At 37.2% G+C, this 72,089-nt stretch overlaps 1 pseudogene; it reads left to right on the plus strand.

Moving 5' to 3' along the window:
* Positions 1-41,488: 41,488 nt before the first annotated feature.
* On the plus strand, positions 41,489-43,867 carry LOC114053486 (annotated as a pseudogene).
* The last annotated feature ends 28,222 nt before the right edge of the window (positions 43,868-72,089 follow it).

The following is a 72,089-nucleotide window of genomic DNA, read 5'->3' on the forward strand; positions in this document are numbered from 1 at the left end:
GACTTGTACTCTCTACCTCAGAATTAAGGTGAGAACACTCCCAAAGGCTTGTGAAGATTGAATGTGGCAATGTGAAAGGAGAATTGTAATACTGAAAGCTCTTGTGATCTGCAGAACATTCCATAAATTCAGAGATTATCTTGGGAAATTTGAGATTTCAGGACCATGGACAGACTTATGGGCACCTTGGTTAGGAGGTGATCACTGAGGCCTTGAAAGAAATGATGGATAAGATGATTCTTCTTTCTCCTGACTTAATTCTTTTAGCCACAGCTGGTTTATAAGTTTTCTTATACATATTGTTCTGCAGCTAGCTTCTATATGAATCTATCTCTGGCACTCTCTTTCTTCGGCACTTAGCAAAGTGCCTGTCACACAGTAGGCACTTAATAAATATTTATTAATCAACTGATTAATGTTGAAAGTACAAAATTGATTTTACTGACAAAAGGGGGTATATTTTGGGGATTCTCTGGATTTTAATAGACCCCAAGTGACTAGACAGTTTCTAATCAAGGAGAAGTAGATGTTCCTTTTGCTCTAGATGAGCCATTCTGACCCTGAAAGACCTGGGCCTTCTAGTAGGGAAACCTGCTCATAATGATGAAATGAAATGGGGATGGGTGTAGGAGCTTTGGTGATACTACCTCCCCCGTCCTTTAAGATGATGACACCAGGTTTCCATGGTGGTTCTGATATCCAGCAGCATTTCCAAGGTCAAAGTGATAGAACTTATTTCTACTGATTCCAGCTATCAGCAGAAATAGAGGTAAGCTGACTAGGAGAGTATGGGTCTCCTCACATCAGGGTTTCTGTTCTTCCTCAGGGCCAGATGATCCAGCACTGGGGCTGAAAATATCCTCTTTGGCAACCTCTTATTCTCACTCCTGGTGAAAAAATGGTTCTAGCCTTCTTCAGTAGCTGCTCTGATGGTGCAATGAGCTTTTAATTTGCAAACCTTAAAATGCTATATAAATGATTCTGCTTCTTCTTCTTCTTAACATTCCCTTAAACATAATTGAAATAAGCCCTTCAGGCAAATTCAAAGTGAGCCTGGACAAGACCAACCTCCCTTGAGGTGCCCCTACTCTCTGCAAATGTACCTCCTTCCCACAGCACATATAGTGGGATACTTCAATCTTTGCTGACTGATGCTAGCTACATGTGGAGTATCCCTCCATTTCCTTATAAAAGGAAGGGAGAAATGTGTGCCTGACATTTTGAGAAAGGACATTCTATAGGCATCTCAAACTTTACATGTTCAGAAGAGAAGTCATTATCTTTCCCCTCAACCACATGCCTCTTCTGAACTTCTCTATTATTGTCAGGGACAACATAACCCTTCAAGCCAGCCGGGGCTGAAACCTCACAGTCATCTTCTAATAGGGTTCCTTACAGCTTATCTTTCTTGGAACCAAGACTGCACCTCATTATCTAGTCACCATTCACTTTCCCTCTCTTTCCAATTCCAAATACATTGTTTGTTATATGTAACTTACATTTTCTTGTTTTTTTTTAAGTCTTTTCACTTAATTTTAATACTTGTTTCATGAAGCTACTGCTTTCTCTGTCTCCTTCAACTTGAACATGTCTTTAGGCAAATCACTTCCCTTCTCAGGGGTCCAGGTTACTCATATTTGAAGATAGGAAAATGGTATTTGCACTAATGACTTTATAGAATTATTTTAAGACCAGTGCTTTAGAAATGTGAAAGGGTTATGACAAAGGGAATTATTACAGTTATGAATGTGGTAGAATCAGACCTATGATTTCTACTAAGGAAGTTTGACTCCTCCTCTGAAACCTGGAGTTTTACAGAGGTGTTTGAGGTACTGGGGATATGAGCAGGAATAGCTATGACTTTCATTACAAAGATTAGAAAAAGAAGGTCCGTTTTGGGTTTTCTATGTCTCTGAGATTTGTGAGTTTCCTTCATGTACGCAGTACAGGAATGGAAGAGGAGTTTGTGCACTATTTTTTGCTCACAGACAAAAACTGAGGTACTTAAAGTTTAAGTGACTTGCCTATAGTCACAAAAGAGGTAAACATCAGAGATGATTTTGCCCTCAACGCACCTCTGAGACTGAGATGCAACAGATGAATATCTGGCCATTGGATCCAGATGGCTCTGGAGGAGAAAGTGAGGCTGGTGACCTTGCACAACCCTCCCTCACTCAAATCAAAGTCAATTACATGTCATATCATCATCTCCCTGATGTCATGGTCCTCTTTGAAAACAAAGGACAAACACAACAAGCAACAGAGCATGGATTGATTCTTTGCCTCTTGTGCTAATTTTGGCCTAATATTTATCACTAAGAAAACAGGTTCTCCACCGGAAGCACCACACCATCCATATGTACAACCATTGGTTTTAGCAAATGGAGAAATTTTGAATGCTATGAGTGAGTTCACTTACCTTGGTAGTATACTTCCCAGGGATGTACACACTGATGATCAGGTTGACGCACGCATTGCCAGAGCTACTTCAGTGTTTGGGAGGCTCTGAAGGAAAGTGTAGGAAAGAAGAGGTATTATGCTGCCTAGCAAACTGAAGGTCTTACAGAGCTGTTGTACAGACCTCATTATTTTATGGTAGTGAAACCTCGACAGTGTACCGGCACCATGCCAAGAAACTGAATCACTTCTATTTAAACTATCTTAGGAAGATTCTGAAGAGCACCTGGTAAGATAAGGACAGTGAGGTCCTTTCTCAGGCTGAACTGCCAAGCATTCAAACTGCTGCAGAGAGCACAACTCTGATGGGTTGACCATGTTGTTTAAATGCCAAATATATGTTTGCCTGAAAGACTATTTTACAGAGAACTCACACAAGGCAGGTGTTCACCTGGAGGTCAAAAGAAGTCATACAAGGACACTCTGAAGGTATGTCTGAAGAACTTTGGAATAGATTGTGAGATATGGGAGACATTGATACAGGACCTTCCAGCATGTCATGTCTGTATCAAAGAAAGTGATGTGCTCTATGAGCTAAGAAGAAATGCAATAGCTCAAAAGAAACAGGAGATGTGCAAATTGAGACCTCTACTCCAGATGATCATATAAACTATTTGTGTCTGATCTGTGGTAGAGCCTTCCAAGCTTGTATTGTTCTGATCAGTCACAGTTGTGCACACTGTAGCTCCACCACGATTAAGTAATGTTGTTTTGATCCTCTTTAAGAATGAATGACAACAATGAACAGGAGTGTTTGACTAGCAGATTAGAGGCATCTCTGAATGATTGCCATGTGCAAAGTACTGCCATCTCCTGTAGAAGGGCAGTCTATGTTTGCTGATATGCCTGTAAACTTGTTCATTTACAGTGCCCTCCTGGTGCCTGGTGGGGAGGTGCCAGAAGAGAAAGAAAGTTCTCTGGGCCTCAGATGGGCACACCTTCTGGCAGGATCTAGCATGCCCAAAAGACTTCCAGGGAAGTCCCAGTGATGAACTGGGTGTCTGAAGTCTGAGCACTAGTTAGCCAGTCTCCAAGAAGATCATTACCATGGTCTTCACAGTCATGATCCCCCTTCATTTAATGTCTGAAGGGGAATGGCTTTTATGGTCAGAACAACTCTTGAACACCTCTGGCTAATCTGTGGGAAGTTTTGATCTGAAGAGGTAAAGGTGAATACACTTCCCCAGATAAAATACAGATTCTGGGCCTATTCTGGTGCAGCTCAGGATTACAAAATGCCCTCCTAGGATCACTTACTTTTTTCATCATAATAAGAATTTTCATCTGCTGATACAAGATCTTTCAAAGCTTTTAAAGAAGAGACTGCTTGGGGGTTCCAGAAAGAGCACTAAATGAAGAACCAGGAGGTCTGGGGTCTAGTGTACCCTCTACCCCCCACTAGCTGTGTGACCTTTGACTGGCCCCTTTTCCTGTCTAGGTCTTCCTGTCTTCATCTCTCAGGTGAAGAGGTTGATGGAGGTGTTTGATCTCCAAGGACCTTTACAGCTCTGACATTCCAGGAATCTGATTAACCCACACTAATAAATATTTAATGGCTAGCTTTCCAAAAATGTGTGCATGACATACTTTTAAGTTTAATCTAAACTATTAACATTTTTGTCATCACTTTCTTAATCTAGACAGTCAACAAAACAATAAATCAAGCCCTGATTTATAGCATTTGTCAATTTCAATGTTGTAAGGGCTCACACTTAAAATTTCACAATTGGCTTTCTCCAGATGGTATGAGCTGGTTCCAGCTGCATCAATTTCCATAAACTTCCCAAGGTTTTCAAAAAAAAAAAAAAGGAAGCCCTATTGAAACATTTAAGTAATTTCTTCCTTTGTATAAATGTTTACATTTTATTTTGTTTTATTCTGAACTTCATATCCAGAAAAAAGAAAGAATATTTCCATATAAAAAAGGACAAGAAATTAAAACATTCATACAGATTAGCCTTATATAAAAATTCAGTGTACCATTTCATAGTAAGTGTCTTGTTTGGTTTGGTTTGTGATAAAAAAAAAAAAACGATTTCTGCAAAATCACTTAGGGAAAGAAAGTAATATTATTATACTCAAAGACTTCCAAGGTTTCTTCCAGCCCTGACATCCTAGAATTGTAAGACCTGGCACCCCTTCCCTTCTCCATGCATTGCAGTTGGGGGAGGTTTCCTTCAGATTGCTAGTGAAGGATTCCAAGTACCCAGGATGGGGAGGATCTGTCTGACAGGGAGGTTAGAGGATTTTGTTTGGGATCCTGAGAGGCTGAGGAGGACGGTGACCTAGATTGAGAGCAGTAATGAGATTAGCAAAGGGGAATTGGGCTCTTGGGACCTGAGCCAGCATAAGCATCTAATGGTGTAATGGGAAGGGCACTGGTCTGGAAGTCACAGCACCTGGCTCCTACCTCATGGACTGGGATAAGTGAATGATATTGGGCAAATAAGGCTCCTTCCTAGGCCTCCCTTTTCTCCTCTGTAAAATTGAGGGAGAGGGGAATGTTGTCCAAGATGATCTCTGAGACCCCTTCCAGGTGTGGAGCCTATGGTCTCCACTCCCAACCTGAACTTTTCAAATCAATTCAGCAAGCATTCACTGAGTCCACACTGGGGGCTGACAGGACTCTTGGTGCTTCCTGCTGGGAATAATATAAACTCTTGGAATGGGGGAAGGTAGGGGAGTTAATGGGGACTGGCAGAGATGCAAAAAATGGTGAAAAAATCTACATTAAATAAAAATAAACAAGAAAAGACAAAAAGTTCAGAAGAGAGCATGGAAACAAATTGGATGATTTGGTCATAACTTCTTTGGTAAATACTTTAATCCTATATGTAACAGAAATTTTGAGTATCACATATGATCCTCTTTTTTTTTTTCTTTGCATGCTTGAGTTTGTGGATGATTGCTAAGCTCATAATCCAAACATAAAACATTAAATTGTGGTTAAATTCCTTGCCTTTAATGACCTTGGTCTACTGAGGGTTGGGGGCGGGGGAAGTGAGGAAAGGATTGATCCAAGGAAAAAAATCCAATGATTATGCAAATAGAATTGTTCTAAGCTTCAAAGCCTATAGAAAAAGCAATTGTTGGGGCAGCTAGGTGATGCAGTGGATAGAGCACCTGCCCTGAAGTCAGGAGGACCTGAGTTCAAATCCAGCCTCAGACCAAACACTTGACACTTACTAGCTATGTGACCCTGGACAAGTCACTTAACCCCAATTGCCTAAAAAAAAAAGCAATTGTTATTAGTCTGTGGGAGTAGCAAATGGGAGATCAGAGTATTAAGAGTAATTTGAGGAGGGAGAAGACATTTACAAGGCTTCAGAGAAGCCTTCCTGGAGGATGCCTCAACTGCTCTGGGGCTCGAAGAAAGAAAAGGACTTTAGTCAATGCTGATGGGGAGTAAAGGATGCCAAGCATGGGGGCCTGTGTGAGTAAAGGCATGGTGGTGGGAGAGGGTAAGTAGAGAGTAAGTAGTTCATCGGCTCAATTCAATCCAGGGCTAACAGACAGGGGGCAAGATTTGGTAAGTTAGCAGGAGAGGTAATCAGAGGGTTAGCAGGAAGAAATGGCCAAGGGCATGGTCTGTGAATCAGAGGACTTGAGCTTTCAAATCCTGGCACTCCATAGCCTAGGGAAGTGAAATCTCCTGAAACCTCAGTTTCCTCATGTGTAAAATGAAGGGATTGGACTGGATGACCTCCAAGGTCTCCTTGCTGTTGTGATATTTTATATTCTAATGTCCCTTCCATCTCTAATTCATATTTTATGAATATTCCCGACCCCCTTAGCACACACTGCGCCCCCCTCACACACAACAAACAAACAAAAATAAACAAACAAAACAATTGAATGGGTGGGCCTAACCAAGTGCTTGTCAGAGATGGAAAGGCCCTTGCAATATTGGATGTCAGGGTTGGTAGGGTCATAGGTCATAGAATGGCAGAGCTGAGAGGATCCTCAGGACATAGAAGGTCAGTCCTGGGAGGGACCTTCAACCATAGACTGGCAGCACTTGAAGGGCCCACAGTGTGTGAATGGACAGAGCTCTAAGGATTCTCAGACACTCAGTGTTGCAGCTGGGAAGAAACTTGGCCAAGCTTGCAGAGCTTGTGATGGGGATGGCAGCTTCTCTTTGTGGAGTGCATGAGCCTCCTGGGAGTGGAACTCAGACCAAGGATAAAGGTATGCATTCCCTACTATCTATGATTCTTTATTCCCAATTAATGCCACCCTCTTCCCCTTGGCATTTAGCCTGTGATAGAGGAGTGTGTTTGATGCAAATACAGTCCATCTAATCCTGGAATGAGGCCCTCCCAGCAATTATTAGTAATAAATGAATAAATAAAGTAAAAATTAGCTTCCTGCCATAGTAAAACTGCTGCTAGTTGGTTTGGCTTCCTGTGTGGTAGTCACAGTGATAAACTCTGAGAATAGAAAAAGAAGCCAAAAGAAAAACAGTCCCTGCCCTCCAGGAGCTTACATTCTAATGGAAAAACTCAGCACCCCAGAAGAAGCTGTAGAGTAGGCACAGGGAGGGAGGTGGGTCAGGGAGAAGGTGTGTGAGGGTGTGGTGGAAAAGAAAGTCCTGAGAGACAGGAACAGAGCCCTGAGAAGAATGAAGGAGTGAAAATGGCTGGCTTGGGCCCTTCCTTAAAATGGAAGCTCAGGCAGGAACTGATCAATCAGAGGAAGGGATTGCAGAATGGAGACATGTTCCAGGTGAGAAGGTTGCTGGGTGATGCTGGAGAAAGAAGTCCAGAGAGTCAGGAGCAGCACCTGGAGCATTTAGTCTCCTCCCTCTGTACAAAGAGGAAGGGAGACCATACAGACTCTTAAAGAAATGTTAGAAATTGGTACAATTCATAGATCCATTGTTTTAGGAGTGGATGTAGTGGAAGAAATTCATCCCTCAGTGGGCAACCTTCAACCTGCTCCTCACAAGACTTGGCAGAGGATCTTAGAGCTCAAACTGGGAAGGACTTTAGAGCCATGGAGGCCAGCCACCTCCTTTTACAAGTGAGGTAAATGAAGCCTAGAAAGGGTAAGTGATTTACCCAAGGTCACACAGGTACCTAGCATCAAAGGCATCATTCTTTTTACTGTGTAATTCTGGGTCTCAGGGAGCCTTTTCCCCCATACCTATGGTTTCCCCAAGGAATATAAAGATTTGGCATCTGTCTAAGACCTAGACTCTACATATTCACAAAAAAAGGTTAAAGGACTACTAGTTACCAATCAATGTAACAACGCAGCAAATATAGGGCAAGAGTCATTTCACCTGACAGAAAATGCGAAGTTCAAAGGATGAGCTTAGTGAACATAAATGATGAACATGACCATAGTGCTGGGCACTTAATAAATTTCTGTCTGATTAATTGGGCCTATAAATAGTTAAGACAGTTCTTTTTCCATTTCCATGGGTCTCTACTTGCCTAAGGGTTGAGATTCTCCTTCACCAGAGGGAAAGCACTTGGGGTAGAGTCCATCCCATTGCCTCTGGTGGGCCCCACCTTCCCAGGGACTTCCATCTCTAGACTGATGGTACTCATCCTTCCCTCTCAATCCACAATGAACCTTTGCATGATCTACCCCACAGGGTTTTAGGGAGAGTAGAGGTTTATAAACCTCAAAGTCTAGAGAGATGAAAGCTATTACTAGTTTTTTATCATTCTCCTTATGCCTCTGTTTTCGCATGATCATTGTTTGAAGTGTCTGGCTCACTGATGGAAAGCCAGCCCCCAATTTAAACTCTGCCACTAGAGAGCTTGGGCTGCCTTTTGTTGAGTGAGGCTGTACTGTCTTCTGGTGGCCAGAAGACTGATCATTCTTCGGATAAAGGGTGCCAACCAGCAGGGAATGTTTCCCAATCCATTCCAATCAATAAGCATTTGTTAAGCTCCTGGTATGTTCTAGGCACTGGGGCTACAAATACAAAGAATGAAATAACCCCTACTCAGAAGAGCCAAGAAATATGGGAATAAATCAAGTTTTTTTTTAATGATAAGCAGTATCTATCTAAAACCATCAGCAAGCATTATATGTAATGGGGATAAGCTTAGAAGCATTCCCAATAAAGTCTGGGTTGAAATAAGGATGTGCATTATCACCACTATTATTCAATATTGTACTAGAAATGTTAACTTTAGCTATTGCTAAAGTTAACATTGCTAAAGTTAACATTGCTAAAGAGAAGAAAAAGAAGTTGAATGAATTAGAATTATGCAATGAGGAAACAAAACTATCACTCTTTGCATATGATATGTTATAGTTAGAGACTCCCAGAGAATCAACTAAAAAATTACTTCAAAAATTAACAACTTTAGCAAAGTTGCAGAATATAAAATAAATCCACATAAATCAACATTCATTTTTATAAGATTTTGAGTTCGAATTTTTTGCCTCCTTCCCTTGCCTCCTGCTTCTCCAAGATGGGAAGAAATCTGATATATGTTGTACATGTGCAATCATGTTAAACATTTCCACATTATCATGTTGTGAAAAAAAGAAACATGAACAAAAGAGAAAGACAATGAAAAAATGAAAATAGTGTGCTTTGATCTGCATTCAGATTTCATAGTTCTTTCTCTGGATGTGGATAGCATTTTCTATGATGAGTCTTTTATAATTGTCTTGGATCATTGTATTGCTGAGAAGAGCTGTGTTAATCATAGTAGATCATCACACAATGTTGTTGTTACTATGTACAGTGTTCTGGTTCTGCTTACTTCACTCAGCATCAGTTCATGTAAGTCTTTACAAGTTTTTCTGAAATCTGCCTATTCATCATTTCTTATAGCACAATAGTATTATGTTACATTAATATACCACAATTTTTTCAGCCATTCCCCAATTCATAGGCATCCCCTCAATTTCCAATTTTTGGCCACCACAAAAGAGCTGCTATAAATACCTTTGTAGATGTAGTTCCTTTTCCCTTTTTATTATCTCTTTGGTATATAGACGTAGTTAATGGTGTTGCTGGATCAAAGGGCACGCACAGTTTGATAGCTTTTTTGGACATAGTTCCAAATTGTTCTCCAAAATGGTTGCATCATGAACTCCACATTTCTTGAAAAATGAAATACTTTGCCATTGGAAGGATCCTGACATAGGAAATAGTGGAGCTTGTCTATAGTGCTGACTTTTCATGTAGGCAGAAAAGACATATCTGCCTATGAAGTGTGATTTAAGAGACACAGAAAGTGCCCTCTTCCCTATCCCCATTGACCTATAAATTCTACTTATCACATTGTGATGCCGTAAAAAGGAATTTTGTTTTGGATTTGGAGTGAGTAAGCATTCCCCGTCCCTTTACTTCCTTGGCTCTCCTTTCCTTCTGAGTCTGAGCTGAATCAGCATCTACTACAGGGTGGGAGGAGGATTTCCCAGGCAGTCTCTACAAACTTGAGGGCCCCTAACCTGGGGCCAACCCTAGGGAGAAAATAGCATATTTCTAGTTCTCCCCTCCGCTTTCTGATACCATTGAGCAGAAATCAGTATCTGTTGCTTGTTACAGAGCAATAGGAACCTGGAATTGGGGCAATGTGTTAACAAAGAATGTGTTGGCAAAGTCTCTGAAGCAGGAAGGGAATTCCAAGGGAATACTGGGCACAAATGGAACCATCAGTAGGTGACTCCCTGCTGGAAAAGGAGAGATTGGTAAAGGAGGGGTGCTGAGTGAGTGATTTAAGGATGCCTATGCTCTTCTAGGGTTAATTCTGCCAAATTTTGCCTTGTTGGGATTTTCCCTTTTCTGTGTGGATTTGAGTATAATTTCTCTACATCTGGTGCATAATTACTCTTTGCTAGAGGACTGGGGAGTTAATAGGGTCTGGGGAAAATATTTAATCTGAAATTTTGTTGGTTGTATGCATACCCAGAAGGCTTTCTCTTCCTTCTGACAACAATAAACCCATACCACTAAGTCTCAATGACAGCTGTGTTATGAAGTCGAATGGAGACAGTTTAGGGAGAAAAGGGAAAAGAAGATGGCCAAGAGTTAGAACACATACTTAGAGAAATGTGATGGAGAATGAAGGAAGGAAGTAAGGAAAAGGTGGTTTCCCATGAAAAAGTGAAAACACAGACATGATAGGACAATAGGAATTTGTCATGGTCCCAGGAGGTGCCATTTCTTCTTTTATATTTTCTTTTTTCTAGGAACTTAACCATCATCAACAAACATGAACACCATCATGGCAACACCACCATTGGCCTTCCTCAGCTCCTTTACTTCAATGGCCATCAGCACTGTGCTGAGGAACCTCTACAGGTGAGAAACTCCTTATACCAATGCAGTTCTATTTTGCCTGGGATGCTGAGAGTTTAAGTGACTTGTCCAGGGTCACACAGCCAGTTAGTGTCAGAAGTGGTACTTGAAACCAGGTCTTCCTAGCTCTAAGACCAGCTTTCTATCCATTGTGCTATATTGCCTTTCTAGTATTTATTTGGCAACAGTTCCCCAGAAAGACTGTCTCCTATGTCATAGAGGGGTTGGAGAAAGCAGGGGCTACCTACATAGCCTCAGTCAAGCTTTATTATTTCCAGACCTTTCACTGTTGAGCCCATGTTCCCAGGTATCTTCACCACCTGTAGGGTTTTCTGTCATCCTTCAGATGGTGAATCTAAGAAGGATTTGCTGTCCTAATTTTTTCATAGGAAGTAAAAAATAAAAGGGGAGGGTATGAAGTGTCTGAGGCTTTGTGCCTGAGATTGTAGTTAGGATAGGGAAGGCAGAGGAGTAAGGGAGAAGCAGTTGTCAATTGTGAGCCTGCAGTCACCTCTAGCTCATGGCTCACTTGTCTCTCAATTGCAGTGTAACACCAGGACACTTGTTGGAGCTCATTTGCCTAACTCACAGTGGCACTGGCAGTTTGAGTCCCCAGGATGGCTGCTACCATGGTCAGGAGTCGCTATCCTCCTAACACTATCTCTCAGGCTCCCATCACTGTACTTCTCCTTAACAATCAGTCAGTAGACACAATTCTACAGCAAAAATATTTCTTTGAATGACACAAAAAGAAGTAGTTTGAAAGCATTTCTGCTAACACCCTAGGGACAATCTTCCATAAATACACATTTGGGAAGAGGAAATGTGAGCCCAAATTTGAAGTATATTTTTAAAACAAATTTAAAGTCAGACAGGCATATATGTAGAGAACACATGTGATGAAGGCAACTCACAGATCCAGAATTGCAGAGTCTCAGTGTCCTCAGTCTTCTTTCTCTAGAGGGTCCTGATGACCAGTCACCTTGGGGTGTGGTGTCTATGAAGGATAGATGTTGTTAGTCTGATCATTAGGTGGCCTGGCTACTAATGGGGCTCAGTGGTCTCTGGAATTTAGTCATTTTATTGTGGGTTTTTTTTTAAGTCCAAGTTATTTTTCATCCAAATGTTGTACTATATAATTTGTTCTCCTGGTCCTGTTCATTTTTCTCTGCATCAGTTCATTTCAGTCTCTGAATCAGTCATTCCTTTCTTACAGCACCATCACATTCCATTACATGCCTATTCCAAAATTTATTTAAGCATTCCCCAAATGATGGGTACCTACTTTGTTTCCAGGATCTTGATATAACAAAAGGTCCAGCTGGGTCTTTTTCTTCTGTCTTTGTTCTCTTTGGAGTATTCACCTAGCAAGTAGTTGTATTGCTGGGCCAAAGAGTATGCATAATTCAGTGACTTTGGGGGGTAGTTTCAAATTGCTTTCCAGAAAGGTTGGATTAATTCTTGTTTCCATCACAGGTTTCTGTCCTTCCCATATCCACTTAAACAATTGCTTTTTTTCTTTTTTTGTCCTCTTTGCCAATCTTCTGTTTATGAGGCCAAAACTCAGAGAAGTTTTAATTTGAATTTATCTCATTATTAGTGATTTGGAGCATGTTTTCATATGGTTATTGATATGTTGCATTTTTTTTTCTTTTGAGAACTCCCTATTCCTTTCCCTGGGCTATTTATATTTTGAGGAAGTGCTCTTGTTCTTATATATTTGTGTCATACTTGCCTATATATATTGGGTACTAGACTTTTATCAGAGAAATTTACTGCAGAGATTCCCTCCCACTCCCAGTTTACTATTTTACTTTTAATTCTGACCTTTTTGATTTCACTTGTAGGAAAGTTTTTCAATTTTATATAATCAAAGCTATGCCCTCTAAGCCTAATACCTGTTTGGTAAGTGTATATAGGTAGATAGATGGATATATAGATAGACATACATTCATACATACATATATATATATACATACACACACATACATGTGTATGTATACACATATATAATGTATATACATACATATACATACACACACACATTCCCATAACCATACCAGGAAAGGTGTCTTCTTTATTCTTTTAATTTCTTAATGATTTGACCTTTCAATCTGGGGCAGAACCATTTGAACCTTATTGTTTTATATGGTGTGAGCTATTAGGCCAAGCTTAATTTCTCTTATGTTTTTTCCAATTTTTCAAGCACCATGATATGTTGTTACATATCTAGCCCTTATCCCAGTACTTGGTGTAATTGGGTTTCACAAATCCACTGCTATTATATTCAGTGACTTTTGGATCTTGTATACTTAATCTGTTATACTGATCAGCTTTTCTATTTTTTTTAACTAGTTCCAAATTCTTTGGATAATTTGAAATATGATATGACTACCCCACTTCCTTTCCAATTTTTTTTCATGTTTTCCCTAGAGCTTTTTGATCATGTGTACCTTTAGATGAATTTGAGTAGATCTTAGATAGTTTGATTGATATGGTGCTAAATCTGCAACTTTTTTTGGGGGGATGAGGCAATCGGGGTTGACTTGCCCAGGGTCACACAGCTAAGAAGTGTCAAGTGTCTGATGCTGGATTTGAACTCAGGTCCTCCTGACTCCAGGGCCAGTGCTCTATCTACTGAGCCACATAGCTGCCCCTAAATCTGCAACTTATTTAATGTAATGATATCATCTTTATTAGATGAGCTTGGTGCATGAGAAGCCATATGGCTTAGTGAATAAAAACCTAGCTTCACAACTCTGAAGACCTAGCCAGGCTCAAGTCCTTCCTCTGACAAACACTGGCTATGTGACCCTGAGCAAGTCACTGAAATTCTCAGTGCCCTAGGCAATTCACTAAGAGTCTAAGTTGCAGAGAAGGTGCCAGACCTAGAAGGAGCTTCCTCTTTGGGGATTTCCCTATAACAATGAAAGCACAGACCCAGTCTCTAGCCCATCCAAAGCAAGTCACAACCTTGAATAATTAATTTGTCTAAAATTATTTGTGACCCTTTATTTTTGTACAGCACGTTTTGTAGTTGTATTCATATAATTCCTGAGTTTGTCTTTTTAGGCAGACTCCCACATCTTTTATATATTCTGTGGTTGTTTTGAATGAAATTGCTTGTTCCATTTCTGCTGGGATTTTTAAACAATATACAGAAAGGTTGACTATTTTTATGGGTTTGTTTTATATCCTGCTACTTTGCTGAAGATTTTACTTATTTCTTTTACTATTTTAGTTGACTCTAGGGTTCCTTAAAATTTCACATCAACTGCAAAAAGTGATAATTTTGTTTGTTGTTTACCTATGATCATTCCCTTTTTTTCCCCTCTTGTCTAATTGCTACATCTAGCATTTCTATTACTATATTTAATAGTAGTGTTATCAATAAATATCTTTCCTTTATCCTTAGTCTTATTGGAAAGGCCTCTTATGCTTCCCCATGATAAAACTTTTGGGAAAATATGCCATCCTTTAAAAAAAAATAGGAAGTATAGGAATAAAGGCTGAATCCCTTTCATTAATAGGGTCAACAATATTTATCCAAAATCAAGATAGACACAGTATCTATTGATATAATTATGTATTTTTCTTGTTTTTGTCATTAATGTGGTATATTATATTTGTAATTTCTCTTAATATTGAACCAAATACAAACCATAAATACAATATGGGCACAGTAAAATCTTTGTAATATGTAGCTTCTTTGCCAATATATCATTCAGTATTTTTTTATTGCTATTCATCAGAGAGAGTGATCTATCATATCCTTTCTTTTACTTTTCTTGGATTTTGTTATTTAAAATCATATTTTTCTCTCAAGAGTTTCCTTATTTTCAGAAACAATTTATGTAAAACTGAAGCTAGTTTTTCTTTAAATATTTGTTAGAATTCCCTTGTAAATCCATTTGCTCCTTGAGTTCCTTCTCTCTCTCTCCCAATCTTTGCAAGTTCATTTATGGTTTGTTCAATTTCTTTTTCTTCTGTTAATCTAGGTACTTTATGTTTTTGTAAATATTCATCCATTTGTCAGTTTTGTTGGCATAAAATTGGGCAAAAGAGTTTCTAATACTTTCCTTTCTTTCATCTGCCTCAGGTCTCTCCCTACTCCAATCCATTCTCCATTCAGTAACCAAAGTGATTATTCTAAAGCACAGGTCTGACTATACCACCCCTGTCTCCCCCCCTCCCCCAGAGAGAGAGAGAGAAAGAGAGAGAGAAAAAGAGAGAGAGAGAGTCCAGTGGGTCCCCCAGTGCCTCTAGGATCAAACACAAAATCCTCTGTTTGGCATTCAATGCCTTTCCTTAAACTCACCGCCATCTACCTTCCCAGTCTTCTTACACCTTACTCCTTTCCATATATTTTCCAGTTCAGTGACAGTGACCTCCTGGCTGTTCCACCAACAGGACACTTCATCTCTGTTAATTATTTCCTATTTATCCTGTATGTAGCTTTTTTGTTCGTGTGTTTGTCTCCCCCCTTCCCTTAGATTGTGAGATCCTTGGGGGCAAAAACTGTCTTTAGCTTTTTTTCCTGTCCCCAGAGCTAGCACAGTACGTGGCACATAGCAGAAACTTGTTAAACGTCAACTGACTGACTGACCATCATTTTTTTTTCCGTTTTAAGAAAAAATCGTGGTAATTTAGTTGTCCTTTAAAAAAAGCAATTACCTGTTTGTCTATTTGATTCGATTTTTGCCCAAATTTTATTCATTTCTTTTTTATTTTCAGAATTTTTCTTTGTGTACAGATGTTTTTTTTTTCCTATTTATCCCTTTTCCAGGTGTTTTTCTTTTGGTCTTTCCGTTTTCTCTTTTATTCATGAGTGTATTTGGAAAGATAAATTGTACATAAGGATTGCTTTGCCAGAATCCTGAAAATTTCGGTATGTTGGGTCACTTTATCAATTTATTCGATGAGATGATCTCTTCCTTTTCTGATATCCTTTGTTCTTTCTGATTTCCAGCTCTGGCCCAGTGTCTGAAACGTAGTAGGAACTCACCAAATATTGATTGACTGCTTGACTGATTGGTTCTAAGGGAGCGGCACAGCCCCCCCCTTGTCACCACCTGCGTTTCTTAGCTGAATCAATTCCCGCCTCCCAATGTGACGTCACAGGACTCCTCCTTTCTGCGGTTTTCACCTGGGCTGGGTTGTTGCGCATTCTATGAAAAGGAGCTGCAGACAGCTCTAGCTCTATCTGCGCCACTGCCCCGGACCCTGCCTGATCGCCTGTGGGAGGCCCCTGTGTGTGGGAAGTAAGTAAGACCCCGCGGGGCGCCCCTTTACTCCCTCCCTTCTCTCCCCAGACCCCCTAAGGGGTGTGCGCGCCCCCCACCTCCCCGCACCTCAGTCCAGGGCCTTTTGGACTTCACTCACGGGTGGATCCGTAGCTGTATGTGCCTAGGCCTCTGTGTGTCTGTCATGAGGGATGGAGGGTCCCCGGGGACGCATCCGGCGATTTCCCGATTTCCCCACCCCCACCCCGGCTCCTCCACTGTGCCCGATCCCCCCCCGCCCCCCCCCCGTGGAGCATGGCCCAGAAGGTGGGACTGGTGGGTGGTGGTGGGAAAGAAGAGGCAGTCTACTAAATACATCTTATTTTTGTAACCTTTCATTCATTCATTCATTCTTATTCTGGACCCAACAAATGCCTGATCGAATAAACATTTCCATGTGCATAATATAACAGAAAAAAGAGATTTTCCATGCACTGTTGATCTCTGCCATCTATAGCTTAATTTAATGTGTGTGTGTGTGTGTGTATAATTCAAGCTGTAATTTTTAAAGCTGCCAGTGCTTCTTTCTGACTTCCCTTCGGTTCTTGTCCGTTTAGGTTTTTTTGTTTTGTTTTGTTTTGTTTTTTGTTTTTTTTTTTTAAGATGCCATAGTAACTGTCTTTTGTTGTTGTTGTTATTGTTGTTTTTCCTTCCCCCCCATCTCTGTCTCCTCTACCTCCCACACCTCACTTCATTAAAAAAGAAAGAAAAAGATAAGCCTTTGTAACAAATCTGCATAGTCAAACAAAACAAATCTCCACTTTATCTGTGTGTGAAAATGTGTCTTATTCTGCATCTAGATTCCCTCACCTGTCAAGCTGTGGGTCCAGTGCGTCATCTTCAGTCTTCTAGGATCTTAATTGGTGATTGCATTGATCAGAGTTCTGAAGCCTTTCACAAGGGCAAAACCCTCCTCTTTTAGGCTCACTGAACTTCATGCAGAGCTAATATAGCTTTATGAGGCCAGCAGGTATGGACAACTCCCCATCTTAAATATTTAAAAATGCACAAAAAATGGTTCCTATATAGGACATCTAACCAATTTAATTGGACTTGGAAGAGTAATTCTTTTATTTTAGAGGTTTTTTAAAATTATTTTTAGAAGCATTTATTATCACTTCCTCCCAGTGGCACCCCCTTCCCCACAACAACAACGACAATGACAAAACCCTCACAATAAATATGTATATTCTAGCAAAACCAATTCCCGTCTTGACCAAGTCCAAATAGGCAGGTGTCATTCTGCATTTTCAGTCCATCACCTCTCTGGCAGGGGGTGGCTAGCATGATTCACTAACAGCCCTCTGGACTGCATTAATTTGGGTTCTAAATTTTTTTAAGTTTTTTTTTCTCTCTATAATGTTGTTGTCATTGTGTAAGTTGTTCTAGTCCTGCTCACTTCAGTCTGTATCAGATCTTAAGAGTTCTTCCAGGTGTCCTCTGAAACTGTACATTTCTTATGGCACAATAAAATATTATCCTGTCATAGACCACAATTTCTTTTATTTACCATAGGTAGATACCCCTTTAGTTTCTGGTTTTTGGTTACTTCAAAAAGGCCTTCTATAAATATTTTTATATGTATGGGTCCTTTTCCTTTTTCTTTGATCCCCATGTGATATAAGCCCAGTGGAGGTACAAATGGGCCACAATTTAGTAACTTTTGGGCACAATTATAAATTGTTTTCTAGTATGTCTGGATAATGCTTTCATCTCCCTGTTTTCCTGCAGCTTCTGCAACATTTGTCATGTTGCCCATTAATAGTCAATAAACATTTATTATGCACCTACTATGTGCCAGCCACTGTGCTAATTACTGGGGATACAAATACCAAAAAGAGAGGCAGCTAAGTGGTGCAGTGGATAGAGCACCAGCCCTGAAGTCAGGAGGACCTGAATTAAAATCCATCCTCAGACCAAACACTTGATACTTACTAGCTGTGTGACCCTGGGCAAGTCACTTTAATTGCCTTAACCAAAAAAAAAACAAAACAAAACAAAACAACAATTCCTGTCTCAAGAAATGTATAATTTAATGGAGGAAGAAAAAAAGCTGGAGTGTGGGAAGATTCATTTTTAATCCTTGCCACCCAGTCTGATGGGTGGGGGGTGGAACATCAAAGTTGCTTTAATTTGCATTTCTCTAATTATTAGTAATTTGGAGTATTTTATCATATGGTTGTTGAGTGCTGGGATTTCTTCCTTTGAAGCCTACCTCTTCATAGCCTTTTGACCTTTTATATAGTGATGAATGGCTTAATTCTGATAGATTTTAATCAACTCCATATGTGTGTATGTATATATGTGTAGGTATATACACACATATATTTATATTTAAAACCTTTAATAGAGAACTTTGCTGCAAATTTTCCCACATTAACCTTTTTCCCTTCCAATTTTAATGGTATTATATTTGTTTGTGTAAAAGCTTTTTTCAATTTTATACAATTAAAATTGTTCATTTTATTTTCTATGATCGCCTTATACAGATGATTTGTTTACTCAGGACCTCTTCTGTTATCTGTAGATGTGAAAGGTAATTTTCCCCCTTGCTTTTCTAGTTTCTCCATATCCTATAATGTGTGCTCTTGGCCACAGTGGAGGACACCTCAGACACTCTATTTAAAATGCTACACAATGTGAATGATGTTGTCACATGGACAAAACTGTATTTTAGTGGACAAAATGCATTTAATTATTTATAGCCAAAAAAAAAAAAAAAGAAGATACTCCCCATTCAGTTTCAGGATTAAAAACTTCAAGATTTCTGTAATGAGAGAGGACATTTATTTCAACCTCAGAATCCCTAGAAGGCACCACACTATAAATTCATCCCATGATCCTACACTCATTATAGCTTTGGATTTGTACCTAGTGGACGGGGTGAATCTAGCACCTGGTAGAAATTAGATGAAGTAAATACCTCTACTGTAACCTGTGTTTCTTTTTGTTTTAAGTATGATGTAATTCCCAAGAATACCCTCAGCCTCTTTCATAGAACAGTTGAAAAGAATGGTAAAACATAGTTTTTTGGTGTTTTTGTTTGGCTAGACAGTGGGGTTAAGTGACTTGCCCAGGTTCACACAAGTGTCTGAGGCCGGCTTTGAACTCAGGTTCTCCTGACTCCAGGGCCAGTGCTCTATCCACTGCGCCACCTATCTGTCCCTAAAAGATAGTTTTACTTCCCTCAAAGAGCCAGCCTGCCGGAGGGATTATTGGTAATATACAGAAATGCTGAATATTTGTCTGGGTTTATTATATATTATGCTACACTACTGAAGTTGTTCATTTTTTTGTTAGTTTTTAGGTGATTTCTTAAATAAACCATCATATATCATCCATATAAAGTAATAGTTTGTTTTTTCCTTTGCCAATGTTTATTTCTTCAAAATGTTTTTGTCTTATTTCTGTGCCTTGAATTTGTAGTAAAGTATCAAATAGCAATGGTGACATCCTTGTTTCACCCCTATTGTATTAGAAAGGCTTCTAGATAATCACAATTAAAGATATTGCTTGCTCTTAGTTTTAGATATACTTCTTATCATTTTAAGAAACTCTCCAATTATTCCTATGCCTTTTTTTAACAGGAATTGATATTTTATCAAAACCTTTTCCTGCATCTATTAAAATAATCATATGGTTTTGTGAGTTTCATTATTAATATGGTCAATTATGTTTATAATTTTCCTTATATTGAACTAGACCTACATTCCTGGCATAAATGTAGCCTGATGATAGCATATATTACTGTAGCCTCCTTGCTAATATTTTATTGAAAGTTTCCTTATCAATAATTATTATTTAAAATGGTCTAAGTGGGGGCAGCGAGGTGGCGCAGTGGATAGAGCACCTCCCCTGAAATCAGGAGGACCTGAGTTCAAATCCGGCCTCAGACCAAACACTTGACATGTACTAGCTGTGTGACCTTGGGCAAGTCACTTAACCCCAATTGCCTCACCAAAAAAAAATAAAATAAAATGGTCTAAGGGGCAGCTAGGTCGTACAGTGGATAGAGCACTGGCCCTGGATTCAGGAGGACCTGAGTTCAAATCTGGCCTCAGACCAAACACTTGACATGTACTAGCTGTGTGATCCTGGGCAAGTCATTTAACCCCATTGCCTAACCAAAAAAAAAAAAATTCACATGAAATGGTCTATAGTTTTCTTTCTCCTTTTGACTCCCTGTATCTAGTTACCAAGTTTTTGTCATAGAAGGGATCTCATAAAATCCAATCTTTACCTCCTTTTTTCAAACAGTTTATGTAGTATTAGAAATAATTGTTGTTTAAATGTTTGAAAGAATTCAATTTTTTTGCTGAATTAAATAATTTAAATTAATCTTTTTTTTTTTGAGTTCCAAATACTCTTTCCCCTCATTCCCTCGCATACTCATTAGAAAGGTAAACTATATGATATCCATGATACATATTTCTATATTAGCCATTTTGCCATATAAAAAACAAGAAAAATAAAGAAAATGAAAAAAATATGCTTCAATCTGCACTCAGAGTTGATCTATTATCTCTCTGAAAGTGATCAAGAGGAGCAGCTAGGTGGCGCAGTGGATAGAGCACCCTCCCTAAAGTCAGAAGGACCTGAGTTAAAATCCAGCCTCAGACCAAATACTTGACACTTACTAGCTGTGTGACCCTGGGCAAGTCACTTAACCCCAATTACCAAAAAAAGAAAAAAAAAGAAAGTGATCAAAAGTAATTTAGAGCATTTTTTTTCTTTTGCCTATTGATAGCTTTGATTTCTTCTTCTGAGAACTACTTGTTCATATCAGTTGGGGAATGATTTTTATTTTTATCAACTTGGCTTAGTTTCCTTATAGGTCTGACAAGCAAATTTTTCCATGCTCCTGTAATTTGTCTAAATCCTTTACCCATTTTGAACTTATCTTGGTATACAGTATGAGATACTGGTTTCAATCTAGTTTCTGCCAAATTGCTTCCCAGTTTTTCCAGCAATTTATGTCAGATACTGAGTTTTTCCCTGAAAGCTTAGATCTTTGGGTTGCTCAAACACTAGATTACTAAGGTTATTTAGTACTATGTATTGTGTACCTGATCTATTCAGCTGATCCAGCACTCTATTTCTTAGCAAGTACCAGATTGTTTTGATAATCACTGCTTTGTAGCACAATTTGAAATCGGCACTGCTTTGAAGCCTTCCTTCACGTTTTTTCCATTGTTTTCTTTGATATTCTTGACCTCTTATTATTCCAGATGAATTTGTTACTATTTTTTCTACCTCTATGAAATAACTCTTTGGTAGTATGATTGGTATGGTACTGAATGAATAAATTAATTTAGGTAGACTTGTCATTTTATTATATTGGTTTGGCCTATCTATAAGCAATTAATATTTTTTCTATTTCTTTAGATCTGTATTTACTTGAAAAGTGTTTTGTAATTGTGTTCATATAGTTTTTGAGTTTGTCTTGCAGATAGACTCCCAAGTATTTTATATTGAATTGTTATTTTAAATGGAAGTTTTCTTTCTAGCTCTTCTTACTGAATTTTTTTGAGAAAATATAGAAATGAAGATGATTTATGTGGGTTCATTTTATGTTCTGAAACCTTTGTAAAGTTGTTCATTGTTTCAACTACTTTTTGAGTTCATTCTCCAGGGTTCTCTAAGTATACTATCATATCTAATGCAGAGAATGATAATTCTCTCATTCCCTACTCCTATGTAATTTATTTTTCTTGTCCTATTGCTATAGCTAGTATTTCAAGTACAATATTGAATCATAGTGATGATAATGAATATCCTTGCTTCACCCCAATCTTATTGGGAAGGGTTCTCCTTTTTCCCCATTAGAGATAATGCTTGCTCTAAGTTTTGGGTAAATAATTCATTTTAAGAAAGGCTGCACTTATTTCTATACTTCTAGTGTTTTTAATAAGAATGGGTGTTGTAGTTTGTCAAAAGCTTTTCCTGTGCCTATTGATATAATCTTATGATTTTTGGTTTTTTTGTTAGTGATATGGTCAGTTATGCTTATAGTTTTCCCAATATTGAATTGGTTTTACATTACTGGTATAAATAACAACTGATCTTACTGTATGATTTTTGTGATGTATTGCTGTAATGTCCTTGCTAATATTTTGTTTTAAAAAATTTACATCAGTATTCATTAAGGAAATTAGTCTATAGTCTTCTTTCTCTGCTTTTGCTTTCCCTGGTTTAGGCATCAAAACCATATTTGTGTCATAGAAGGAATTTGGTAGGACTCCTTTATTTATTTCGTCAAGTAGATAAACATTTGGTAGAATTCACTTGTAAATCCATCTAGTACTGGAGAGTTTCCTTAGGGAGCTAATTTGTTGCTTGTTCAATTTCTTTTTACAAGATTCAAGGATTCTATTTCCTCTCCTATTCATCTGGGCAATTTATATTTTTGTAAATTTTCATCCATTTGATGTACATTGTCAGTTTTATTAGCACATAATTGGGAAAAATAGCTCCTAATAATTGCTTTAATTTCCTTTTCCTTGGTGGTAGATTCACCTTTTTCATTTTTGATACTGGTAATTTGGTTTTTTCTTTTATTTTTAATCAAATTAACCAATGATTCATTTAATTTATAAGTTTTTTTTCATAAAACCAGATTCTAGTTTTATTTATTATGTGTTTTTACTTTCAATTTTATTAATTTCTTCTGTAATTTTTAGGATTTTGATTTTGTTGTTTAATTGGAGATTGTTCATTTTTTAAGTTGCATGCCCAGGTCATTGATCTGCTCTTTCTCTTGTTTATCGATGTAAATGTTTAAAGATATAAAAATTTCTTCTAAACACTGCTTTTGCTGCATCTCACAAATTTTGGTGTGTTGTCTGGTTGTTGTCATTATCTTTCTTCCCCCCCCCCATACTTTGCAAAGTATTTATTGGGACAGAGAAAGCATGTTTTAATCTGCAAGCCTTTACCCTTTAAGCTTTTTTGGCTGTCAATCTCTTATCTCTTTCTTTAACAATGGTGAGATTGATGCAAAATAAAGAAAAAAAGGAAAATGAGTACAGTTGATTGATACATTGAAAAAGTTTGAAAATTTGTGCAGTATGCAACCCCTATGGACCTCTCACCTCTGCTAAGTATTGGATTATGAGCATATTCTAATACCTTTCCCTTCAACACATTTCAACAGATTTCTTTATAATTTTGTTAACTGTCTATTTAATTTTTTGCATGTCTCTTTGCTCTTTCCATTTATATTGTTAAAAATTTTGTGTACATTGCTTCCTTGATTCTCCTTCCTTGACTGCATCAGTTCATATAGATCTTTCCATAGTTCTCTGTATTCATGTTCATCCTTATAGTTCAGTAATATTCCATTACAGTCATGCATCACAATTTGCTTTGCAAATCTCCAATTGGTCAGAATCTACTTTGTTTCTAATTTTTTGCTAACTCCACAAGTGATGCTATAAACATTTTTTTCCTAATAGGATTTTTCTTCTTGTCAGTGGCCTCCTTAAGAAATAAACCTGGAGCAGCTAGGTGGCTCAGTAGATAGAGCACTGGCCCTGGAGTCAGGAGGACCTGAGTTCAAATCCAGTCTCAGACCAGACACTTGGCACTTATTAGTTGTGTGACCCTGGGCAGGTCACTTAACCCCAATTGCCTCACCAAAAAATAAATAAATAAACCACAGTAATGGAGTTTCTGGTTAAAAAATATTGACATTTTAATCACCTTCTTTATGTAATTCCAAATTCCTTTACAAAATGGTTGTACCAATTCACAACTCTATCTGCAGTTCTTAGTGTGCCTAACTTCCCATAACTCCTCCAACACTGATTATTACTATCTTTTGTCATTTTGCTATTGTCAAGGTGTGAGGCAGAACCTCAGGGTTATTTTGATTTGCATCTCTCTTAGTAGTGATTTGAAGCATTTTTTAATGTGATTGTGAATATTTTGCACTTCTTTTGAGAATTGTTTGTACATATTCTTTTACTACTTATCTAAACTCTTTTGTTCTCTTATGTATCTGTTAATTGTTTATATATCTTGGATACTAATACTTTGTAAGAGCAAGTTGATACAAAGATTTTTTTTCCCATTCGACCATTTCCTCGTTTATCCAAGTTGCATTCATTTTGTCTGTGCAGAAGCCTTTCCTTTTTATGTAATCTGAAGTATTTGTTTTATCTTTTGCCTCTATCCCTTGTTTGGTTAAGAATATATCTCCTACCCATAACAGTGAGAGGCATATGATCTATTTCTCTTCTGATATTTTTATTTTATGATCTTTAATAATGAGGTCACATATCCATTTAAAATTAATTCTGGAATATGATACCATCTTAGCCTACTTTCTACAAGACTGCTTTCCAGTTTTCCAGCAGTTTTCTTTTATCAAATTGGGAGTTCTTTCCTAAGAGTAACATGTGTTTTCCACTGTATTGAACTCTGGGTTGTTAAGTTCCAATATTGTTAATTCTCACCTGTCTAGTCTTTTCAGAGAGAGAAAGAGAGAGAGAAACAAGAACATGGGGATAGAGAGAAGGAGAGGGAAGGAGAGAGAGAGAGAAGGGGAGACAGGGAGAAAGGTAGAAAGACAGAAAAGAGAAAAACATATGCATAGAGATAAAGACAGAAAAAGAAATTGAGAAGGATGGAGTTTGAAAGAGTGACAGAGACAGAAAGAGTGAGAGAGGGGGAGGTAGGCACCCCCAAGCCTTCCATCCACAGTGCTTCAGAAGGACATTTCTGATAATAAGGTTGCATTGAATCTTCTTATGTTGGTCAAACTCCAAACCAGGCCTGAATTGATTTTATCTGATTATCAAGGCAATGTGTTTAAAATTGCAAAAATAAGGGTTTTTCTGTCTTTTAAGCATTAACATTATAAAAGTTGTTTGTTAAGGGTATGGGGGAACTACAGCTCTCTTGATTTGTAAATTGCTAGGCATTAACTTCCTCCAGATTCTAACAGGGGAAGAGAAGCAGGACAAAAGTGTGGTGAATATAATTTTTTAATTTGGAATGTAAAGGAAAGTAGAGGTAGTCTGAATAATGGGTTTGAAAAATTAGGAAAGCGGGATAAAGGTTTGAGCAAAAATATGATGGGTAGAAAAAAATTGGTTTGGGAATAGATGGGAGTGGGGTGGTCTGCAGCAAGCCCATGTGCTCTAAGCTCCTCCATCCTTGGATGGTTGTTGTGGGTGCCTTTGCACCAACTTTAGATCACAGTGTAAGGAAGTTAGATTTTGTTTTAAGTAGAAAGATTAAAAATGAAAATGTCATAGCTTGATTTGAAAACCAATAAATAAGGTTATAGAGGGTTAGAAGGAATTATCTCTACCTGCCCTTCAGGATAAACCTGTAGGAAGGCCTTATTAAATCTAACCTTACATAAATATTGGTTATGGTAAAGATATTGGTTATTGTGATCTGTGATTATTACATAAAATCTTGAGATGCTTCCTTATACTGTTCAATTAATTATTGGAGGCTCTGGAGGTTTATGCCTGGGGAAACTAGCCATACCCTGTCACTAAATCAAATTCCTTATATCTCTTTTTGTCTGGGCCAAAAGCAGCAGTTAGGATATTGGCCCAGAATATTTTAAGCTCATCTGATGATTACAGGTTATTTCAAACTGTTTGTAAAGCTTTATATGTATTTCCTGGACCACATGTCTTTTTTAAGGGAATGTATGAATTTATGGTTAATATTTTCCTTTTAAAGGGCCAAGAGTATTGGATTTAAAAACAATTAAATGTTTATCATTAGCCATTATAAATTCAGATTTGATTTGATTTGAGTCTGTTTACCTCAGTTTACTGTTCTGTAAAGGGATAATAGTAGAACCCACTTCCCAGGGATGTTGTGAGGATCACATTATTGTAAAGTGCTTAACACAGTGACTAGCATATGCTGGACACATTATTATTATCTCTCTAATTGAATGTAATTGTTCCATACCTGATAACTTTGAAGTAGTTTTAAAATACCAAAAGTAATATGAATAATAATTTCTATATGTAATAATCTGAAAATGTAATTGATGTCATCTGAAGCTTATTATTATTGCGTTTCTAAATTGTATTGTATTTCTAAAATTCTCGTAGATTGTAAAATTTGAGAGACCACTGTGAGGTAGAAATGGTGTCAAAGTAATTTTAATCTGGATTTTGTTGCATATGAATGGGACCTTAAAAAATAAAAAAAAAATAGAATGTGATAAAATTTTGAAAGCTGTTAACATTTAATGAAGTATATTTAGTTATAAATGAGTAACAATAATAATATTGATATTTACTATGAGAGCAGATTTTTTTCATGTGAAATCTTGGCTATTGTGAAAATATATAAAGTGGTTTCAGGTTGTAGTTTCAACATATTAATGATGAAATGAGTGATTCTCTGTGAAAGGTGATTTAGAAATGCATTTACCTAAATTGATAATGGGTTGTTTCAAGTTTTAAATACATTATGATGTGTAAGGTATTGTTGCATTTCTAAATTGTGCAATGTGGTAAACAATTACATCACCTATGGTGTTAGAAAAGCAATTTCTATTATAATCTAGATGTTGTTAGATTAAAAATTGTACTGTCAGAGAGAAAATGAGTGAGTTAGGAAGCTGTTAGGTCATTCTATCTGACGATTTTGAAGTACTGTAATTTAAGAAATCATAAACTTCCAAGTTTTGTCTGTATTTAAAAGGAAGTTTCAGCTGAAATTATTTGGTTCTCACTTATGAAAATTAAGATTGTTAATTAAGCTATTTGGAGTTATTGTTTAAATCAAGTATTTACAAAAGTATTTTTGTGAAAAGAAACTTGGTAATTATGCAAAGAAAGGACTTTGTAAAATCTTGTAATTAATTTAGTTTGTTATAGTAACAGGATAAATTGTAAGCTGTTTTTAAGAAAGGAAAATACTTTTATGAAGAAATGTTTTGCAAAATCTTTTGTGTGATTTTAAAAGGCCTACTAGATTTCCATTTGCAAGCTAATTTCTTGCAGTAATAATTGATATTAATGACAATTATGTCCAAACCTACTGTGAATTTCAAGTTTCATTCCTAGATTTGCTGTGTCCTTAGACTGGCCTTAATGGGTGCTTTCTAAGAAACAGAGTCAGAGTCAGCAGCTCAATGAGAGTAACGTCAAAGGTATTAATACTAAAGCAATTACTGTAATGAGCTGCAAGTGTGAAAGATCTTGCTGTTTTGATCAAAATTCATTCCATGACCTAAACATGAGTTAAAATTAGTGTTTGAATTTATCATATGTATAAAATTCAATTCTTGAAATATTTTACGTTGTTATTTAATCAGGAACTGGAACATGTGTAGGAATGCATGCAAACTACTTTAGGCTCACTTTAAAGATGTCCCCTAACCAATGTGAGGTTATAGTCACATCTGAAACTCTGATTATTGGAACTTGTTATTCAAGACCCTTATAAGACTGTTAACTGACTGTTATTCTGAGTCTGACTCCAGGTATGATTATCAAGGAATGCTATTGAGTCACTGATCCATATGCCAGCAACCCCATGGGGGTCCATGAACTGCATCTATGAACTGCAAAGAGTGTTCTCATGGGAAGGTCGAGAGAATGACTATTCTGCATGAGCTGAGGTAGGATTCTCCTGACTCAATTTCCCCACTATGACACCTGGCAGATTTTAAACCTGGCTCAATGCAGTTGGCCATCTGCATCACTTTTGCCTGGAATTGACATGAAGTTAGGGAAATATTGTCCCCTTACTTTAGTTATGTCCCTATTCTTTTATGGCAAATTTATATAATCAAAAAGTTTTGTAAGCACAATATTAAATTTATTAAATAATAGATTGATGCTAGAACATCTGAGGTTTTTATAGTAAGATGCAAGTATAAGATTGAGCTATTTGGCCTAGAATTTTAGAATTAAGTATTTAGTCTTGACATCTATTGCTAGTATATATTCCTGTATAAGTTAGGGTCCTTTAATTCCTCATAATGGTATGAGGATAATTAGGCCAAGGGCTTGTTAAAAGAGGATATTATTTTGTTACTTAGTTAATATCTTACCTGTCTCAGTTTGTTACAATTAGTTAATATGAAAAGGAGAATGGCTTGTGATCTATCTTGTAAGTGCCTTAAAAGAAGCAGTCCCTTTAATTAGGGGTTATTTATTTGAACATGACCAGAAGTTGGATTTGTTTTTTTATTTGATATGTACTGTTTTTAAATTGATCAGTCAATGTATTATGTATGTATTGGAGTCCATCTTTTTATAAAAAGTATTCTGTTATGAATTCCTTAGGGGAATCTCATCCTCCTGATGGGGAAATGAATATGAAGTATAAAAAACTCAAACCGGGTTTTAATTTTCCTGTTTTTATTTGAGTTTATTATCAACATGAAAATTGGCCAAGATTGTGATTTTGATTTTATAATAATAGAGACATAAGGGTTGAGTTAACTTTCATTATTTGACCTGGTTATTGGCAAGGTAATTTAAAATTGTGTTAAGATCAATTTTGTAGGAGAGTGGACACAAGAAAGAGGAACTCTACAAGAGGACATTCTGCTGGAGACTGCCTGAACAGCACTCAGACCAAAAAACTTTATCAGATGATGTCCCCCTAGACAGCTGTGTGAGATGAGACTTCTGAGCCCCTTAAATGGACAATTTGTTGTTTACTTTTCCCTGTTGCTATTTACTTACTAAGGGGACTGCCCCTTTGATTTGTCAATGTGTCAATCAATTTCTCCCTCCCCTCTCCCATATTGTTATAAGTCCCCAAAACTCCTTGATAAAGTGTTGACCATATAAGTTAGTGATTCATTGAGAAGGCTACACTTTTCATTAGAATCATATGAGGGAATGTGAAAAATGATTTCTCTTGGTAATCTGTGTCTTGGAGACTCAGAGCCCCCAGCCCCGCCCCCCACCAGCCTTCCATCCAAAGTGCTTCAGAAGGACATTTCTGATAATGAGGTTGCATTGAATCTTCTTGTCTTGGTCAAACTCCAACCTAGGCCTGAATTGATTTTATCCTACTCTATTTAGGTTCAGGTGGAGACAGATTCCCAAGACTGGGGGTGGTATTTCCTTTGATGGCGGGTAATATCGGCCCCAGTTTATTAAGTGACCTAAGTCACATACTCAAGATCTTATTTTAATATAACCCACCTCTTAGTATGTCAACCAATCATGATTGATTGGCACCCCTTGGGAACACCTACTCTTCGAAGGGCATATAATTCTGTACCCCAAAATCCCAAATTGAGCTAGTTCTGAACCAGTTTTGGATTGAACTCCTATGCAATGCATGCCAAGCCAGCTTGAGTGAAATTACACCATGAACACATGCACCCTCATCTTGTTTATCTCTTTCTTAGAACAGACTCTGTAATAAATTGGGGTTTGACAGTGCATAGAGAAAGGGAAGAACAAAAGGCAGAGAGAAAGGGAGAAAGAGAAGGGGACAGAGAAGCAGAGAGAGAAGGATGAACAGAGAGATACAGAAAGAGACAATGAGACAGGGAGTGAGAGAGAGAAAGGCAGAGGGGGTTGGCAGAGAGAGAGAGAAAGAAAAAGGAGAAATATGGAGAGGGAGAGAATGGGAAAGAGAAAGAAAGTAAAGAAGGATGGAGAAGGATAGACAGAGAGAGAGAGATGGGGAGGAGATACAGGAAGAGAGATACAGAGAGAAGGATAGAGAGTTAGGAAGAAGGAAAGTTGCGATTATTAATAACTTCACCAAAGTTGCCTGATATAAAATAAATCCACAGAAATCAGCAACATTTCTCCACATTACCAACAAAACATAGCAGGAAAAGAAAGAAAAAGACCAAAATAACTGCAGGCTGAATAAAAGACGTGGGAGTCTACCTGGCAAGAGACAAACTAGATGAATATAATTACAAAACCCTATTCACAGAAACATAGATCTTAAGAAGTTGGGAGAATAGTACTTGGTTCTGGGTAGGCCATAGCAATATAATAGAAATGACAAAACTATCTAAAAATTACTGACTGTCATAATAAAGTTATTAATTATTTCCACTAGTTTATTAGTTGACTCTCTGTAGGTCAACAGTTATAGACCCTTCAAAAAGTAATGTTTTGTTTCCTCAATGCTGTTTTTAACAGGAACAAATACCTGAAATTTTCTATGCATCTATTAAAATAATCATGTGATTGTTGTCGATATGCTCAATTCTGATGATAATTTTCCTAATATTGAACCCGCCCTGACATGACTCCCACCTGGTATCAATCCCTCATATAAATTCCTAGGTTAAAAAGCACCAGGTCATACTGGATGATCTTTGTGTGATATATTGTTGTACTCTTTTTGCTAGTGTTTTAGTTACAGTTTACACAACAGTATTCATCAGGGAAATTGGTCTATAGTTTTCTTGTTTTCTAGAGTCTTCTTTTAATATTTTTGAATTGCCCTCTCTTACTGTACCACCAATTTCTCTACTTGGGTTCCACACTGGGAATATCATTGTTCTTTGCAGATATCCTCATCACCAGAAATCACATCATCATGGAAATTTGGTCTTCCACAGTTCCTTCCACAGTGCCCTAGGTTGCCTCTTTCTCTCTGGGTGTTAATCAAAACTAGAGGGCTGCAAGGTTGAGAAGAATGGCTCTTGCCAAAGTGTCTCTCTAGGGAGAATTCCTACCTTCTTATTTCCTGTAATTTCTACTATTTTGTTTCCTCTCCAGGTATCTCCATCATTCTTCCTCTGGGTTATATCAGCCATCATAAATTTCACCACCTTGAATTTTGATTTAGCTTTCATACTTAATTTCCCCCCACTTTAATCTTGTGATTTTGTTACCTCTCTCCTTTGATTAAAAGCCTGCATGATAGGTCAAAAAAACTTCCATTTCCTGCCTTCATAGAGAGCTCAGTATTTCCAACTTTTCATTTCCCATCAGTATCATGGAACAATTTGAGAATAACATACTAAAATTCTGTCCCTGAAGGACCAATAGAAGTATACATTCTAATCTTTATGTAGGGAATATACATTAACAATTTCTTTATTATGTAACAGAGGTTACACGTTTCAAAAGAACTTAGAATCTACCCAAAAGACAGAGTTGAAAAGCAGGACTGCCAAGTCAATCTTTGGCAATAGACTTACTGAAGGTAGTGGGGTCGATAATTTGAAGTTCTGGCAATGAATGGGCCTTGTGAAATTTGAGAATTCTGTAGGATTCCATTTATAACAATAATTCCAGGTTGGATTTTATTGCATTAATCCTAAACATAATTATAATACAGTCTTACTTAAAGTGAGATGTATTTTTTCACTTTGGGCAATTGTGATATTTGATCCCCTTTAAGTAAAATAGATCTTGATGCAAAACAACACTTAAAATTTGGTGTTATGGAAAAAATTATTCTAGACTGCAAAAATGAAAAGTGTAAATGAAAGTTTTCTGTCAAAATTAAATCTTATTTAGAGTTCTGGAGATGGTCGACATACTGAATATCTTTAAGTTAAAGATTTTGAAAATTTTCTACTGGGTTTTGATTAGTGAATTAAGAAAATTATTATTCACAGTATGGTTGATTTATGCCTCGAATGGTAATGCTTTTGTCCTCCCTTATAGCCCCAAAGGGGTCAGTGAGGTGATGCCATTGATAGAGCACAGAGCCTGGAGTGGAGAAGACCTCAGTTCAAATGTGGCCTTAGATAATTATTAGCTGTGTGACCTTGGGCAATTTAACACTGTTTGCCTCTGTTTTCTTATCTGTAAAGTGAGCTGGAGAAGGAAATTACAAACCAATCCATTATCTTTGTTAAGAAAACTCCAAATGAGGTCATAAAGATTTGGACACAGCTGAAAAACAACTGAACAACTGAATAGCTCTTAAGTGTTATTGGATCATTGTTACTCTGTACTGGTCTTTGAATGCAACTAGAATAGAATGTCTGAATTGACAGACATATGAAATTTTTTTTATAAGGTAATGCAGAACAACATTTTCCTGGATTGATATCATTTAGCTGACAATAAATTTTATTTTGGGTCTATATTTTAAATCCAGATATTTTATTTTAGTAAAATGCTTATAATTTCTTGTATTGTGATTTTGGGAACTATTGTATTATATATGCTGTCAATTTGAAATATGATAACTAGGATGGAATACATTTGTTGGAGGTTAGCTCATCTTTTGATTTTATAACTTTGAACTGTTACTTATTAGAAACTTTTGTTTGAAGATTTGTTTTTAATATTTAAATGAATATGTTCTGTTTTGTCAAAGTTACCTGGTTTGTTTGAGAAATCTATTTATATTTTCCATCCTTATAAGGATCATAAATCCTTATTAACTCTGTGAAAGAAGGAGGCACAAGAATTAGTATAACATTGAGTGCCTTGTAAAATCTCCCCTGAGACTAGAAGTGATATGGGACATTATCTCACCGAGGGACAAAGCCCCTCCTGCCACAGGAACACTCACAGTCTACTTAGTATCAACAGACTCCAGTTACAAAGGGCTTTCCTTTTTAATCTAGGGGTTACTATAAATACTTACAGACATAAAAGATAATAATTGTGATTGGTTTTTATGTTTTGTTTCTTGGGTATGAGTGAACCATTATATATTCACTTTATGTATAAAACTCCATAATATGTTTTTTTTAATTTCTTCTTGATTTTTACATCAGGATATGTTTAAACTAGAAAAGTAAAATGATGAAGAAATGCTTTTGGATAGACCAAGGTGGGGAACCTTCAGCCTCAAGGCCACATGTGATCCTCTAAGTCTTCAAGTGCAGCCCTTTGACTGAATCCAAACTTTACAGAAAAATCCCCTTAATAGAAGGATTTGTTCTGTAAAACTTAGACTGAGCCAAAAGGCTGCACCCTAGAACCTAGAAGACCACATGTGGCCTTGAGGCCGCAGGTTCTCCACCCCTGGGATAAACTTTGTACTTAATAAGTAAGGAAGATAAATGTTTTATTCTTATAAATTATAAACCAACTATTATTGCAACAGGAAAAACAGCAATTGTATCCTCCTCTAAACTGCAAGAAGTGAATGTTGAAGACTGAGTAGTTTGAAAAGACAGCTTTAGGAAAGTAATGGCAAGAGCCTCTTGAATTCATTTCCCCAGTGTTATCTCCTTTTTACACAGGAATTTTCCACCTAGTTGGTTCTAGACTTGGCTATGATACTTTTTGAATAATGTGGAACTGTGTTGCTTGATTGGCTGTTCCAAAAACTATCTATGACTTTTACCTGAAATCAGATAGCTAAGGAGGTTTTCTTTTGGCATACCTTGCCTGTCCCTAGTTTAGGTATTAAGACTATATTTATCTCATAAGAGGATTCTAGTATAGTGCTTTTCTCCCTCAATTTTTGAGAATGATTTATAAAGTATAGGTACCAATTGTTTTTTGAAAATTTGATAGAATTCTCCTGGGAATCCATCAGGACCAAGAGTTCTCAGTTTTGTTAACATGTAACTGTTGTTAGGGGTCCCCTAAACTTGTCTTTTTGAGTTGCCATATTTTCCAGAAAAACTGAACCTGGAGTATGCAAGAGGGCCTGCATATGTCAAGGATGAAGTCCCCCTACCCCAAGGTGACATGATTTTCTGTTTGCACCCCAAACTGGAATCCCTGTGTGTCCTTGGGAATCAAGACAGGCACTAATCAGTCTGCACCAGACTGAAAAACACTTTCTACAGCTGAGACCTTTGTGGATATGCAGACCATCATATATGTTCATGGTCTAGCAGTTCCCAAGGGGAAAGAATTCTGCTTTTGCCATTTTACTTATTCGTGATATTGCCTCCCTTTTGGGAGAGGATTTGTCCTTTTCCCCTACCCTATGACTTCCACCTTTCCCTGTAACTTAAATACCAAGGCTTTCCCTGCACTGCTAGGCTCCTTGGCATAGGGCAGGGGTGGGGAACTTGCAGCCTTTAGGCCACGTGTGGCCCTCTAGATCCTCAAGTGTGGCCTTTTGACTGAATCCAAACTTCACAGAATAAATCCCTTTAATAAAAGGATTTGTTTTGTAAAACTTGGACTGAGTCAAAAGGCCATACCCAAGGACCTAGAAGGCCACATGTGGCCTCAAGGCTGCAGGTTCCCCATGCCTGGATAGAGAGTTCCCACATGCATGTACTTTTTCTCTTGTAATAAATCCAGTTGCAACACATGTCTTATGGACTTGTGATGTTGTTTTTGGTTAACAATAAATGGTGCACCTGTGGGATATGATGAGAGAAAGTAATTCAGACTGGTCAGGGGCTGCAGATGCAGTACTAGGTACCAGCATGGGGCCCCTTTGTGCCCCATCTGTATCAGATCTCTGGTTTGGGGAGTTTCACTTCTCCACTCATATCTTGAACTCTCATCTCTTTCAGTTGAGTTTCCTATTACAAGAGAAGTCAAGTTGTCTGTGGTTAAGGGTTGAAAGGTAAGGCCTTTTTTTTGGTTTATTTATTTGTTTTGAAGGCTATTCTAGCCAAAGTTGATTTGAAAGTCCAGTCTGGATAATTTGGCTGGATGATGATCATGGTTATCTTAGCTAGGACAGGATTGAGTTACTCAACTCCCGATTTTGGTTGTTGCTAGCTGGAAGACTTGGCCAAAGAGAGCTCTAGCTCTGTTTCTAGGTATTGCTGGCCTGAGGGATGGCTGAGGAGGGTTCATGGTGAGCCTTGTATCTGGGTGGTCTGGCCAAATTGCAGTCAAAGAGAGCTCAAGTGAGCCCTAGTGTTATTGACTAATTATTGACTAAAACATGATTAACTGAATGAAAAATAATAAATAGAATAAATGGGTGTGAATTGAAAATATAAAATTTGGAGGGTTGTTTTTGTCTCTCTCTGTGTTCACCATGGGTAATAAAGTGTCCAAAGATGGTTTTATCCCTCCCACCCCCAAGAAGACTGCCAAGGGCTAAATGTTACAGCTATACAGCCCTAAGAACCTACAGGTAATTGGCAGAAAGATTAAAATATCTGAAATTCTAGTCAGATGTGCATTTCAAAGTTGATTTGTAGCCTAGGCAAAGATGAGAACTTTGAGTGCTGTTAAGAGAGACCTGGGGATGGCCATTGCCCTCTGTATCATAGAATAAAGAGCAGAGAAAGTTTCTCTTTCTCTCTCCCCACCCAACCCTTTTCTGACTGCACACAACAGAAGTCAGGAGAGAGCAGAGGAAGACAAACTTAGTGAAGCAAAGATTATTTGGGATATGATTGGTACAAGGAAATGTCAGAATATACAAGAAGACAAGTGCAATTTTGAATGGGTAATAATTTTTTAGGCTGTATGTGTTTGTGTGTGATATGCAGTGTGACCCCTCTGGAGATACTTAGAAGGGCAGGCAAGAAGTGACATTTTGTACTGGTCTTTTTGTGTTTCCTGTGTCTGTGTTCATGTGTCAGACTCTGTAATTGTGCTCATATAGCTTACAAGGAAAAACTTTGCCCCAATGCTATCCCTCTGTGCCTTATTAGCTAATCTAGGTTTTTAAAAAAGATTCTATTCTCTTCCTTCACATTTCTGAACTGTGGCCAAGTTATTTTCACCCCCTTGTAAAGCTATATAGCTAGGAGAATAAAGTTTTAATAAGTCATTGGGTTTGTTTAACAACAATATGTACTAAAATTATAAAAGGAAATATTCAGTGGAGTGAATATAGTTTGGAATATGATTGAAATGTAGGATTTGAGTAAAAGAAAGTTGTGCAGTCTGAGTAATTGCTTTGGAAGTTTTGGAAAGAGAAATAAAGTCTGGAGGGAAGGTAGATAAGAGGGTTGGGGACACATCCTGTCCCTGGATGTGCTCTGGGTCCACTTTTGCCAACTTCAGAAGGTTTAAGCATGTTGACAAAGTTTCAGTATTTTGAAAGAAAAGGGTTGAAAAAGTTTTGACTTTGTTTAAGTGGGAAGGTTGTGTGAAACTTTAGGTGCCTATCTTATTGGGAACTATTGTAACAAACAGTTGCTATTTGATTTGGAAGAATATAGAGAAACAATTATAGAGTTCTAGGAGTAAACTGATAAGCAATGGGTTCTTTCTGAGATTGTAAAACCCAAATTTGAACTAAATTAAAATAAGTTCTTAAGTGTGATAATTGGGGTACATTAAAACCCAATATTAAACTGCCACTTTTATGGTCTTTGGCAGTGGACTGGCTGGAAATAATGGACCCCATAATATGAAATGCTTGGAATATATATCCCTTGTATAAAATTTAATACTACATAATTAAAAATATGAATTGAGATTCATGACCATTTGGAAAATAGATTCCTGTGTAATTGAATTTATTTTTATCTTATTTTAGGTGAAATGTGTCTCTCCTAATATGATATTCATGATACATCAAAATTTATTATACTCTTTGGCATTAAGACAAATGGGGAAAATGCATAGATCTGAAATTTTGTTAATTGAGTGAACTTAAGCAAGTTACCTCATGTCTCTTTACCTCAGTTCACTAATTTGTAAGGGAATAATAATAGCATCCACTTCCCAGGGTTGTTATGAGGATCACATGATTGTTAAGCACTTAATACAATGCCTGGCATAGAGCAAACACTATATGAATGTTAACTCATATTATTATTTCTTTAATTAGATGTAATTGTGTCATACATGATGACTTTATACAGATTTTAGAAGTGATCAGCATATAATGCCAATGGTGATAAAATTATGTTCTATATAAGGTAATTTGGAAATGCATTCAACGGAATTGAGGTCACCTGATGGTTAATGGGATTGTTTCAAGTCCTAAATACATACTGTTGTTTATGGCATTGTTATGTTTCTACATTTTCTTATATTGTGAAATTGGTAACCAGTTATATCAATTATGTCATTAGAAGAACAATATTTCATAACTTGTATGTTATTAGAGTGTGAACTGAACAACTAAAAGAATGTGGAAAAATTGTTTGAAAACTGTTGTTATTTTATCAGCCCTGCTATCCCTGTTTTATAGTGGTTTGTAACTGCAAGTTAAGAAAGTGGAAATTTCTATCTTTTCCTATAGTTAAGAGGAAGTTACAGCTAAAAGTAGTTGGCTATCTATCACTTATGAAAGTTGTAAGACTGTTAACTAAGTTATTTGAGATTATTGTCATAATATTAAAACCTATTAAGTATCTACATAGGTATTTTAAAAGGAAAAATGGTAATTGATTACGGTGTGAGAAATGATTCGAAGAAAAGATCTTGTAGACTCCTCTTATTTTGTAAACTTGCTGGGTTCCTGGAAATCATCTGTGTTGGCAAGTCATCAGCCCTGGGAAAATAGTTTATTATAGGTTATGGAGTTCCTAAACAATGAAACTGGCTTACTGAGAATTTACAAATCTGTGTATAATATGGAAGTGATTTCTAATGATTGATACTTATGCCAAGATGAGTCTTAGCTCAAGGAGAAGAAAAGAAAAACAAGTGAAGAATGTCAAGTGAAATCTTTCATGAATGTGTGAGTTTTGGTAAACTTTTATTGCTTATGGCAACTCCATGAGAGTAAAAACAACTGTATCTAACCCTAAGCTGTGATTAGTGAAACTTGTCATTTGAGATAAAAGCTCTTGGGATTGTCACTGATATTATTTTGAGTTTTGAATCCAGGTATAATCATCTGATGGATCAAGTCAGTAATCCACCATTTGAGAGAAATGCCAAAAGCTATTCAAAGGGAATGTGATCCTGAACTGTTACAGGTGGATGCCTGTATCTGGGAAAAAGTCGAGAGTATAACTTGGCATAGCCGAAAGTAGGGTCCTCTGGCTCAGTTTCCCTATTGTGTTACTTCCTTTTAAACAGAAATGTTTCCCACCTGGCTATTCCTGAGTCTAGCTATGAAGTGGAATTATTACTGCAAAATTGGTTATCAACTCTGACTCTTACCTGAAGTCAAACAGAGCTAAGGATGCTTTAACATGCCATATATGTGTTGAATTATTAAGGACTAGTTCTGATACTGTTGGAATCATGTGCCTGCTTTTTCCTTTTATAGCAAATTTCTAGAATCAGGGCAAATGGTCAGTAGAAGGTATGAGCAAAATTCAAGTATGTTCAGATCTTACTCTTTTCAGTCTAAACGTGTAGTCATTCCATATCCCAAAGAACTAAGTAACTTAGTACTTAGGCTTGTCATCTGCCTGCTGATACTTACATTGTCATGTGTAAGAGTAAGGCCTTGGAATAGCTCATTTTTTGTGAATGCTTTGAGAATAATTAGACAAAGATAAAAGAAGCTTGTGAAACAAAGATACAAACACAATGTTAAATCATCTCATAGACTAAGGCTGGAACAAAACTGAGCTACTATAATAAAATGCATATGTGTAAGATCTGAGCTATTCAGCCTGGCTTATAGTCCTTTCTATATGCTAGATAACTTATTAAATGAGTACTTGGCCTAGACATCTGCCTATTATTAGATATGTATTTCTGTATAAAATAAGGTCCTTAAATGTTTCAAAATGATATAAGAATAATTGGATGTTGATGTAACAGTTTATGGGACCAAGCTGTTATTCTATTAATAATTAAAATGAAATCAAAAACATCTTCAGTTTGGTTTAAAGATATGAGTTTTAGTGCAATCAATTCTCTTAGAGGAGAGTAACTTACAGAATAATTTGTGTTACACCAATGGAAACATCAGTTTTATTTAAGATTCTTAATTAATATGGAAATAACACTTGTTTCCTGTGGTACAAACATGTTTTTTTAATAAACAACTTATTTGATATGCACTGTTTGAAACTGATTACTTAAGTGTATCTACACAACCCATCCCAAGTGTTTTGCTGAAATTGAAATCAACTTGGTAAGTTTTATGTAAATTCATTTGTGTATCATAGGTCATTTTCTTATAAAAAGTGTTCTGTAATATATGTTTTTATGTGAGGATTGGATCCTTATCTATCTCTGCTCCTCCTAAGGGGGAATTGAATAATTGAATCGAATTGAATTGGAATTAAATTAAATTAAGTGGCATTTAAATTTGGAGTTCTAAAATAATTAACAGTTAAAATAAAAATTGTAAAGTGAAAAAATGAGTAAAAATGTTCAGAAAACAACAAGATCAAATGAATATTTATGCATGTATATGTATAAATATGTGTATATATGTATGTATATGTATATATGTATGATTATATGTGTGTGTGTGTGTATGTGTAATTTGGAAAGTTTTAAGAGTTCTGCCTTCCATGGTATTTAAAACTTTTCATTTGTATTTGAATGTCTTATGTATATCAGTGTAACAGTAGTCCTTTAGCTTGTAGTTAACAATATTTTTTTCTTTTTGAACAACAAATTTTTTCACACATTTCAATGGGCATCATGACAATCGAATAAGAAAAGATTATTTTACAAATGAGAATATTTCAAAACCCGAAGAACTTGATAAATATTTGTAATTAATAAACATTTGTTCAAATAAATGTTAACAATGTTTATGTCACATACAGAGTTTAAATAAAGATAGAAACAGCAAGGGATATTTATAATCTAAATTCTCTGAAGTTTCAGGTGAACTATGGGCTCCTAATTTGATGTTCCTCTTATAGTTCTGTTATTGATTAGATCAAAACCATGAGGGTCCAGCTGATTTCTACCACATGTAGTAGTTGTTAGAGAAGTAAACTTTGTGACTAGTATAGAAATCTTGTATTGAGATCTGTTTTGTGGAAGATTTTAGCAGAAATCTCTAAGGAGTCTTTATAAGTAACTGGGAACCAGAAAGGAAGTTCACTGAAGTGGTACCCCTGAGGACATGATATTTTCCAGATTGCTCCAAGAAAAGATGTGCCAAGGACAGGACGACTGCATTAATGTCTGAGATCCAAGATGGAATGGGTTGATTGAATGGATACTGGGAAAAGTTATTGCAGAGATACTTAATGTTTGTTAATATTGATGTCAATTATTGTACCCCTTTGGCTTTTATTTTCTGTATCTGTATACTAAGTTCTCTTGGTTTTCTTGATGTTGTTTGATTTTCCTCCTCTAGATTAATCCCTGATTTTGAGCATTCTTACTATGTTCTTTGTTTTTGGTTCTGGTTCTAATCTCACTTTGTAACTGGAACTATCCTGAATTAGACTCAAGATCTCTTTTGAACTTTCTATCTGTTGACCTTTATCCTTGTGAAGTGTTTCTTTCTCTTGCTTTCTGAGACCCTTCCCAGGTAGTATCCATGGGAATGTTTTACCAAGTGTACACTCTGTGGTCATCAACATACTCAGGGGTTGTCTGTGACCAATGGGTGAGGAAGAATGTTAAGGGGTCCCCTAAACTTGTCTTTTTGAGTTGCCATATTTTCCATATTGAGTTGCCATATTTTCCAGAAACACTGGACCTGGAACATTCAAGGGGCATACACAAGGTGTCAAAGATGAAGTCCTACTGAGTTGACATGAATTGTTGTTTGCACACCAAGCTAGACTCCTTGTGTGTCCTTGGGAGTCAAGACAGGTACCAGTCAGTCTGCACCAGACTGAGAAAATGTTTTTGTAGCTGGGACCCTTCAGACCATTATATCTTCATGGTCTAGCAGTTCTCAAACAGAAAAAAATATGCTGCTTTTTTCATTTTACTTATTCATGATTTCTTTTCCCCTTTGGGAGGAGATTGGTCCTTTTCCTCTCCTTTATGACTTCTTCTTTTCCCTGTAACTTAAATAACAAGACTTTCCCTCATTGGTATAGGGAGTTCCTACTAGCATGTGCCTTCCTCTTATAATAAAGTCAGTTGCAACACGTCTCATAGATTTGTGATGTTGTTTTTGGTTAACACTGTACATAATATGTGGATTATTTTTTTTCTTCTGGTCCTATTGATATTTTACTTTCCTCATTTGCTGTTTTATTGATTTGATTTTCTCCCTTCTTTTTAATCAGATTATCTAAATGTTTATCAATTTCATTAGTCTTTTCAAAGAACTGCCTATAGTTTTAGATATCATTTCTTTGGAGTATTTTTGTTTTCTATTTATCTATTTCTTCTCTATTTTTAATATCTTTGTGCTTATTTTAAGCATGTTTATTTGTTGGCTTTCTAATTTTTTTTTCAATGAATAGTCAGTTCATTATTCCTCTTCTTTCTATGTTCTTAAAGTATGTTTGTGAGGATTTTTTTGTTTCTAGGACTGCTTCATCTACATCCTAGAAATTGTTATATATTGTTTTATCATCATCATCATCATTCTTTAAAAAAATTACTTGTATTTTAAAAAAATTATTCTTTGAACTTCTCATTATTTAGGACTTCATTATTAAGTTGCCATTTGGTTCTCTGTATTATGTTTGTGTTGTCTGAACCAATTACTATTTGTTTTAAATTATGGTCTGGACAGAGAAGTGGGGGTAGTGAGCTGACAGCACCCTTTTGTCTCCCCTCTCTGCTCCCCAGTTTCTCCCTCCAGAGCACAGTGAACAAACATTGTAGTCCCGAATCCTCAACTCACAAGTCCCTACTCTGCCCTGATGGCCACTAGCAACCTTGCCTACAGCCCGCTGTACCGGGTCCTTGTCCGGGTGTCTGAGAACTGCCCAAGAATGGAGATGAAGCTGCATAAGTATTTCCAGAACCCGTGGAAGTCCGGGGGAGGAAAGTGCAAGGTCAAAGCCGGTCCCTATGAAGGCACTTTCTGGTTAGAGTTTTATAAAAGAAATGCCAAGGAAGGTGTGATAGCAAGGAGAGATCACTCTGTGGCAGTCAGCGATACATCATATGTAAATGTCTTTGTAGAAGCAAGTGAAGACCCAGATGAGAACAACACTTTGGAGATAAGCCAGCTTTCCTCTCAGACTCAGTCACTCCCAAAGGAATTTCCAGATGAGAATCACCCAGATGAAGGAGGTGCTGCTAGCTCCTCTAATTCCTTCATTCAAAAGGTATTTCTCCACGTGGCGGCCCAGCTGAACTTCAACCTTTCTGACGAGCAAAGGGAGAAAATTATTAACCTCTGCCCAAATCTCATAATAGATGGAGGCTATGATGGACCTGAGAGAGTGATTGGTGACTATGAAGATGTTGAAAAAGCTCATCGATTCTTAAGTGACAGCGTCCTGGGAAATTACAAGAAAGAGGATTTTTCCCACTCAGCCTCAGCAAGAGAAATCGAGCAAATTATGCCAAGTGACTCTGACGTTCCTATTCTTCACTCAAACTCCAAACACATGACAGAAGAAGAGTCAGACCTTATCTCAGTTCCTTCATATTTGTATGAATATTTCAAATATTTCTTTGGTGAAACTCTGGACAGAATAGAAAGTGAGCATCAAGTACGTATCCAAAGTACTCTGGCATATCCTACAGGCAATGTGTGTTTAGACTTCGAGACAAGTAATTCAGACGACAAGAAAGCAGCTCAAGAAGCTTTTGTCAAAGCATTTCAGAGGGAAATGCAGAATGTGATTCGTCAGGATGTTCATTTCACAGATGATAAGCTGGCTGTTGAAGTACAAAAAACAATGACTGACATGTTTCAAAACCTCCATATTAAAGCTGAAGGAAAAGTCTTAATCCTCTGGGGAAACACAAAGGATATTTCAGAAGCTAAACATTTCATTGAAACAAACTTCTCCCATGAGCAACCTGTGAAAATGATGGTTTCCCAAAACATGATGAAGAATGGAATTGAGATTGATACCACTTACTTGCGTTTTCTGCACCAAGAAATCACAGAAATAGAGAGAACATATAACACAGCAGCAGAATTGGTGAACAATCCCCAAACTCAGAAAACCCTCATTATATTTAAACCAAAAAACATAGGCTTAGACCTCTCTGAACACGCTTATGAAGATTTCATTTATGTCTTTCAGATGCGCTTACCTCAAATTGTCAAAGAGGTAGTTATCCTGAAATCATTAGATGAAGAGAGAAAGTGTTGTCCTGAAAAGACATTCTTTGAAGACCTTGAAAGAAAGCACCCCCGTGTAAACTTGGAGTGGAATGAACAAGAACTGACATTGACTGGTTTGGCCAAGGACCTTGCAGAAGCAATGGAATTTGTTAAGAGATATTTTGGTATTGAAGTTCCTGCTCAGCAGAGACAAGGGCCACCTCTCTCCTTTAGAGGGAATTGGAAGAGAGACCCCAGATCCCCCTTGGACAGAAATGGTGCTGATTCCAACATGGATTTACCTCCCTTCGAGGGATTGCCTAGCTGGTGGGACTTAGGAAAAGAGGAGGAGGAGGAGGAAGAGGAGGAGGAGGAAGAGGAGGAGGAGGAGGAAGAGGAGGAGGAGGAGGAAGAGGAGGAGGAGGAAGAAGAAGAGGAGGAGGAAGAGGAGGAAGAGGAGGAAGAGGAAGAGTGTGTCATCTGTATGGAAATCATTCGCCAGAAAGAAGTCCTCCCAAAGTGCAAGCATGAATTCTGTGGCCCTTGTATCAGAGAGGCCATGAAACATAAGCCAGTGTGCCCTGTGTGCCAGACTTCCTATGGCATCGTGAAAGGGAATCAGCCAGATGGAACAATGACAACCTCTTACAGAGCTTCTTCACTTCCAGGTTATAATTCCTATGGCACTATTGTGATTCATTATGACATGCGAGGAGGCATACAGACAGAAGAGCATCCCAATCCAGGAAAACGCTATGAAGGCACAAGACGGGTGGCATACTTGCCAAATAATGAAGAAGGACAACAGGTTTTGCATCTCCTCAGAAGAGCTTTTGACCAAAGGTTGATTTTCACAGTAGGACAGTCTCAGACATCAGGAGCCAAGGATGTGATCACTTGGAATGATATTCACCACAAAACTCTCCAGTTCGGTGGGCCAGAAAACTTTGGTTACCCTGATCCCGGCTATCTGCAACGAGTCAAGCAGGAACTGAAGGCTAAAGGAATTGAGTAAGAGTGATGACTTCAAGGATGCCTTGAGACCTGGGCTTACAAAAGCTGTAGCTGTGGAAAGGAATCAAAGGAATCATAAAATATATGTATGTGTAGGCATCATTTAGAGAAAAATAAAAGAATCTGAGAAGAAATTAGTTTGCTTAGGGATGTGTGGGATGAACTGTTATGTGCTAACTCGTCTAATTTCTTGGAGTTTTTTTTTTTTACTAGGCAAACTGAGAGCCTTGTAGGAATGTAAAAGTCACTCTAGTGAGAACCCAAAGTGTATCTCTCAGTGCTTTCCTGCCTGTCTCCAGTTTGCTGTCACCAGGGATGCTGGAGTTATAAATTTTCCATTGTACCACTTTCACAAGATGATGACTGACCCTCAGATCCATTCACATTATTTGTCGTAAGCTGTTGGTGGCCTCAGAACTGATCAGAGCTAGCTCCCTTCTAACTGGAATGGTAGCCAGGAACATTAAAAAGATTGAAAGACATCTTGAAGAAAATTATAGTCTCCAAATACTTACATGAATCCTTCATTTCAGAAAGAAACTATCCATCCTTGGGACTCTGGCAAATTTAATATAAATTGAGTGGGGAAAGGTATTTCTGTCTTCAATCAAGTCCAGTGACTTCTGATCACTTTTAGGAACAAATAAAAAAGTCTCTGTTTGGCATTCAAAGCCCTTCATAACCTTACCCATTTCTTTATTCCCCTAAGATGTACTCTATGATTCAGTGATACTGACCTCCTTGGCGTTCCTTGTACAAGAAACTCCATCTCTCCAGATTTGCATTTTCACTGGATATCCACCATACCTGGAATTCTATTCTTCCACATTTCCAGCGACCAGCTTCCCTGACTTCTTTCAAGTTCTCCCTAAAATTCTACCTTCTACATGAAGCCTCTCCCAAACCCCCTTATTACTAGTGCTTTTCCTCTCCAATTTATCTCCAATTTATCTTGTATGTAGTTTGATTGTACATAGCTGTTTGCATATTGTCTTCCCCATTAGACTATGAGCTACTCGAGAGCAGAGACTGTCTTTTGCCTTCTTTTGTATCCCCAGCACTTAGCACAGTGCCTAGAATATAGTAGGCACTTAATAAATACTTGTTGAGAGTTTCCAGATTAGTAGGCTACTGGCATTGGCTTGTGTGCTGCCCTGGTTCTCTGCCTTCTTAGCTCATCTTTTGGAGTGTAACTTGTGGTAATTGCTCTGTCTAGTCTTAGTGAGACCACATTCATATCCAAATATTTTGTAACTCTTAACCTCCACAAAATTGTCTGCTCAATTTGCTATTGTTCTAGGTGCCCCCTCAAAAGTGTACTTGTAGGCAACAGATAAAATACCCATTCATCTCTGAATGAGTCCACTGTTTGTATTTCCTGCTGAAACTAAGCAGAAATATTCATTAGGAGCTTATATACTGGATCCTGTGGCATTGCTTGGAGAATGAAAGAGAACCTGTGATACAGAGAGGTTCTTTTCCCAGTTATGAACAGCTTATTGGTGATAATGTCACACTCTATTGCCCCAGTGCAAAAGATTAAGTATTGTAGCTCTAACTGATATCTAGTTGGTTTTATAAATAATGAAATCATCTGTCTCTGGCTCTATGTTTATATTATGGGACACATTTAATGGCTGTGACAGAAGTATCTAATAAAGTCAAAACTATGTCATGATCAGAAAAAAAGGTTATGGTCTGTAAGGAAATTATTAACTATTTGTGTGTTTTTAATATTTGTTTGTAATATTTCTGTGCCCTAAATTAATGTGGTCAATTTTTGTAAAAGTTCCATGTGCTGCTGTGAAAATATGTATATTCTTTTGCAGATCCATTTAGAAGATGCCAGATGTATTTCTGATCTATTTTCACAAGTGATTTGTTCAGTTCCTTATTTTCCTTTTTGTTTGTATTTCCATTAAAATCATTGCAAACTGAGAGAGAGAGATGTTGATGATTTAGTATGTGAACCAATTCATCTATACTCTTACCTTTTTATGATGTACAAATCAGCAATTCCTCCAAGTGAGCCAGGAGGATGCTTGAGTTTCACTTGTGGAGGATGCAAGAGCCAAAATCATTGGGGACCCAAGCTCAGGCTGAAGGCTGGGAAGACATAATGAATTAAGGTGGGCCCTTTGGTAGAATAAACACCTTTAATTTCCTGCAAATGTCTAGAAAAGATAGCAGGCAAATCACAGAATGCTTAATTTGGATAAATCCAATACACAAGTTAACTTTATCCAATTTTCCTTCTTTTCTTAACAGTAAAATTAGGTACTATATGGGCACTGCCTATTTTTGGTAAGTCCTCATTTCTCTAAATATTCAATTATTGACTGTATTCCTTCAATTTGAACTTTAGGTAGAGGGAATTGATTAATGCATGGCCATGGCTTATCCTTGGAATAACTGATTATAATGGGTTCTATTCCTTTTATCAAGTTAGAATCATTCCTAGACCAGATCCACAATACAGACTAAGTTTCCTTCATTAAGGATTGGTTTTCTAGCCTGGGATGAAACTGACACTTTCCTTCGTCCTCTTCTTGCTGAAGCCACATACTACCTAAATCAGCCTTTTCCTACTGGAGTTCCAAAAACACTGGAGTACAAAATAAACAGGATATATACCATAATTTACACAGATGGTCTCTTCCCAACAGATTAACCAGCAAATTAAGTAATAGCAAAAAAGCATGATTTTCAATTAAAGGTCCTATTTGAATAGAGGGTTTGGAAAGAGTAAGAGAGCTTTTAACTATTTTACCTTTTTTCCATTTACTTACATGTTTTTTTTCTTTCTGGCTATTGAAATCATTTTTAAGTTTGTTGGAGGCATAATGCCCACTTCAAAGATATCAGCAATCCCTTTGCTTTGGATACAGTGCTTCTCAAAATCCCACTGAGTATGCTAACTTAGCTACTACAAATGAACCTTCCTATAGCCACTACAAATCTGACTTTTCATAGAAATATTCCACTCATGACAGAAATGTATTATCCTCTTGAGATAGAGATGTGCCAGCAACATATTGAGCCTTCAGAATTTCTCTAACTTTTTAGCTAGTGGAGATCCAGACAGAATCTTTTCAGAGCATGTGCCATACATTTTATAATTTACAATACCTAGTCTCCAATTTCTTCACATCTCTTTACTCCCCAAGACATTGGGTAGAGTTCACTCACCACTCCTTCAGTGCCTGAGAATTCTGCCCATTCAGCCAAATTTTCAGGATGGAATGAACTTATGTAGAGACCAGTCTTGAATGAAAATAAATGTTTGAAAAGAGGAAAATAGTATAATCCAGAATATACATATAGACAATCTGTTATCAGTCAATAAACATTATGCACTTACTGTGTACTAAGCACTGGGGATACAATAAAAGGCAAAAAACAATCTTTGCCCTCAAGGAGCTTACAATATAATGGGGGAGACAACATGCAAAATGAATATAAACAAACTATATACAGAAGAAATAGTAAATAATTAAGATTGAAAGAACTAGAATTAAGAGGGACTGGGAAAATATTCCTGTAAAATATGGGATTTTGATTGAGACCAAAAGGAAGTCAGGGAAGTCAGTAGGTGGAGTTGAGGAAGTCCTGGCATGAGGGGCAGCCTGAGAAAATGGTAACAGATAGCTTGTTCTATTTGTGGACAATTTAGGAGTCCAATGACCATGGATCAAAGAGTACTTGGTGGGGAGTAAGGTGTAAGAGGTAAGAGGTCTGGAAAGGTAGAAGGTGGCTATGAAATGAAGGGGTTTGAATGCCAAACAGAGCATTTTGTATTTGCTCCTGGAGGTTATAGGGAGCCACTGGGAGTTACTGGGGGAGTTGGGACTCAGGGAGGGACACAATAGGACCTACTCTTTTGAAAAATCACTTTGGAGGACGAATGGAGGATAGATTGGAGTGGGGAAATAATAGACCCACGGGCATGCTACTGCAGTAGTCCAGGCATTGCAGGGGGTGGGGTGGTGATGAGGACCTGCACCTCAATGGTGGCAGCGTCAGAGAAGAGAAGGGGGCATATTAAAGAGATATTACAGAGGTGAAGTTGACAGGCCTTGGCAACAGATTGGATATGTGGTGAGAGACAGTGAGGGGTTGAAGAGGTCTCCTAGGTTGGGAGCCTGAAGTACTGGGAAGATCATATTTCTTCCTACCACAATGGGGAAAATAGAAGGGAGGGGGGCTTAAAATGAAAGATAATGAGTTCCGTTTTGGACATATTAAATTTAAGATATCTACAAAACATCCAGTTTAAGATGACTGAAAGGCACTTGGAGATGCAAGACTGGAGGTCAGCAGAGTTTCGGGCAGGAAAGGTAGATTTTAGAATCATAAGCATAGTGATGGTAATTAAATCCATGGGAGCTGATGAGATCATAGTGTAGAGGAGGAAGAGGAGAGGGTCCAGGATAGAACCCTGAGGGACCCCTATTGTTAGAGGTTGTGATCTGGAGGAGGATCCTGAAACGGATACTAAAAAGGAGTGGTCAGATAGGTAGGAGGGGAATCAGAAGAGAATGTTGTCTGAGAAATCTAAGGAGAAGGGAGTATCAAGGAGGAGAGGGAGATCACCAGTGTCAAAGGCTACAGAGAAGAGAAGGAGAATAAGAATTGAGAAAAGGCACATTGAATTTCACAACTAAGAGATCATGGTAACTTTGGAAAGAGCAGTTTCAATGGAATGATAAATTTGGAAGCCAGAATATAAGAGATTAAGAAGAGAGAGAGGAGAGAAAGCAGAGGCATTTATCACAGAGAGCTTTTTTAAGGAGTTTAGCTACAAAATCCAGAAGAGATATAGACAATAGTTAGTGGAAATGAAAAGGTCAAGTGAGAGTTTTTTGAGGATGGGGAAGACCTGGGCCTACTTGTAGGTAGTAAACAGGGAGAGATTGAAATTAAGTGATAAAGTAGTGATGACAGGGGAGTCTGTTGGAGGACATGAGATGGAATTGCTTTTCTAGAACAAGTAAAGGGATAGGTAGTTAACCTTGGTAAGGAGTAAAGCCATCTAATCCTGTGAGAAGAGTGAAGGTGGAGATAGTGGCAGAAGGAAGCTGAGTGATCACAGATGAAGAAGAGGAATCTCAGTTGAGAGGGTGGTAGAAGGAGGTGCCGTGAAAAGTTTGAGGAGAGTTGAAAATCTTGGGAAGACCTGCCATGGAGAGTGGGATAGTGAGTTGATAGGAGCCATGATATGATTGCCTAGCAGCAGAGAAGGCCCAGTTGAGGTTGTATAACTTCATAACTGACTCAGAACTGATGAATGATTTTTCCACCTTCATTCAGTAGCACATATGGAGGAGGTAAGGCAATACTTTGTGTGAGTATTCCAAGGCTGATGCTTGGGTAGGTCATAATAAGCAATATAAGAAGTCTAGAGATTCAAGAGTGGAAGACAGTAAAGTTGAACTGGTTCAACAAATGGTCAAGATGGGGGGCAGGAAAGATATTGGCTAGTTTAGGGGTGGTGGTCCAGAAGAGAATTGAGGAGTCAAAGGATTGGAACTAATAGTGTGGACAAAGAGTAGAATTCTGTAAGCAAAGGCAGAGGGAGCAGTGAAAAGCCAAAAGGTTATGGTTGAATAAGGGGATTTTGGAATTGTTAAACTTGGAGGTGGTACATTTGAGACAGATGGCAAGATCAAGGGCATGACCATGTTTGTTTGTGTCCTAGGTGTGGTAGAGTGAAAAGTGAGTAGGTTGAGGAACTGAGTAGTTATGGTGATAGAGGGAGAGTCAGTATGTGTTTTGAAATCCTTTAGTATGAGGGCAGGAGTTGTAGAGGAAAGAAAAATTATGAGCCATGTACCAATCTGACTGAAGATGGAAGGGGAGTGAGCTGGGAGTCTGTAGACAACAGCTACCAGGACTTTGATTGGGTGGTAGATATGAATAGCATGAACCTCAAGGGAAGAGAGGTTGCTGAGTGACAGAGGTAGGGGGAGAATCTGGAAGGGGCAATGGGGAGCAAGGAGTACTTTAAGTCTACCTTAACCAGCAAACTAAGGAGAATGAGAGAAAGTACATCCAGAACTGGAAAGGGTGGCCAGGGAGGGTATCATTTAGGGGTAGTCAGGTTTCAGTAGTACCTATATAGTGAAGGAATGGGAGAAGTAATGATTTGGGATGAAGGGAAATTTGTTCCCTATGGAAGAAGTATTCTACAAGGCCACAGTGGAAGGGTTGGGTGTATGTGAGTTACTTAGGGGTGAGAGGGTTGAGGGGGATGGGAAAAAGTAATTGAGTGGTAGAGAGAGTGGAATGTGGTTTGGATGATAATCTTCAGGGGTTCAGAATCACTGAGATGAGAAGGGTATGACCAGGTATAAAAATATTCATCAAGTGGAGGGTTGACCACTCCTCTTCCCAATGGAGGCTAGAGGAAGTACGGTATGAGATTGGAGGTATATATTCAGATGGTCAGATGGGAAAGCCTGCTTCCCTAGTCCTCTCCCCTCTGAAGGATGAAGATTAGGCAGTAAAAGGGTACAGCAAGAGGTAGAAGTCAAACCTGTGCAATAAGAGACAGAGTCAGAAGTCACATTCCCCACCAGCTTTCCTCTTCCCTCAAGAGGCAGGTACAGCAGGAGATGAAGACCTGAGGTATAAAGGTAGGTTGCTCCTCTTTGAACCAAAGATTCTCTATGTCTTTGTTGGGATATTGGCTTGGCAGTAGGAGGGAGAAGTTGCCTTGTGATTGTACAGATGAAAGTTGTTGGTTTGGGGCAGATGGAAGACCTCTGACCTGACCCCTTGCCACCTACGTCCAGGGGCCATGCTGTGCCCAGCAGGGGATAGAAGGCACAAGGCATGGGGTTAGAAGAATGTTAGACTCCTCTTCTCAATGGAAGAAGCTGTTGAGGAGTGGGTAGCAGGAAATGGTAGACTCCTGTGGAGGGGGAAGTCCTATGGGGCAGATGGAAGATGCCTGGTATCTTGTCACCTTCCCTCGAAGAACACAATGACCACTGTATTTAATTTTCCTCCAAGTTGTTTTTCTTGTTTTTTATGCCTTTTCATTTCCCTCATTCCTGCATGTGTTGAATATAAGAAGTAAAAAGAGACATTGCAGGTGGCAAAGGATGTCCTAGGTCTGAGTTGGAGTCAAGGTTCAACCAGGGAATCAATTTCTCTATCTATTTGTCTGTGAATCTCTTAAAGTTAACATAATTTCTCTATTTATGGGTTATTCCAGTGAAGAGCTGCAAAATCTCTCTTTCTGGACAAATTTCATTTTGAAAAGCTCATTGTTTTTTCAGAAAGGTGAGTTTCCAGAATTCAATATACTTAAGAAATTTATAGAGGTTAGGGGTGGGAGCATCAGTCAGGGCAACCCCGGTCTGGTGCCTCAGGATGGGCCAATGAAATGGTTCCACTGCACTCCTGAGGCATCTTTCTTTGCAAGTGCTCCTATGCATCTGTACCAGTAAAAAGAATAACTTGCTTCTATAAAGAAACCTGTACATTTTGGGTAATTTTTGAGCCCTTGAGCAAACTGAGATTAGTAATTTTCCTTTTATCATGTGATCATTTTTGGCTTGCTTGGGTGTTTATTTTTCCAAAGAGCCCAAGTTTTGATCTTGTGACACCAAAGTGATAGACATGGGCATATATTTTTTTCCCTCCTTTTTGCATTTCCCTGATGCCATTTCATTTTCCTTCATCCTATGTGTGTTCAAGGGTGGCAAAATTAGGACGTTTCCTGGGGCAGATATTCTTACAAGCTCAGATCAGATTCTGGGGCCTCCCCACAAAGTCAGTTTCTCCTACTTTAATCCTCTCTGTGCCTTAAGGTTAATGTGATTTTTGTTGACTGGTTCTAGGATTATTCCCAGGAAGAACTGAGCAATGTTCCTCTTGTGGACAAATTTCATTTAGACAAACTCACTGTTTCTTTTCAAAGGTGAGTTTCCAGATTTGCATTTGTTTCAGAAATTTGAATAGGTTAGGTCTAGGGGCCTAAGTCTGGGAAAGCCAGGGAATTTGCCTCTTCTTTTATTGATTCATTTATTTTGAATTATCAACAATCACTTTCATAGGCTTTTGAGTTTTAAATTTTTCTCCCCCTCCCTCCCCACCTCCTTCCCAAAGACAATGTGAAATCTGATATAGACTATACATATACATTGCTATTAAACATATTTTCACATTAGTGATGTTGTAAGAATTACAACCAATAGGAAGAACCCAGAGAGAGGACACAAAACACAACAGAAGAAAAAAATAGCAAATAGTATGCTTCTATCTGCATTCAAATTCCATAGTTCTTTCTTGGTATGTGGATAGCATTTTCCGTCATGAGGCCTTTGGAGATGTCTTAATTCCTTGTATGGCTGAGAAGGATTAAATCTATCAATATTAATCATTGCACAACATGACTGTTACTGTGTATAACATTCTCCTGCTCACTGCACTCAGCATCAGACCATACAAGTCTTTCCAGGTTTTTCTGAAGTCAATCTGTTCTTCATTTCCAATTCTTTGCCACCACCAAAAGAGCTGCTATAAATATTTTTGTACTTGTGGATCCTTTTCCCATTTGTATGATCTCTCTGGGATATAGCCCTAGAAGTGCTATTGCTGGGTCAAAAGGTATGCACATTTTTATAGCCCTTTGGGAATAGTTACAAATTGCTCTCCAAAATGGTTGGGTCATTTCACAACTCCACCAATAATGCATTAGTGTTCCAATTTTCCCACATCTTCTCCAACATTTATCATTTTCCTGTTTTGTCACGTTGGTCAATCAGATAGGTGTGATGTGTTTTGATTTGCATTTCTTTAATCAACAGTGATTTAGAGCATTTTTTCATGTGACTATAGATGGCTTTAATTTCTTCTTCTGAGAACTGCCTGTTTATATCCTTTGAACATTTATCAACTGGAGAATGACTTGTATTCTTATAAATTTGACTTAATTCTCTATATATTTTAGAAATGAGGCTCTTATCAGAGAGACTGGTTGTAAAAATTCTTTCCCAATTTTCTACTTTCCTGCTAATTTTGGTTGCATTGGCTTTGTTTGTGCAAAAACTTTTCAATTTAATGTAATCAAAGTTATCCATTTTGCTTTTTGTAATGTTCTCTATCTCCTGTTTGGTCATGAATACTTCTGTTCTCCATAGATCTGATAGGTAAACTATTCCTTGCTCTCCCAGTTTGCTTACAGTATCAGCCTTTATATCTAAATCATGAACCCATTTTGACTTTATTTTGGTATATGGTGTGAGATTTTGATCTATGCCTAGTTTCTGCCATACACTTTTCTAATTTTCCCAGCAGTTTTTGTCAAAGAGTGAGTTCTTATTCCAGAAGCTTGGGTCTTTGGATTTATCAAATAATAGATTACTGTAGTCATTAACTGTGGTGTCTTGCATACTTAACCTATTCCACTGATCCACCACTTTGTTTCTTAGCCAGTATCAAGCAGTTTTGATGATTGCTGTTTTATAATACAATTTAAGATCTGGAATGGCTAGGCCACCTTCCCCTGTATTTCTTTTCATTAGTTCCCTTGATATTCTGGATCTTTTGTTATTCCAAATGAATCTTGTTATTATTCTTTCTAACTCTGTAAAATAATATTTTGGTACTTTGATTGGTATGGCACTGAATAAGTAAATTAGCTTACACAGAATTGTCATTTTTATTCTATTAGCTCGGCCTACCCATGAGCAACTGATGCTTTTTCCAATTATTTAGATCTGACTTTATTTGTGTGAAAAGTGTTTTGTAATTGTGTTCATAGAGTTCCTGGGTTTGTTTCAGTAGGTAGACTCCTAAATATTTTATAATGTCTACAGTAACTTTAAATGGAATTTCTCTTTCTATCTCTTGCTGTTGGGCTTTGTTGGTAATATATAGACATGCCAATGATTTATGTGGGTTTATTTTATAACCTGCAACTTTGCTAAAGTTATTTATTATTTCAAGTAGTTTTTTACTTGCTTCTCTAAGATTCTCTAAATATATCATCATAGTATCTGCAAAGAGTGATAGCTTTGTTTCTTCATTGCCTATTTTAATACCTTCAATTTCTTTGTTTTCTCTTACTGCTAAAGCTACTGTTTCCAGTACCATATTGAATGATGGTGGTGATAATGGACACCCTTGTTTCACCCCCAATCTTATTGGAAATGCTTCTAGCTTGTCCCTATTACATATGACGCTTGTTGAAGGTTTTAGGTGGATGATATTTATTATTTTAAGGAAGTATCCATTTATTCCTGTGCTCTCTAGTGTTTTTAATAGGAATGGGCATTATATTTTGTCAAAAGCTTTTTCTGCATCTATTGAGATGGTCATGTACTTTCTGTTAGTTTTGGTGTTGATATGATCAATTATGCTGATAGTTTTCCTAATATTGAACCAGCCCTGCATTCCTGGTAAAAATCCTCCCTGGTCATAATGTATTATTCTTATGATAAGTTGCTGTAATCAATTTGCTAATATTTTATTTAAAATTTTTGCATCTATATTCATTAGGAAAATTGGTCTATAATTTTTTCTCTGTTTTGACTCTTCCCAGTTTAGGCATCAGCACCATATTTGTATTGTAAAAAGATTTTGGTAAGACTCCTTCTTCACCTATTTCCCCAAATAGTCTATATAGTATTGGAATTAATTGTTCTTTAAATATTTGATAGAATTTGCTTGTAAATCCATCTGGCCCTAAAGACTTTTTCCTAGGAAGTTCATCAATGGCTTGTTCAATTTCTTTTTCTGAGATGGGGTTGTTTAAATATTTTACTTCTTCTTCTGTTAATCTGGGCAATTCATATTTTTCTAAATATTTATCCATTTCACTAAGATTGTCAAATTTATTGGTGTACATTTGGGCAAAATATTTCCTAATTATTGTTTTAATTTCCTCTTCCTTGGTGGTGGCTTCACCCCTTTCATTTTTGATACTGGTGATTTGGTTTTCTTCTTTCTTTATTTTAATTAAATTAACCAAAGGTTTATTGCATTTATTGGTTTTTTCATAAAACCAGCTCTTAGTTTTATTTATTAGTTTAATAATTTTCTTAATTTCAATTTTCTTAATTTTTTCCTTTGGTTTTCAATATTTCTAATTTGGTATTTAATTGAGGATTTTTAATTTGTTCTTTTTCTAGATTTTTTTAGTTGTATGCCTAATTCATTGATCTCCTCTTTTTCTATTTTATTCATGTAAGCATTTAGAGATATAAAACTTCCCCTAAGAACTGCTTTCACTGCATCCCATAAGTTTTGGTATGTTGTTTCATTATTGTCATTCTCTCTCTCTCTCTCTTTTTTTTTTTTGGCTAGGCAATGGGGTTAAGTGACTTGCCCAAGGTCACACAGCTAGTAAGTGTTATGGCTCTGAGGCCAGATTTGAACTCAGGTCCTCCTGACTCCAGGGCCGGTGCTCTGTCCACTGTGTCACCTAGCTGCCCCAATTGTCATTCTCTTTAATGAAGTTATTGATTGTTTCTATGATTTGTTGTTTGATCCAATCATTTTTTAGGATTAGATTATTTAGTTTCCAATTATTTTTTAGTCTATCTTTCCATGGCCCTTTATTACATATAATTTTTATTGCATTATGATCTGAAAAGGATGCATGTAATATTTCTGCTTTTCTGCATTGGATTTGAGGTTTTTATGCCCTAGTACATGGTCAATTTTTGTGTATATGCCATGTACCGCCAAGAAAAATGTGTATTCCTTTCTATCCCCATTCAATTTTCTCCAGAGGTCTATCATACCTAACTTTTCTAATATTCTATTCACCTCCTTAACTTCTTTCTTGTTTTGTGGTTAGAGTTATCTAGTTCAGAGAGAGGAAGGTTGAGGTCCCCCACTAGTATAGTTTTACTGTCTGTTTCTTCCAATAACTCCCTGAACTTCTCCCCTAAGAATTTGGATGCTATACTATTTGGTGCGTATATGTTTGGCAATGATACTACTTCATTGTTTTTGGTGCCTTTTAGAGGGATGTAGTTTCTTTCCTTATTTCTTTTGATAAGATCTATTTTTGTTTTTTGCTTTGTCTGAGATCAGGATTGCTACCCTTGCTTTTTTTACTTTAGCTAAAGCATAATATATTCTGCTCCAGCCTTTTACCTTTACCCTGTGTGTGTCACTCTTTTTCAAATGTATTTCCTATAAACAACATATTGTGGGATTATGGTTTTTAATATATTCAGCTATCTGCTTCTGTTTTATAGGAGAGTTCATTCCATTCACATTGGTAGTTATGATTACTATCTGTGTCTTTCTCTCCATCCTTTTTCCCCTCTGTTTGTGCTTTTCTTTCTCCTTTCTCCTTTTCTCTCCTCACTAGTGTTTTGCTTTTGACCACTGCCTCCCTCAGTCCTGCCTCCCTTCTATTATCACCTTCTCTTTTCTTCCCCTTTACCCTTACTACTTCTTTCCTCCCTTCTATCATGCCTCCCTTTTCTTTCCCCTTTTCCTTCCTACTGCCTATAGGGCATGTTAGATTTCTATACCTAACTGATTATGTTATTCCCTTCTTGAGCCACATCTGATGAGAGTAAGGTTTAAACAATGCTCATCTCCCTCCCTTCTTTCCCTCTGCTGTAATAGGTTTTTGTGCCTTTTCCTGTAATGTAATTTATCCTTGTCTGTCTCCTCCTTTCCTTTTCTCTCAGCATATTTTCTTAGATCAGATTAATCCACTTAGTTGGATCCATTTAACCCACTTGATTAGATTTTTTTTAATCTTTACATCAAAGTCAACTTATATCCACCCTCTTTATGTATACCCCTTTAACATGGTGTAATAACAATACAGTTCTCAAGAGTTACAAATGTCATCTTTCCTTGTAGGGATGTAAACAGTTTGCCCTTATTAACATGTTGTATCTTTCTATCCCATTTACCTTTTTATGTCTCTCTTGAGTCTTGTATTTGAAGATCAGATTTTCTGTTGAGGTCTGATCTTTTTATCAGGATGCCTTGGAAGTCCCCTATTTCACTGAATATCCATCTCCTCCCCTGAAAATCATGCTCATTTTTGATGAATAGTTGATTCTTGGTTGTAATCCAAGCTCCTTTGCCTTACAGAATATCATATTCCATGCCCTACAGTCTTTCAATGTAGAAGCTGCTAGGTCCCATGTAATCCTGACTGTGGTTGCATGATATTTAAATTGTTTCTTTCTGGCTGCTTGCAGTATTTTCTCTTTGACCTGGTAATTTTGGAATTTGGCTACTACATTCCTTGGTGTTTTCAATTTGGGATCTCTTTCAGGAGGTGGATTCTTTCAATGGCTATTTTACCCTCTGGTTCTAGGACCTCAAGACAGTTTTACTTTATGATTTCCTGAAAGATACTGTCCAGGCTCTTTTTTTCATCGTGATATTCAGGTAGATCAATAATTTTTAAATTGTCTCTCCTGGATCAGTTTTTCAGGTCAGCTGTTTTACCAATGAGGTATTTTATGTTTTCATCTATTTTTTCATTCTTTTGTTTCTGTTTGACTGATTCTTGCTCTCTCATAGAGTTATTAACTTCCATTTGCCCAATTCTAATTTTTAACAAATTGTTTTCTTCTATTAGATTTTGTACCTCTTTCCCCATTTGGCTAATTGTATTTTTTAGGGACTTGATTTTTTCAGTGTACTTTTTTTTCCAATTGGCCAGTTGTATTTTTTAGGGAATTGTTTTCTTCAGTGTACTTTTTTTCCAGTTGGCCAATTGTGTTTTTTAAAGACTTGTTTTGTACAGTTAATTTTTGTCCTTCTTTTTCCAAGCTATTGACTCTCTCTTGCATACCTCTCATTTCTTTTCCCATTTTTTCTTCTACCTCTCTCATTTGACTTTTAAAATTCTTCTTGGGCTTCTCTAAGAAGGCTTTTTAGGCTTCTGAATAGTTCATATTCCCTTTTGTGGTTCCAGATGTGGGTTTGTTGACAATGTTGTCCTCTTCAGAATTTCTGCCTTGATCTTCACTGTTCTCGTAATATGAACCTATCATAAGTTTCTTTTTGCTCATGGTATTTGCTTATTTCTTGGCCTTTAAAGAGATTGAGCTTTCCTGCTGGGGATCAGAGGGCACTGACCCAAGCTTCTTGTGTTGGGAGCCTAGGGCCTGGTCACTGGTTTTGTGTGCTGGGGCCTCTGATGTTGGCAGTTGGAGGCTGTAGGGTTCTGGCAGCTTACCTGGTGTTGGGCTGGAATCAGCAACACAGGAACTCTAGGGGTAGGATTGGGTTGTCTGGCCCCTGGAGGTTGCCTGTTTTTCCTTTCCTTTTGCTTTCTTCAGCTCCTTTCAAATGGATGTTGCATCCTGCAACATCCTGGGGCCCCTTGGAGCACTTCACAGAGTTTTGTTGAGGCACTGAGAGACTGCTGTAGGATGTTGAGGTACCTGGTGGTTTTCTGAGCTGGTTTCCATTGGTTTCCCTGCCCTCACTGAGGCACTGGGGGTCCAGGTGTTGCTATTTGCCTGCTCTGCCACCTGGATTTTGGGATCTCCTCCTGGTATGCTGTGTTGAGGCTTTCAGCTAGCTTGCTGGGATGCCTCCTGTTCTGTACTGTTTCCCTTCCCCCAGGGCAAGAGGGGCCATTCCCGTTAATCCCTCAAGCTACCTGGGTTACTGCATTGCTGCACCCTGTCTTTCTTCTGTTTCAGCTGTTTCAGGGTTTTTACTGGGACAATATTTTCTGGGCTTTCAGAGGTTGATAAGGGAGGGTAAGAGTGACTTACAGATTCTTACTCCACCATCTTGGTTCATGGAAGTGATGTTCCGAGTTTACCTCTTCATTTACTTTTGAAATAGTTCCCCTGCACTCCTGACACATCTTTCCTTGGAAATACTCATGTACATCAGTAATCAAAAAAAAGAAGCACTCCTCTGTATGCAACAAGCTCTACATTTTGTGTGCCTTTTGAGCCTCAGAGCAAACACTGGTATTGGTCATGTTCTTGATCTGATTTTGCAGGTCAGAGAGCTAAGAAGGAGTGAAGTCATGTGCCTTAGCCCTCTTGACATGTCTGGTAAGTGGATGAGTTGAGATGTGAAGTCCAGGCTTCCTGACTGTGTAGGACAGGATATGGCATCTTAGCGATTTGGGCCCTTTCTCGTCAGCCATTCATTCCCCATCCTACCACATATATGTTCCTTCTTGCCATCCTACACTATCCTGAAATTTCAGTGTCCACATAGCTACAACTGCGGAATTTTCCAGGGGCCCTTTACTTGACAGACCCTTAACAGAAAAGTGAGGAGAGTGAGGCTTTCTGGCGCTGCCGAGGCCTAACTCAATGAATGTGAGTGATATGCACATTAGACCATTCTGGCAGAACCCAGATGGAAGCCTCTGAACAGAGACATTCTTCTACATTTTCCTTTTTCTTATAGTTTCTGTTCTCCTGGCTCTATCAAATGGAGTCAGCAGGACAATAAATTGCAGTTGCAAGTTATTGGGATGCCAGGCACCTGGGATGATTTGCAGGGCCACCTACACAGTCAGTCTTTCTAACTCTTTTCCTCTTAGTCTCAGTCAGTCTTGCCACACCTTTTCCTCTAACCCCCAGTGGCATCATATCCTTCTGCACTTCTTATTCCTAGGTTTGTAATATCCTGGAAGATTTGAGAAGTCACCCTCTTGTTTACCAATTTCCTCATGTAAACATCCCTCTTCCTTTTGAAAGGTAAGTCTCTTCAATTCCTTTTTCTTTTGAGAAAAATGGATGAAGGTGGCCATTGGGGATGGTGTTTGGCTTTGCTTAAATGCTCTTCCATAATGTAATGGACAGATTCCATTCTTGCACTCCTGGTATGCCAGGACTTTTCCTTTCTGTTCAAGATTAATCACAAGAACAAAAGCAACAAAAAACACAATAACATATTTAACTACAAAAACAGAAATAACTACAACAAATATCATTTATGGACTAAAGTGTATGTATATTATCTCCTTTGACCCAGCAGCAGATTTCTGATTTTGATGCTCTTTGGCAGAAGAATTAAGTGATGCTAAGATATGAAATGGGACTTTGCCAGGATGACACATCTCATAAGTGGCTTAGGTGGGATTCCTGGTTGGGCTTTCCTATTTCCATGTAAAAATTTCTATGACTTTTTGCTGTTGACCATCACTTTTTCTCCTGTAGTTCATTTTGTTCTTGTTTTTCTTTCTTTTTTCATTTATTATTTATTTTAGAATTTTTTTAAAAAAAAGTTTTAGGTTCTGAATTTTCTTTTTCCCACTTTTCCCCCATCCACAGTGATCACAAGAAACATGATACAAATTATACACATGAAATCATGCAAAACATATTTCTATATTAGTTTTATTGTGAAAATGAAGCAAGAAAAATAAAGAAAGCCAAAATATTATGATTCAATCTATATTGAAACTCTATCAGTTCTTTCTCTGGAAATGGATAGTATTTTTATCACCAGGATTTCAGAGTTTTCTTAGATCATTGTATTGATCAGAGTAGCTAAGTAATTCACAGTTGATCATAGTAGAGTATTGCTGTTACTAAATATAATATTCCCCTGGTTCTACTCACTTCACTTTGCATCAGTTCATAGAAGTCTTTCCGGGTTTTTCTAAAATCATTTTGCTCATTATTTCTCCTTTTTCCAAATGATATTTCTTTTTTCCTAATTGTAAGTAAAAACAATTGTTAACATGCATTTAAAAAAAATTGAGCTCCTAAGTCTCTTTCTCACTCCCCTACCTCCCTTTAGGTAGAAGACAATTTGACATAGGTTACACATGTGTAGTCATGTAAAACATATTTCCATATTAATCATGTTCTGAAAGAAAATACAGACAAAAAATTTGAAAAGTGAAAAATAATATGCTTCCTGGCAAACATCCTGGCAGATATGTGACAACTGAGCAATAAGGATAGGTAGGGACTGGGGAAATTATGGGGGGGAAAACCTTATTTTGGCCAAATAAAGGATGGGACTGTAGGTATTATATTCAGTCAGATAGGGATTCTAAATGTGATTTGCAGATTTTTAGACTAGGCAAACCAGGGATTTTCAATGTGGTTGAGAGGGGCTTTGAAATAGCAATTGGGGGAGGTGACGAGGTACTAGGAATATATTTTGGTAAGGCTAACATAGAACTTTCAAGGCTTTTAAACATGAATATAAAAAAGGATAACCTCTCTCTCCCTTTCTGAATATAGCCAAATTGGAGGGGCAGACAACAGAAAGAGAATAAAAAAAATCAGTAAAGTGAAGATTATTTCCATAGATAGTCTGGCATAGGGTTGTCAAGGAAAGTGTGTGGTCAGAATATGAAAGAAATAAGGCAGGTGCAGTTGTGAAGGGCTTTAATCTGGAAGAAAAAAATGCTAGAAAATTCATGGCTCAGGAAAACCTGAATCAAAAAATCCAGTCTCAGCAATTTATGTGATCTTAGAAATTTATTGACTGGGTGACTTTACTTCTGTTTACCTCAGTTTAGCAATCTGTAAAGGGGAAAATGAAATAATAGCACCCACTTCCTAGGGGTGTTAAAAGGATCACATGATTGTAAAGTGTTAATCACTGTGCCTGGTATATGGCAAGCACTGTATAAATGTTAATTAACTATTGTTAATACTATTATTTCTTTAATTAGATACAATTGCTCTGCATCTGATAAATTTATACCAGGTTTTAGATGTGATCAGTGTAAAATGCTAAAAGCAATAAAAATAAATGGATTTCAATGTAAAAAGATTCAGAGATTCATTCAATAAATTGATGTTAGTTAGCATCCAGTTAAACGTGTCTCCAAAATCTGCTATGTTTTAAATTTCCATACCATAGTTTATGTGGTTACTGTGTTTCTAAATTTCCTTGTATAGTATATGCCAGGAAAACATTATATGAGACATGCTGAAAATTTTTTTTGATCTGGTTACTGCAAAATTATTATTTTTTTCATTTTTAAAATTTACTTTTATTCTGAACTTAAACACTCCTCTCAATGAACATTTCTATATATATGATAGAACAGAAAAAGATAATTGTACATGATATTGTAGATCTCTATTACCTGTAGATTGAATTAGAATTTACTTAAAAGAAAAGCAATCTTCAGCTTTCAAAGCTGTCTTGCTTGTCTGTGCTTCTTTCTATCCTTCCTTTTGTTTCTTTCAATGAATCATTTGTTAAGAATTCACAGAAGGGCAATGTTGGAACTACTATGATACATTTAATATATACTTTTTTTAAAAATAAATTTATTTATTTTTAGTTTTCAACATTTACTTCCACAAGATTTTGAGTTCCAAATTTTCACCCCATCTCACCCCTCCCCCCCCAAGATGGCATGCATTCTGAATACCCCTTCCCCTAGTCTGCCCTCCTTTCTATCTCTCCCCTCCTCTTATCCCCTTCCCCTTCTATTTTCCTGTAGGGCAGGATAGATTTCTGTACCCCATTTCCTGTATTTCTAATTTCCCAGTTGCATGTGAAAACATTTTTTTAAACATGTGTTTTTAAAACTTTGGGTTCCAAATTTTCTCCCTTCCTCCCTCCACACCCACCCTCATTGAAAAGGCAAGCAGCTCAATATAGGTTATACACGTGCAGTTATGCAAAACACTTCCATAGTAGACATGCTGTGAAAAACTAACTCTATTTCCCTTAATCCTATCCTGTCCCCCCCATTTATTCTTTCTTTTGACCCTGTCCCTCCTCAGAAGTGTTTGCTTCTGATTACTCCCTTTCCCAATCTGCCTTCCTCTCTATCATCCCCCTGTTCTCTTGTCCCCTTCACCCCCCTATTTTCCTGTGGGGTAAGACAGATTTCCATACCCATTTGAGTGTGTATGTTATTCCCTCCTTAAGCCAAATCCTATGAGAATAAGATTTACTCATTACCTCTCACCTTCCCCCGTTTCTCCTCCACTGCAAGAGCCTTTACTTTTCTGGGGTTTTTTTGTGAGATAATTTACCCCTTTCTACCTCTCCCTTTCTCCTTCTCCTAGTATAATCCTCTCTCACCCCTTAGTTTTATTCTCCAGATATGACCCCTTCATCTTCAACTTGCTCTGTGCCCTCTATCTATCTATCTATCTGTCTATCTATCTATCTATCTATATACATATATATAATTTTTTTCCCTCCAACTACCCTAATACTGACAAAGGTCTCTTAAGTTGTAAATATCATCTTTCCATGTAGGAATGTAAACAGTTCAACCTTAATAAGTCTCTTATGATTTCTCTTTCCTGTTTACCTCTTCATGTTACACTTGAGTCTTGTATTGGAAAGTCAAATTTTCTATTCAGCTCTGGTCTTTTCATCAAAAATGCTTAAGAGTCCTCTATTCCACTGAATGATCATTTTTTCCCCTGAAGGATTATACTCAGTTTTGCTGGGTAGGTGATTCTTGGTTGTAATCCTATCTCCTTTGCTCTCCAGAATATTATATTCCATGCCCTGTGGTCCCTTAATGTAGAAACTGTTAAATCTTGTGTTATCCTGATTGTGTTTCCACAATACTTGAATTGTTTCTTTCTGGCTGCCTGTAATGTTTTCTCCTTGACCTGAGAACTCTGGAATTTGGCTACAATATTCCTAGGAGTTTTCCTTTGGGGATCTCTTTCAGGAGAAGATTGGTGGATTCTTTCCATTTCTATTTTGCCCTCTGGTTCTAATATATCAGGGCAGTTTTCCTTGATAATTTCTTGAAAGATGATGTCTAGGCTCTTTTTTTGATCATGGCTTTCAGATAGTCGAATAATTTTTAAATTCTCTCTCCTGGATCTATTTTTGAGGTCAGTTGTTTTTCCAATGAATTATTTCATTGAATGAATTATTTCAATGAATTATTTCTAATTTTTCATTCTTTTGGATTTGTTTTACAGTGTCTTGATGTTTCACTAGCTTCCAATTGCTCTGTTCTAATTTTTAAGAAAGTATTTTCTTCAGTGAGCTTTTGGACTTCCTTTTCCATTTGGTCAATTCTTCTTTTTAAGGCATTCTTCTCCTCATTGGCTTTTAGGACCTCTTTTGCCATTTGGGTTAGGCTATTTTTTAAGGTGTTATTTTCTTCAGGATTTTTTTGGGTCTCCTTTAGCAAGCTGTTGACTTGTTTTTCCTGATTTTCTTGCATCACTCTATTTCTCTTCCCCGTTTTTCCCCTACTTCTCTTACTTGCTTTTCAAAATCCCTTTTGAGCTCTTCCAAGGCCTGGTACTGACTCATAGTTTTCTTGGAGGCTTTGGATGTAGGAGCTTTGGCTTTGTTATCTTCTTCTGGTTGTATGTTTTGATCTTCTTTGTCACCAAAGTAAGATAATATAGTCTGACACTTTTTGAAATGTTTGCTCATGATCCCAGCCAATTACTTGAATTTTAAACTCTTTCTTAAGGTAAGAGTCTGTTTCCAATGCAGAGAATGTACTGTCCCAAGTTTCAGGGGTTTGTACAGCTGTTTTCAGAGATACTTCTAGGGACCTGTAAATTTTCATTTCTTCCAAGGTGCTATGATAAGGGGCAAGATGTTTACTCCTTTCCTGGCCTGTGCTCTAGTCTATGAGCCACCACAAGCAGTCTTTTCTGTCTTGGAACTGTGAGGAGGATTTCCTCTCCACCACCACTACAAGCTTCACCACACCAGCGCTCCTCCTCGCCCCAGGATTGCCACCCAGAACTGTGACCCAGATCCAAGCACAGGCAAAGCAAGAGATTCCTGCCTCAGCACTGGCAAAGAGATCCCTGCAATCCCCCTCTGATCAGCCATGCAATTCCCCCTCAGTCTATGGGCTAGAAGCTCAGGAAACAGTCACTGCCCCGGGGCCACACTTGGGACTTGTGGCTGGGATCTAGCTTCTCTCTCACTGCAGAAACAGACTTTTCCCACTGACCTTCTAAGTTGTCTTTGGTGTTCATGGGTTGAGAAGTCTGGAAACCACCACAGCTGCCTGAGATTCAGTCCTTGAGGCCTGCTCCAGGGTTGCTGTGGCCTGCACACCCACGCCGACCAGCGCTCCTTGCCCGGCGCGATATATCTTTCTGAACAACCATCCAGGCTGTCTTTGGCTGGAAATTTGTTTCACTCTGTCTTTTTGTGGGTTCTGCTGCTTTAGAATTTGTTTAGAGTCATTTTTTATAGGTATTTGGAGGGGTTTGGAGGAGAGCTCAAGCAAGTCACTGCTTTCACTCCGCCATCTTGGTTCCACCCCCCACTGTGAAATTATTAAGTCATTAGTGTTTATTGTCATAATGTAAAAACATATCAAGTATTTAATTGGGTATATTTTGAAAGGAAAAAAATGATTATTATTAACTCTATGCGAAAAGGTATAAAGGAAATACCTTGTAAAATCTCCTTATTTGTAAACTTCCAAGGTTTCTTGAGACCATCTGCTTGGGCAAGTCCACAAAATCATATCTTCCCTGTGAAAGAGCTTGCTAGTGTTGTGAAATTCCTAAACAATTAACTGGTTTACTGAGAAAATGGAATCCCCTCTTCTACTTCTTGCAAAAATAGGGGAGAAATGTTCAAGACTGCTTATAATAAAGAGTGAGTTTCATCTAAGGTTATTTGCCAATCACTTCTGAAGATTATGAAATTATACCTGGAATGATACACATTAAAGTTATGACTTTAGCCAAGTTAGTCTCAACAAATTCCAATCTTAAAAGATTGATTTTTGCCTTAGAGGGTGATTATAGAATACCTTAAGAGATGGCTAATGCCTAAAGGTTGACAGCAAGTGACCAGTATTTTTCTGGGTTTTTGAGTAAACTTTCATACATTTACTGTCTCTGTGAAATTCCAAACTGTAACTATTTTCTTGATTTCTAATGACTGAATTTTACATGAGGATGAGTATAAACTGAAAGAGAAGAAGAAAAAGAAAAAAGAAGGAAAGGATGTTAAGTACATTTTTAAGGCCTGGTAGATGTTTTATTATTGCAACACCATGAGAGAAATAATAACAGTTGTATCTTGCTGTAATTAGATATATTTAATGAAACTTGCTATTTAAGGTAGAATTTCATGGAACTGTACTCTGATATTATCATAACTTTGAATTTCAGGTATGATTGTCTGCATTGTGATAAGGCTAATATTTCACCATTCGAGGGAGATGCTATGTACTGCCCAAAGAGAGTGTAATTTATAAACTGCTTGCAGGTGGATCTCTGGGCCTGGAAAAGATTGAGGAAATGATTTTGGCATGACCTAATGGAACATTCTCTTGACTCAGCTTTTCCATGGTACTATTCCTTTTTGAACAGACATGTTTCCCACCTGGTTAATCCTGAGCCTGATAGGTTATGATACCCTGTAAATGAGGTAGAACTTTGTTTTAATAATTGGCTGTCTTTAAATCTTAACTATGATCTACCTGAAATCAAACAAACCTAAGGATACTTTATCCTGCTCTGCCTTTGTTGAGTCACTGTGCCCTAAGGCTTAGGCCCAGAGGACTAGTTTTGATGGTGATACACCTATGTCCCTCATTCTTTCATAGTAAATCTCTGTTATCAGGGTAGATGAAACAGTGGAAGTTTGTCATTACAATTACAAAAGAATTATCTTTTAAGCAAATTCATTTGTATAATTGTTGAACTAGGGATAAAAGGCATCTACTTACAATGAGTTCTAGTAACTATGTTTTACTATAGGATAAAATCCTTAAAGTATCTTTTCCTGCTACAAAGGAATTACCAGGCATTGAAAATTTTGAGAAAGCAACAAGATCTGATGATTATATATACAGGCCTTAAACATGTTATGATAATAAGTTCTAAAAATTCAGTTCAGAACTTCACAAAAATTGTATTGGTAATTCTAAAGAAGAAAGATAGAAATAGCAAGTGGTCTGTAATAACTGAAAGTTTCTGAAATTTCAGGTGAATTATGTCTTCCTAACTTGATGTTCTCATAACTCTACTGTTAATAAGACCAGAATCATATGACTTCAGCAGGTTTTTCACCATATGAATTAGTTATTGAAAAAAACACTTATGAGAGGTTATACTAAATTGTATTGAGCCTGATGACTGACAGATTTGAGTAGAATTCCCTAGGAATCTCTCCAAGTGCTTTGGAACCAGAGAAGCAAATCCACTGGGAAAAGGCCACTTCAGAGCTGCTCTGGGAATGAGACATATTCTTGAATGTCCAAGGGAAGATGTTGCCAGGGACCAGACAGCTACATGGGACATCTGGGATTTAAGATGAAATGTGCTGATTAACTGAACATTGGGAGTGGATTACTAGGAGAGTTGATGTTATTTAATATTGATTATCATTATTGTATTGGTCTTTTGTTTCATGGTATTTACATTTACTGAGTTTTCTAGGTGGCCTTGCTTATATGTAAATCTCCCCTCTAAAAGTACATGGTGAGCCTTCTAAATGGCTTGATGTGTTACCTGCCTTAGTTTACATGTAGAGCTTATTTAACAATGCTTGTCTTCTTGGGGGAGACATAATATTATTATTCTGTACCTAAGTTTATTCGACTTCATGACATTGATGGATACATGGAATTAAGATTTATGATTCTTAACGCCACAGTACACTTGTTTTCTGTTGTAAGTTTAAGTCCCCTAGCTATTAACCACAGATGCTTGCTCAAACTGCTGTGGCATGAGCAGCAGAGAGCATGATGATGCAGTTAAGGATAAAGGAGTGATATGAAAACAGTTGTGGTACTGCAACATATATGGTTAGCACCAAATGGAGGAATTACAGGAGGTCATGCTGACTCAATGATCCATTGTTCCCAGTCCTGCTTGTCAATCACTTTTGGGGGAAGCATAACTCCAACAGCTGCAGTTTTTGTATTATTACCTGCTATCCCTCACATATCAGGTCACTTACTACCTGTTAGCCTAAACGTACTGGCAACTGGGGAGGAGCTGAGATGCAATGTCCCATCTCCTTTTGCTAATATGGACCTATCTGAAATGTCTTTCTTTTGTTATGAAAGTTATCAATAAAAGCAATCGCTGGCTGATGGCTTAGTGATCAGCTAGTCAACATGTTACTTCCTAGATATATTTTTAATAAACTCCTCTCGATTCTCTTTTTCATGAGTTTTGCTTCTTGAAGTAGAGTGAAAGCCCGAACAATTTTTTTTTCCTTTGAATAGGACACTGTCTTCTCTGTCACCTATAGGAATTGGTATGATTTTGTGAGTGAGGCAAATTGGGAAGGAAAATCCCCAGGCAAGCTCTACAAGGCAGTGGCAGAAACTGCCTTGAGGGGAGAGCCCAGATTGGATACCTCAAAAATTTTCATTCAATGAGGAACACAGAAAATAGAGAGATACAGATAATTATAGAGTACATGAACCAGAGAATGGAGTAGTAGGATAGAAAGAGAGAATGGATAAGTGAGTGAGAGAAATCCTCTCTGGAAAGGAGTGCAAAATAACAAATAAAAAAAAAACTAATGAACAGGACTAGTTGAAGGGGAAAAAAGGAAAGGGAAATTAACTTGACTAAGAGGAAAAAAAGAGGGGAAGAATTAAATAATTAGATAAAAGCAAGAAAGAAAATTGAATTTACTATAAAAAAGGGAAAGGAGTAACAGATGGGAGATGGGATGAGAGGAAGATTGCCAACATGAACAGTGCCTCCTTAAAAAAATTAAGATAAGTAACCGAAGAGACATAAGACTGTGTTTAGAGCAGAAGAGGGGGGGAAATCTCAACTTAAAAAAAAAGTCAGAGGTAAATGGAAAAAAAAGTATACACCTAACTTTCATAGCTTTAAATGTGAATGGATTAAACAATCCAATAAAGCAAACAAAAAGACAGATTGGATAAGAAAACAAGACCCTACAATCTGTGGCTTAGGAGAAACACATTTAAAAAACAAAGGCATATATAAAATGAAACTAATGGTACTGGCAAAAATTTAGTATACATCAGGTGAATCAAAAAATGCAGAAGTTGTAATAATGCTATCTAACAAAACTAACACTGATTTGAAATTTAAAAAGGACAAATAAGAATGCTATATTATGCTGAAAGTAGTCATAGACAAACTAATATCAGTAATAAAATTATTTACTTCAGATACCTTAGCAAACAAATTCACAAAGCAAACATTAACTGAGCTACAAGATTACATAGATGGTAACAAAATAGTGACAGGAGACTTTAATATCCTCAGTTACGGATAAGTTTAATGTAAAATAAATAAAATGGACAATACAGAACTGAAGAAATTCATGGATAATTCAGAGCTAAAAGATTGATGATATTTTCTAAATGGGACAATGAAGATTATACCTATTTCTCAGCACCTCATACTCCATTTAGAAAAACTGACCATGTATTTGGATGTAAAAATATGAGAGAGAAATGTGAGAAGGCAGAAATAGTAAATACATCCTTTACAGAATTTGCATAATACATTAAAAGTAGTCGTTGGGTCAGGGACCACAAACAAAAGACAGACAACTAAATGGAGACTTAACAGTGAAATTCCAAATAATGAGTGGGTTGAAGAACAAATTATAAAACAATTACCTATATACAAGAAAAAATTTTGAGTTAGCATCTGCTTGAGCATCTCATCTCCATGGCAATATTGTAAGGACAAGGAACATAGGAAGAATAGTTCTACTTTGATAATGGCCTCCCTTCTCAAATCTATAAATGAGAGATAAATTATTGCAAATAGTAATTTTTCAATTTTCTTTATTGATATACCTTTGATTAATTCTCTTTGTGTGTGTGTTTGTGTGTCTCTGTCTTATTTTATTTATCTCTGTCAAAGCAAAAGTATAAAAACAGTCACTGTTTTCAAGTAGCTTAAAATCTAGTAGTGGAGATAACCTGTAATTAAATAGTTACATACATGATACATAGGCAATAGAAGAAATGAGAAGGTTCAATTAGTTGGAATGAGCAAGGATCTGTAGAAGGTGAGATTTGATCTGAGGTTTGAAGAAAGCCAGGGAAATAAAAATGCAGAAGCAATAAGGACATTCTCAGCTTTTTGATATGGTACCTGTTATTTGCCATAATATTAAAAACAAGAATCCTTCCAATCTTTCTATGATACAAATAAAAATGTTTATCCCTAAGCCAGGGGGAGACAATCTAGAGAAAGAAAATAATGGAACAATATTCCTGATAAATATTCCTGATAAACATGGACACACAACTTTTAAACAGGATGTTAATACAATATATTTAAAATATTATTATGACATGGTTGAATTTGCTAAGAATGTAGGGTTAGTTCAATATCAAGAAGACTATGAGTATGATAAATCATGTTAATCATATGAATAATTAAAGCTATATGACTGTCAACTGATGACAAAAAAAGAGCTTTCAACAAACTTCAACATTCATTTTTATTATTCTAGAAAACATAGTAATCAGCTGAACTTTCTTTCATATAGTCAATAATATCAAAGTCTAAGAGTAAAAATTATATATAGTAGAGAAATGTTAGAGACCTTTACCAAAAAAAAAATATGTACACTAAGGTTGCCCATTATCATCATTCTTATTTAGCAGTTCTAGAAAAACTAGCTGTTGCAATAAGAGAATAAAAACAAAGAGAATAAGCATAGGAAAGGAGGAAGGAAAAGAATCACTTTCTGTAGATAATATGATGATTTATTTAGAAAACTCTAAAGAATCAAACAAAAATTAATTGAAACAATTAACAAATGTAGCAAAGTTGTCAGATATAAAATAAATTCACTTGAGACTAAGGGGTGAGCAGCCTGAGGCCTCGAGGCCACATGTGGCCCTTTAGGTCCTCAAGTGTGACCCTTTGACTGAATCCAAACTTCACAGAACAATCCCCAAAATATTTGGGAATGTAGCTTCCAAGATGCTCCCAGGAACTCTATGAATCCAAGTATAAAACCCTCTTTGTAGAAATAAAGAGTTTTGAATAATGAGACAAACATTAATTGCTAATGGATAGGTTGATCCAACAAAATAAAAAAGCAATACTACCTAAATTAATTTCCTTATTAGTACTATGCCAATCAAAGTACAAATAATATATTGTTTAGAGTAAGAAAAATAATGACCAATTTCATGTGAAGGAACAAATGGTCAAAAATTTCATAGCTAATAATGAAAATAATGTGGAAAAGTAGGGGGCTATTAGTACTGTACTACAAAGTAATAATCATTAAAGTGACTTGTTACTGGTTAAGCAATGGAGAGGTTGATCAGTGAAAGAGATCAGATTGATAATGTACAGCAGAAAGCAATCACAGTAGGAAGGTGATTGATAAACTTAAAGTTCTTAGTTACTGGGGAAAAGGACTCAGTATTTGACAAAACTGGACACTAGTCTGTCAGAAATTGTTTGGACCAATGCCTCACACTAAATCCCATGATAAACTCCAAATGGATACATGACTTAGGCATAAAAGATAACAACATAACCAAATTAGAGTGCCTAGGAGTAAAAATTTTTAATTGATTTTTAATATTGATTTTTTTAAAATTTCAGTTCCAAATTCTCTCCCTCAGGCAAGCAGTATGATGCCATTTATACAGATGAAGTGATATAAGTAGATTTCCACATGAGGCATGTTGCCAAAAAGAAAGAAAGAAAGAAAGAAAGAAAGAAAGAAAGAAAGAAAGAAAGAAAGAAAGAAAGAAAAGAAAAGAAAAGAAAAGAAAAGAAAAAGAAAAATGTTTCAGTCTACTCTCCCAGTTTATCAATTTTCTCTCTCAATGTGGATAGAATTTTTCATCAAAAGTCTTTTGAAATTTTTGTGGATCATTGTATTGATTAGAGTAGCTAAATCTTTCACAGTTGATCATTGTTACAATATTACTGTAACTGTGTACAATGTTCACTTTGTATCAGTTCATATAAGCCTTCACAGGCCTTTCTGAAAGCATCCTGTTCATCATTTAATAGTCCACCAACTCATCATTTCCTACACCACAGCAGAATTCCAACCTTATACTGTCCAGTTACTTTAAATAGTCTTAAACAATATTGATTAATATGGCAGACATATAATGTAGTTTCCTTATTTTTCTTTTCTAATTTAAATCTATTTTAGCTTTAACTTTGAGATCATGATTACTACCCCTGCTTTTTTCCTTAATAAATTCTACTCCTGATCTTTATTTTGTTTGTGTATATCTCTTATTTCCTATCCCTCCTGACTCCTAGACTTTATTTCAACCTGCTTCCTTGCCCTCCTATTACTTAGCCTATACTCCTCCAAGTATCCCTCCCTTGTCTTCCCGTTCTCATTAATCTAAACATTCTTCTATA

Source organism: Vombatus ursinus, unplaced genomic scaffold, assembly GCF_900497805.2.
Source record: "Vombatus ursinus unplaced genomic scaffold, bare-nosed wombat genome assembly UNPS02004099.1, whole genome shotgun sequence".
In the NCBI taxonomy this organism is placed as follows: domain Eukaryota; kingdom Metazoa; phylum Chordata; class Mammalia; order Diprotodontia; family Vombatidae; genus Vombatus; species Vombatus ursinus.